This window comes from Schistocerca cancellata, chromosome 12 (assembly GCF_023864275.1).
Source record: "Schistocerca cancellata isolate TAMUIC-IGC-003103 chromosome 12, iqSchCanc2.1, whole genome shotgun sequence".
NCBI lineage: Eukaryota > Metazoa > Arthropoda > Insecta > Orthoptera > Acrididae > Schistocerca > Schistocerca cancellata.
This window is the reverse complement of record NC_064637.1, coordinates 163,067,387-163,139,475: the sequence shown is the minus strand read 5'-3', so window position 1 is coordinate 163,139,475 and position 72,089 is coordinate 163,067,387. Positions and strand designations below refer to the sequence as shown.

The 72,089-nt window shown below is 45.6% G+C and overlaps 1 protein-coding gene and 1 non-coding gene across 3 annotated transcripts; one reads left to right on the top strand and one right to left on the bottom strand.

Moving 5' to 3' along the window:
• Window positions 1-19,470: 19,470 nt before the first annotated feature.
• On the top strand, window positions 19,471-19,545 carry Trnat-ugu (transfer RNA threonine (anticodon UGU)). The gene has a single exon. It is a non-coding gene; the product is annotated as a tRNA-Thr (tRNA).
• A 2,130-nt stretch (window positions 19,546-21,675) lies between these two features.
• Window positions 21,676-41,311, bottom strand: LOC126109647 (uncharacterized). Of its 2 annotated transcripts, XM_049914697.1 has the most exons (3): window positions 41,194-41,311; window positions 23,750-24,002; window positions 21,676-23,689 (listed from the first exon to the last, which is right to left on the bottom strand). In XM_049914697.1, the coding sequence occupies exons 1-3, from the start codon at window positions 41,203-41,205 to the stop codon at window positions 22,614-22,616; spliced, it is 1,341 nt and encodes a 446-aa protein (XP_049770654.1). In that variant the 5' UTR covers window positions 41,206-41,311; the 3' UTR covers window positions 21,676-22,613. The 2 variants fall into 2 exon arrangements, with proteins under 2 accessions (XP_049770654.1, XP_049770653.1); XM_049914696.1 differs by having other exon boundaries at window positions 21,676-24,002.
• Between the last annotated feature and the right edge of the window lie 30,778 nt (window positions 41,312-72,089).

Below are 72,089 nucleotides of genomic sequence, written 5' to 3'. Positions count from 1 at the left end.
GCCTCAGTGACAGGTGTGAAGAAAACAGCGAAACGCAGTGAAACACGGCGCACATTACTCGTGCGTGACGTCATACAACCAGCAGCTGCTGCGCGTCAACACCTCATCTACATCCACATACATACGCCGCAAACCGCCGTGAAGTGCGTGGCGGAGGGTACTCTGTACCACTACTAGTCATATCCTCTCCTGGTCCACTCGCATATAGAGCAAGGGCGGAACGAGTATCTGTGCGCCACCATACAACCCCTAATCTCTCTGACCTTAACTTCGTGTTCCTTGTCCGCAGCTCGTGGTCGTGCGGTAGCGTTCTCGCTTCCCACGCCCGGGTTCCCGGGTTCGATTCCCTGCGGGGTCAGGGATTTTCTCTGCCTCGTGATGACTGGGTGTTGTGTGATGTCCTTAGGTTAGTTAGGTTTAAGTAGTTCTAAGTTCTAGGGGACTGCTGACCATAGATGTCAAGTCCCATAGTGCTCAGAGCCATTTGAACCATTTTTTCGTGTTCCTTACGTGAAATGTACCTTGCCGGCAGTAGAATCGTTCTGACGCCAGCTTCAAATAACGCTTTTATAAATATTTTCAATAGTGTTCCACGAAAATAATGTCGCCTTCCCTCCAGGGATTCCCATCTTAGCTCCCGAGGCACCTCCGTAACACTTGCGTGTTGTTGGAACGTACCGGTAACAAATCTAGCAGACCGCCTCTGAATTGCTTCGATGTCTTGCTTCAATCCGACCTGATGCGGATCCCAAACACTCGAGCAGTACTCAAGATTAGGTCGCACCAGCGTACTATATGCGGTCTCCTTCACAGGTAAACCACACACACACACACACACACACACACACACACACACACACACACACACAGAGAGAGAGAGAGAGAGAGAGAGAGAGAGAGAGAGAGAGAGAGAGAGAGAGCCGGCCGCTGTGGCCGAGCGGTTCTAGGCGCTTCATTCTGGACGCGCGCCACTGCTACGGTCGCAGGTTCGAATCGTGCCTCGGGCATGGATGTGCGTGATGTCCTTAGGTTAGTTAGGTTTAAGTAGTTCTAAGTTCTAGGGGACTGATGACCTCAGATGTTAAGTCCCATAGTGTACAGAGCCGTTTGAACCATTTGAATACACACACACACACACACACACACAGTCATATTCAAGCAACTTACGGGAATGAAGCCGACAGACGCCTTTGACAACCGCCGCCATTTGGCCAAGTGCACACCACTGTGCAAGAGGATTTAAAACGCGTGTATACAGGGTGTATGCAGAAAGACAACACACACGCCTTGAACAGTAGCGTCGCACTAGTGTTCCAAATGCAGTCTTCTTTACAAGTGAACCACGGCCTCCCAGAATTCTCCCAATAATCCGAAGTCGACCATTCGCCTTTCTCACAAGCTCGTTCCACGACATATGGCGTTGCAACGTTACGTCCAGATAATTGGAGGACGTAACTGTGTCCAGCAGGACGCTACTAATGCTCTATACGAACAAATGCGCGTTTGTTTTTTCTACTCATCTGCATTAACTCACATTTTTCTACATTTAAAGGTAGCTGCCATTCATCACGCCACCAAGAAATTTTGTCTAAGTCACCTTGCATTCTCCCACAGTCATTCATCTTCGACATCTCCTCGTACGCCACAGTGCCGTCAGCAAACAGCCTCAGACTGCTGGTCACGCTGTCCACCAGATGACTTACGTATACGGAGAACAACAGCGGTCCTGTCACTCTTTCTTAGGACATAGCTGACGATACCCTTGTCTCTGATGAACGCCCGCCGTCGAGGACAACATACTGCGTTATGTGCGATTGCAGGCTTTCTCGACGTATTTCAGCTATGAAATCTTCACGGATTATCAGCCGAGTGGCGTCGTCTTCTAGTCGCAACGTTTCAGTGGATCTTCAGGCGAAGATAATGGCTACGCAATCCATTGAAACGTTGCGACCAGAATAAAACCCCACTCGGCTGATAACCCGTGAATATAACTGCGTAATGTTGCGTAAGAAGTCTTCGAGGCACACTCGTACCTGGCAATCTAATCCGTATCCCTGTAGCTTCCTTACCAGTCGGCATTGTGGGACCGTGTCATATGCCTTACAGTAATCTGGGAATATGAATGCACCTGTTGACCTTTGTCTGTAGATATCACGTGAGAAAAGGGCAAGCTGAGTTCCGGATGCTTTCTAAAGTCAGGCTGATTCGTGGACAGAAACTTTCCCCTCTCAAGGAAATTTATTATTACTTTGTTCGTGTCTTTAATTTCAGCAACTGCAACCGTGGCCTTACGCTTCTATGATATCTGCTAAACCAGTACTAACCTTCTGAAAATAAATTAGTCAGAAGCGGCAAAGGACAACAAAATTTATTTCCAACTGATGACTGAATTTTAACCTGAAGACATGTATATGTTCAAGAATTATACTCCAAACCGTTGTCAAGGATACTGTATGTGATTTTTCGGGTCTTTTCTTTTACGCTTCTTACACACAGGAGTCACCTCCGCTTTTTCCCAGTCGCTTTCGACTTGGCGCTGGTCGAGTGTTTCGCTGTAAATGCAATGCGAGATTTACGACAGGCGTTCGGCAGTATAGCACAACATCCACTAGAAAGCAACCTACGAGCACACGGAGTGCCTTCAGAGATTCGCTCTTGGATCGGTGAGGCGTCACACCGCACGTCGCCGTATGTGACGTCATGGCGGCCTGCCAGTTGTGGCCACAGGCAGTACTTCGGAAAAGGCCAACATCAGCGTTCCGTTTCGACAGCGATTCCTTGTCAAAGGGGGAAAATGTGCTGCTGAAATCAACCTCAGATTTCAGTGTGCCTATGGTGATGTCGCTACGGGAACCAGTGGTGTTAGCAGATGGATCTACATTTACATCTTCATACACTACTGGCCATCGAAATTGCTACACCACGAATATGATGTGCTAAAGACGCGAAATTTAACCGACAGGAAAATGATGCTGTGATATGCAAAAGATTAGCTTTTCAGAGGATTCACACTAGGTTGGCGCCGGTGGCGACACCTTCAACGTGCTGCCATGAGGAAAGTTTCCAACCGATTTTTCTCATACACGAACAGCCGTTGATCGGCGTTGCCTGGTGAAACGTTGTTGTGATGACTCGTGTAAGGAGGAGAAATGCGTACCATAAAGGTCGGATTGTAGCCTAACGCGATTGCGGTTTATCGTATCGCGACATTGCTGCTCGCGTTGGTCGAGATCCAATGACTCTTAGCAGAATATGGAATCGGTGGGTTCAGGACGGTAATACGGAACGCCGTGCTGGATCCCAACGGCCTCGTATCACTAGCAGTCGAGATGACAGGCGTCTTATCCGCATGCCTGTAACGGTTCGTGCAGCCACGTCTCGATCCCTGAGTCAACGGACGTTGACGTTTGCGAGACAACCACCATCTGCACGAACAGTTCGATGACTTTTGCAGCAGCATGGACTATCTGGTCGGAGACCATGGCTGCGGTTACCCTTGACGCTGCATCACAGACAGGAGCGCCTGCGATGAGTACTCGACGACGAACCTGGGTGCACGAATGGCAAAACGACATTTTTTCGCAAGAATCCAGGTTACAGCATCATGAAGGTCGCATCCGTGTTTGGCGTCATTGCGGTGAACGCAAATTGGAAGCTTGTATTCGTCAGTGCCATACTGGCGTATCACGTGGTGTGATGGTATGGGGTGCCATTGGTTACACGTCTCGGTCACCGCTTGTTCGTATTGACGGCACTTTGGACGTTACATTTCAGATGTGTTACGACCCGTGGCTGTACTCTTCGTTCCATCTCTGCGAAACCGTACATTTCAGCGGGATAATGCACGATCGCATGTTGCAGGTCCTGTACGGGCCTTTCTGGATACAGAAAATGTTCGACTGCTACACCGCCCATCACATTCTCCAGATCTCTCACCAATTGAAAACGTCTGGTCAATGGTGGCGGAGCAACTGGCTCGTGACAATACGCCAGTCACTACTCTTGATGAACTGTGGTATCGTGTTGAAGCTGCATGGGCAGCTGTACCTGTACATGCCGTCCAAGCTCTGTTCGACTCAATCCCCACGCGTATCAAGGCCGTTATTAAGGCCATGGGTGGTTGTTCTGGTTACTGATTTCTCAGGATCTATGCTCCCAAATTGCGTGAAAATGTAATCACATGTCAGTTCTAGTATAATATATTTGTCCAATGAATACCCGTTTATCATCTGCATTTCTTCTTGGTGTAGCAATTTTAATGGTCAGTAGTGTATACACTCCGCTGGCTAGCAAGCGGTGTGTCGAGGAGGGCACAATACGCGCCAAAGTCATATTTCCCCCCCCGTCTGTTCCTCGCGGATCGCGCGATAAAAAAATGACTGTCTGAAACATTTCAAAGATAGAACCGCGGGTATGCAAGATGAGCGTCGTAGTAGTAGCAGCCCGAGAAGTGCCTGCGCGGGGTGGAACAAGGAAAGAGGCGACGAGCTCATTACAGAAAATAAGCCCTTCACACCGAATGAAATCGCTGCAAAATTTGCAGTGTGGAAATGCTTTGAATAGTGGCAACTGACTCTAAATGATGAAAAGTGTGAAGTCATTCGTAAGAGTACTAAAAGGAATCCACAAAATTTCGTGTTCACGATAAATCACACCACTATTAAGGCTGGCAGTTGAACTAAACAGTTGGGGATTACAATTACGAATAATTTCAGTGGATAATGTTGTGAGGAAGGCAGACCAAACACTGCGATTTATTCGCAGAACAGTTACACAAGTTGCAATAGGTCTGCTGAAGAAACTACGCCTGTTCGCCCTCTTCTGGAGTATCGCTGTGCTGTCTGGGATCCTTATCAAATAGGACTGACGGAAAACAGTTCAGAGGAGGGCAGCTCGTTTTGTATTATCCCGAAGGAGGGGAGAAACTAGTTCGGCTGGCGGTCATAAAAATAAAGACACTTTTCGATGCGACGAGGATTTCACCAACTTTGAATCAGCAACATTCTCCTCCTAATGTGAAAATACCTTATTGTCACCATCCTACAGACTGAGAAAGACAATCGTGATAAAATAGGAGAAATCGGTCTTAGAGGAAGATTTAAGTGTTCATTTCCCCGCGCGGTGTTTGAGAGTAAAACGGTAGAGAAATAGTGTGACGGAGATCTGTAGATCCCTCTGCCAGCCACTTGAGAATAAATTGCAGAGCAGTCTTGTAGATGTAGATGATCGTAACACAGTCCCTCCTTTAAATCGTAGTACGAACGCCGAAACGGCAGATATTGAGATAACTGATCGCTGAATGGCAAATACAATCGCTTTGTAGTGCAAAGCATGAGGACCCGATGAGATACCTATACGCGAAAGGATTGCCTCCCCTTCTAGCAGCAGTTCATCGGAGATCGCTGGAGCCACGAAAGGTACGTAGCGACTGGAAAAAAAAAGCGCTGGTCATTTAGTTTTGAAGAATAGTCGTAAGACAGAGCACGTAATCGTAGAACTGTATCGTTGACGTCCATCGCTTGTAGGGCAATCCGTGTGCATAGAGCGATTGCAGCACTGCAGGAGTCCCCTCACCCCCCCCCCCCCCACACACACACCTCGTTGCTGGCTGGGAGACGCGCCGACCTGGATGCGAGCGCGTGTGTGACGCGACGTTTCGACACGCAGCGGCGCTTTCATCTTCAGGAGCAGCGCGGGTTCCGCGTTCCGGCCGCGGCCGCGGGTGTCGCGCAGCAGATGGCGACCGGACACTGGCTTTCTCCGCGGCTCCCGGCAAAACGGCCCCTCGCGTCACTTTCTCTGCGCGCATGACGGCCGTCCATCTTGCTGAACACGGAGCGCCGGACTGCTGACGAAACGTCTCGCTCACCGGTGGACGGCATCTCACGCCGTCTGTCCGCTGGCGCGTCACCGGCCCAACAATTGGACCGTGTCTGATGACAGAACGGGCCGTCTGGATATCAGTCGGAGGCGCGGATACAGGGTTCCGTGTGGACAGGGATGGGGGAGAGGGTTCACAGGTGGTTCCTGCCCCCACGCACCATCCCCGAAATATAGCTCACCCACACTTTTCACGAACCACAGATGCCTGAGATTTTAGTCACGTTGGTATACCACCATTGCCTGGGGCACCTCCAGACATGTATTCGGCCTGCAATTTCATTCCCTGCAATAAAATTGTCTTTACTAATAAGTCTCGCTTCAAAATGAGCGCCACTGCCCAAGAAAGACAAGAAAGACGTCTCTGTCGCCCGCCTTAGGACCGGCAACCAGGAGCCATTTCTTTTCATAGGATGATGCTTTTAGTTGTCAGCCCTTCATGGCAAGCCATCCTGCACGTAGACTTCAACAGGATAACGCAGCTCACATCGGCGAGAGTTTCTACTGCTTGCCAAACCCTACCTTGGCCAGCAGGGTCGCCGGACCTCTCCCCAACAGAGAACATTTGGAGCATTATGGAAAGGACCCTCCAGCGATCTCGGAACTCTGACGATCCAACGTGACAGTTGGATAGAATTTGACACGAGGATGACATCTAGCAACGCCAAACCGAAAAACTGTTTGCATAAGGGACAGACGTGGGCCAAAGCGTTATTGATTTGCTCAGTATTTGAAGCCTTTTCTCTTCAATAAAATATCGAATTTTTCTGAAATTGTAAACATATTATTACGGTATATTGATAATTTTTACTTATGGACCGTCTGCCAGCAACTGAATAAAACACAATTTTAGTGACATACGCGTTTCGCCTTTATTTTCTGCAAGGCATCAACAGTGGCAGGTTGCGTGGACAATTTCTTACATATTACGCTCCTGTTGAATTTTTGGTGTTGTTCCTCTTGTTATGAATGACAATTTGCGTTTTTTCCCATTCTACAGCTCTATGAACTGAACGCTTGTTTCAATGCATTGCAATGCGAAACGCGTATGGCACTAGAATTGTGTTTTATTCAGTTGCTGGTACACAGTCCATAAGTAAAAATTATGAATATACCGTAATATTAAACGCAACTGAGGAAGACAGGTGCACAAAAGTTGATGTAAAAATTTGTATGTCTACGGATGTACTACACATTGCCGATTTTCGTCCCATTCCTATTGATCCTTCGTGGTGCGTGTTTTTTTGTGCACATATAACTGATACGTCCCTTCAATTAATTTAAAATCGGTCTTGTACATATACGTGGAATTGTCATGTCACCATAAAACACACATTCCTATTTGCCTGAAGGCCGTGTGTGTGGATTTAATACGGCTGCATACGAAAAGAAACCCACATATTCAAACAGTTTTTTTTTATATTGTATACCAAAGACGGAAAACCTTTCTTCCGAAATGAACACATTACTCCACTCAATTTTGGCCTGATGCAGTAATAGTGGTTCAAATGGCTCTGAGCACTATGGGACTTGACTTCTTAGGTCATCAGTCCCCTAGAACTTAGAACTACTTAAACCTAACTAACCTAAGGACATCACACACATCCATGCCCGAGGCAGGATTCGAACCTGCGACCGTAGCGGTCGCGCGGTTCCAGACTGTAGTGCCTAGAACCGCTCGGCCACCCTGGCCGGCAGTAATAGTGGTTCAATGTTCCAAAAATAGAAAAGAGTTTCTGTCGCAAGCGTTTTATCAATATTGACGCGTTTCGCAGGGTCAGCGCATCTTCAGATTATCTTGAACAGCGGAGACCTAAAAGCAGTCATATCATTGGCTTTTAAGTATAAGTAATGGCATCTCCCCTGTTCAAGATAAACTGAAGATGCGCTGACCTTACGAAACGCGTCATTGTTAATAAAGATAATTGCAACAGAAACTGTTTTTTTTTATTTTGGGAACGTTCTTCTGAAATGTTTGAAATTTGTTTTATAAATCGCAAGATAGTTCTTCAATTACGACTCCTTTGAATTTGCGCTTTTCCTCCAACTCTTGTGTTGTCACCTTAATTCGCGTCACTTCATTTTTTTCAGTTCTTCAAGAGCTTTTATAGCCGCATTTTCTTGTTTTGCTTGAGGACTGAAGAATTTCTTGAGCCGTGCTCCGGCTCGCGTTTGTGCCGTTGACAGGTTGGCGTCGTGTATTCGTATTGTGACCTCTCGTTTTCTTAGTGCGTTCACTAGCGCCACTACGTTTGCTCGCTTTGTCCGTCCGTGTGGTCGCGAGAGTGCACGACCACGTCGAGGTCCGGATTCAGCGAGTTTAAGTTGAATGGATCGTTATATTCAAGCAAAGAAATCTTGACTTACGTGTGTGTGTGTGTTGTGTGTGTGTGTGTGTTTCCCTTGCCTGACGAGATTGGCAACGACCGATGATGGTTGGTCGTTCGGTCGGTCGTCTCAGTCGACGACGTGTATCTGATCTCTCGACCGCTTCTGTGTTCTTAGCTTTCGTGTCTACGTGCAATTCGTCTTGCTGCTGTGTAGTGACTGTTTTAGCATTGTTTGAGTTGTTTGTGGAATTGTCTTGTGCGGTTCCATGTGCATCTAGTCAGACTTTGAATATACAGCTTGGTCTTAACCATGTCTGCGTACTAGGATTTGGTGGAGCCAACTTGTGTAATTAAATGCTCGTCATTTGACGATGTTAACTGTTACTCTATCGTGGTATTGGTTATCGCATCTTAGATGGATTTTGCGAGTGTGCTGGTCGGCGTTTAAGCTGTCCCTAGTTTGAGTTGCCATCCTGTTAACTGAGCATAGCTCTTGGCTGCCTGTCTCACCGCTTACGCAGCTGTAGGGGCTTTTTCTCAGGTCGATTTTTGGAGCACTGGCTGTGGATCACTCCCTTCTTTATTTGGTCTGATTGTGTCAATTGTTTAAAAATAATATTTTTAAAAATTATTCCTATTGCTTGTGGTCTTCAGCCTACAAATAATTTGAATTCTTCTTAATAAGGCCTTCAGTCGTCAGTGCAGCTTGTGCGACAGTCAAAAATGATTGTTTTAAAAAAAATATTTCCTTAAATAAAGTGTACGTGTTTACTGTGCAACCAACGGTATCTGGTTAGACCCCGTCCACACCTTTTCCTTCCTTCTCTAAGCACAACGTCTCATTTCTGTGTTGCATAAAGAATGATAATACCTGGATAACTTCTAGGGCGTCATAAATCAAAACTTCCTTCACTATACTTCTTGTGAGATAGTTGACCAATCCTTTAAATTTAGATCTCTCACGAGCTGGTTGAAAACGATCATGACTCACTTTTGAGAAAGATAGACAAGAGGGCTGTGACTTTGACGATGAGCTAGAACACCATTAAATGACTGAGCAGTCTAACGTCGTGTAAAACGCGCCGTACTTTTAACAGCCGAGAGGACAATTCTTGTGAAACACCCTGTAGAAGTCTCTAAGTTTTTGAATTTAAAAAAACAAGGAAGATACGGAATCTAAAAAGTCTGTATATGCTACGTATCTGCCACATCATTCCTAACGTCATGGACAGCAAGTTTCATTTTCTGGTTCATACTATACACATTATTTAAGTGCTTATATAAAGGATTACCATCATCTGTACCGATACCTACAATATGTTGTTTTTTAGTAAATCCTATTTGATGTTATACTTTTCAAGAGGTACTAACAGTGTAGTAAAGATAGCTTCTCCTTTCCCCTTTCTGATTCAACAATATCGAAAAAATAATTGCAAGCAAGTCGCTGAAAGGACACATGGACATTTACTATTAAAGATATTTTATTGGAAATCGTGGTACTTCCGTCTAGCATTGTACTAAAGTTTGTACTTGATCTAATAAACATAATTATACTTCTGCATGCCTAGTCAGAGTGAAACGTATTACCGATTGATAAACCATTAAGCTTCCGTAGTTCAACTACTTCGGGATGTGATTTGAATTAGAATTTCTGTTTAGCTGTTACATATAGCCGTGTTAAGAACAACGAAATTTTGGTTACTTTTTATTGACGTTTTGTTTCCCCACAATGTTTTACTATCACTCACATTTTTATATACTTTGTTTTTCCTTGCTAAAAATGTTTTGTCGATAGGCACACGTTCCCTGCTTTCCACTTTACGTTTAGGTGCCTCTGAACATAATGAGGATTTTACCAAGTGTTTTGTCACTTGTAGACAACCAAGATCTAGCCTATTTCCAGTTTTTAAAGTGTGTTAAAGCAACACCATCCCCTACCATAATTTCAAGCCTTATGTTACTCATATCTTCCTCACAGTTCTCAGTCAGCAAAGATGCACTCTCTTTATCTTTGTTAGTTTTGTCATTGACGTTTTGTTTCCTACATTGACCGTCTACTTCAGCACCGTTGTCAGTATGCTGTAATTGTTTGCACACGCTTCCGGGAAAGCACTGCTCTTAAGATCTGAGAAAATTTCGCTTTGTTTTTAAGACGTGCTGAAACTCCATAGTTCTTAAAGGCCTGCACGCACTCACCAACAATGCTACTTGCCTCACAAGCTCACAAGCAACTGACGTTGGAGTTTAGATTGAAGCAACAACGGCCGCACGAGCATGACGATTAAGTACGAAATATTTAGAAACATTACGCATTTTCCAAAATTAAAGCGTAAAGATGTTAATGTCAAAATACATTGAGGCGATAAAATTCATGGGACACGTCTTAACATCGTGTCGGACCTTCTTTTCCTCCGCGGTCTGCCACAACTCCATGTGGGATGGACTCAGCAACTCGTCGAAGTCCCCTGCTGCAGAAGTACCGAGCCATGTTGCCTCTACTTTGTTTTTGTTATCAGGCTTCTGACTGTTTTCATGCGGCCCGCCACGAATTGCTCTCCTGTGCTAACCTCTTCATCTCAGAGTAGCACTTGCAATCTACGTCCTCAATTATTCACTGGATGTATTCCAATCTCCGTCTGCCCCTACTTTTCTTACCCTCTGTAGCTCCCTATGGCAACATGGAAGTCATTGCCTGATGTCTTAACAGGTGTCCTATCATACTGTCTCTAAGGCGCTGCAGTCATGGACTGTGCGGCAGGTCCCCGCCGGAGGTTCGAGTCCTCCCTCGGGCATGGGTGTGTGTGTGTTTGTCCTTAGGATAATTTAGGTTAACTAGTGTGTAAGCTTAGGGACTGATGACCTTAGCAGTTAAGTCACATAAGATTTCACACACATTTGTACATCTATCATCCTGTCCCTTCTCCTTATCAGTGTTTTCCACATATTTATTCCCTTTCCGATTCTGCGCAGAACCTCCTCATTCCTTACCTTACCAGTCCACATAATTTTCAACATTCGTGTGCAGCACCACATCTCAAATGCTTAGATTCTCTTCTGTTTCGGTTTTCCCACAGTCCATTTTTCACTACTCCAGACGTACCTTGTCAGATATTTACTCCTAAAATTAAGGCCGATATTTGATATTAGTAGACTTCTCTTGGCCAGTAATGCCTTTTTTGCATAGCGAGTCTGCTTTTGATGTCCTCTTTGCTCCGTCCGTCTTTTTTACTGTGTGTGTGTGTGTGTGTGTGTGTGTGTGTGTGTGTGTGTGTGTTCCTCAGAGTAGACTCTGGTACCAGTCTGGGTGACAGGATCCTCCAACGCACGAGTGTGAAAGCTTCTCTAAACTTCAGTAGCAACCTTGATGTGTGTCCCCTGCATGTTCCAGAATGTTTATTGCCATGCCATATTGCATCGTATGTCTAACTTCATTCTGTTCTGTTTTCAGGTAAGTACCGCTGCTACTTCGAGACAGCAAACCGTAAGTGATTCAAGTTTTTCACTACTGTTTTCTAATACTGGTACAACATGCTTCGTCAACTTTGCACGAGTGGTAAGATTCCTTAGTCTCCGGATGTGTTTTCAAAACCTCGTTGTGGTGTTTTTCATAGTAGTCAGACTCTCTTTGTGCGAGCTGTTGATGGGCCTCCAGAGGACGTTAGCAGGGAAACGTTTCTGCATCTACGTGGTTACTCTGCAGTTCACACTTCAGTGGCTGGCAGAGGGTTCAGTCGTAAGAAATTTTTTGCACCAAAATGGTTCAAATTGCTCTGAGCAGTATGTGACTTAACATCTGAGGTCATCAGTCCCCTAGAACTTAGAACTACTTAAACCTAACTAACGTAAGGAGATCATAGACACCCATGACCGAGGCAGGATTCGAACCTGCGGTCGTAGCGGTCGCACAGTTCCAGACTGAAGCACCAAGAACGGGCCGGCGTTTGCGCCAGATTCTTGGGTTCGATACAAGTCCTCCCCCGTAGTCCCACGTAGAGTGAGCACTATGGGTGAGTTCTGAATCTACACCCACGGCTGCATGTACGCCTACACACCACAAGCGACTTTACAGTGTATGACGGAGAGTACTTCTGCCACCACTGTAATTTCTCCGCTTTCTTATTGCATTAGCGAATACTGCGTCGGGGAAACGACTGCAACAGAGATCCGCATGGAGCCCTCGTGTACTGATTGCTCGCATTCTTTTCACCGCAGTCATTTCGCGTGACGTGTGGGAGGATTGGTTCAAATGGCTCTGAGCACTATGGGACTTAACATCTAAGGTCTTCAGTCCCCTAGAACTCAGAACTACTTAAACCTAACTAACCTAAGGACAGCACACAACACCCAGCCATCACGAGGTAGAGAAAATCCCTGACCCCGCCGGGAATCGAACCCGGGAACCCGGGCGTGGGAAGCGAGAACGCTACCGCACGACCACGAGATGCGGGCGTGTGGGAGGAACTAATACACTCTAAGACAGAGGAAAACGACGCAACACGAAGGAGTTACGAAGTTTCGTGACAAATTGATATTCGTACAAGTATCGAATGAAAATGCAGAATTGTAAGCTTTGGCGCCCGGTGGACAAACGTGTGATGCTGCAGCGCAATTTCGCCACACAACTGGCAAGGACAGTAAACAGTGGACGTGTCGGTACCAGGAGATAAAGTCTTTGCGAATTTCTTCCCAGCATTTGAGGCAGAACGGGTATTTGCCCTCAAAGAAGCTGCTTGGAGTAATCGGCGAATCGCTCGACATTTGAGCAGGACCGATGCCACTATTCGCCGATGTTGGCAGGAACGGGTGAACACAGAGTCAAGATGGACGCGGTCCACCAAGAGAGAGGTGACAGAGAGAGAGGACCGAGCAATGGTCAAAGTGACACTCAGAGCCTCTAGTATGATAAAAAAAAATATTATTATTATTACGTTAAATATATTTCAATTCTAGCAATTTAAATCTGTATTTCATACTAGAATGTCGTGTTTCCAGTCTGGCACAGCTTTGCCACAGGAGACACGAAAGCGGTCGAAGACGTCCGTCTTCTGGTCGGCTCCTGATCGTTGTCAGAAGGAGGCTAGTTTCTGATTACGCAAAGACTTCTATTATTTGGAAAAGAACAACCCGGATTTCTTTGCGTAATGAGTATGAATTTTATAATTACCTAAGGGACCTTTAACAATGAATAGTAAAAAAAATTGCATTTGCAAATGAAATCATTAATAAATGGGGCAGCTATGAGTTGTATAGAAGACAAGGAGCGGCCTTCTGTCTACGACCAGGATGCCGCAGTATTCTCTGCTGCAGTAAAGGCTGTTTGACATTTATAAAAATAGTATGGCATGGAGGATAAAAAAAGTATAAAGGAAAAGAACAGAATAAGAAGTCTGGTAAACACTAAATATATTCAAACAATTCTCACTAGCAAATTAGGGCTTATTTATAAACAATATAACTTACATAAGTGCTTTTCTAACAGTATGATGCGATCAGATTTCAGCCTGTCCTGTGCTCTCCTTGGTTCACTTTTTTTTTTTTCACAAATTACAGTCACTACTTTTCTCCTTTCGTTGAAGACAATTCTTGCACTGTTCAACACCTCCGATAACAATAACTTGCTGATTTACAGTTTCGAACATGAATTACTTTAATTTTATGAATTAATAATGTTGTCTGCACGCTAGCAAGACCGCTCACTTTTTTTTTAACTTAAAGTCGACCTCCTTTACGTTTTCACACAACAAGCAGAAGCACATTAAAATCTGAAGATCTACAAAAGTTTGTTACCGTCATCTTTTATTTAGATCGTAGCGGAACGACAGTTCAGCTTCTGTTAGAATGTTTCTTTGACTGCGCAATCGATGTATTAGCGTCTGCGCTAGATGCGCATCTTTACAGTTATGTAAATTATACAAAACAAATGTCTTTCAAAGGGTACTCAAAGCTTTCATAGGACGGAAATACCAATAATATTACAAGCCACGGATTCGTCGTTAAAATCGATCCGACGTGCGACTGGTGCTTCAGTGACCACAAAGACGACTAATAAGCGACTCACAGGAACGGGACGGAGTTCGCGGCGTTGTGCCGACCACCACAGACCGACAAGCCTGTTTGCACTGGTCCCGGGCGCATTCCGCCTGGAATCTCATTGACTGGAGCAGAGGTGTCTTTAGTGCTGAGTCTCGCTACGAACCCCGCCCCGATGACGAGGGAAGACGTGTCTGGGGACGCCCGGGACAGCGGTGGGGCACCAGGCTGGCAGTTAGCAGGGCTGGTCTGGGGCGTCGTCCTCTTTTCATATCGAGACCCCACGCATCGTCATCCGTGGCGACCTCCATAGAGTAAACATCTCTGGAGTGAGCATTCACATGCGCAGAACAGATTTTGTGTTGTCAACATACATTGCCGGTCTGGTCACGTGTTCTCGGGACGTCTTGTCTCGTGTGTTTGTCCGTATAGCACCCTGTATATTTAGAATGTCACTACATCCCTAATACAGACGGATTCTTTTCGTACGTGTCGTGGATTATTTATATATGTTGCGCAGACATTTTAACAGCATTCATTTGATACCGGGAATAAACCAGCTACGTAACTTTCAAGGACAAGTGATATTGCATTCTGCTTCTTTGCGACAGGTGAGACAGTTCAGATGCACTCGATTTTTGGTAGTTTTCGGTACGATACGGCACTTTATAGTATTACAGAGCCTGACGCACATTTTTGCAGTGGTAGTTTTGCAAAACGACTTGACAGTACGCTTGTACCGAATTTGCCAAACGTTAGCGATTATATCCCTGCTAATTCGTCCTTTTCTTCTCCTATTTCTGCGTATTTATTTTCTCGTTTGCGACCTAAAGCACAATTTTTCTTACTGGTGACACTTTGAAATATTTATTTAACGCATTTTACGTACTTGCTCCCAGTTTATTAAATAAATAGTAGACTGAGTAATCTATATACATAACAACAAGTCACTGATAAATGCATGGAGGATAGTATTTGCTGAAACAACTAGCCATTCCCCTTCCTGTTCCACTAGCAAATTTACGAGAGGAAGCGTTTGTTTGTAAGCGTTTGTAGGAGCCGTAATATATATTATATAGTCATAAACTCGTAGAAAAATAGGTCTACAGAATCAAGCCTTAATTATAATGCGTCTCGAAAATTTTAAACACATACAGTGTCTCTTACTAATATGATAACTACCATTACAGCTACATGGTATGTACCCATGAAAAGTTACTATCCCTCCTTTCACATATTTTTCTTTGCATCCGTAGCAACAACAGTAATTCACCATCGCTATTACACTATTAACAAACGATGAAACACGACAAAACCTCTTGATATTATAAATTTCAAACGCTGCAGAAAGCGCACACGCACAGCGAAGTCCCGAAAACACGTGACAATCCTGATTTAATGTTGACAACATGCGCAGAACGCAATGCTCACTCCAGAGATATTTACTCTATGGCGACCTCACAGCACGGCACTACGTCGACGATAATCTGCGCCCCGTTTTGTTACCTTTCATGGCAAGATAATCCAGCCCACACACAGCGTGAGTTTGTCTCTGGGTCCCTCTCCAGTTGAGAACGTTTCAAGCACTATTGTTAGGGCCCCCCAAGTAGCTGGGGATTTTGACGAAAGACTACTACTGAAATATGTCGACTCAAGCCGGTGGATGGTCCATTTCCTGACAGGCCATGGGTCTTATCCCGTATGGGACTAACTAACAATGAAGTATGCGTATGCGGAGGAAAGTGAGACCAATACAGAACGACAATGACATTGCCAGAATAATACGTAATCCCGATGAATGGAACACAATAAATAGCGAAGCTGATATTGTATCGAACACTCTGCACGAAGAATACAAGCGCCAAAACCCATATGGAAGGAGGCGTAGACAAGCACAAACAACACAACAAACCACAAGGGACGACACAAACACGATCACAGATTCCGAAACCGAGGAAGGAACACTAAGTAAACGAGACTCAGAAGGGATCAACATGTAAGGGACCGAAACCAACAATGCATGACATTGCATGCCACAACAATCATAAAACAATGAACACCGGCACCACATATTAAGACTGTGGTAATAAGGTAAAGTCACTTGGAAGGAGAAGGTTCGAAGAACTGTTCCGAGGCTCCTCTTCCGCAATGACATCCTGCATGGTGTTTGAAGTATACTGCACACAAGGAGTAATGTATTGCTCGTCTTATTGCGAGCAGACAGAAGTATATTCTCTTCTCTGTTCAAAGCTACAATCAATGAATTTTATATATCAGAAATATATTAAGTTATTTATGACATAATGCATTCAAGTAGCAATGAACTATATTGTATTTCTACTAACAAGTTACATACATAAGTGTATTTCTCATATAAAGCTAAAATTAATGTATTCCATGTATGAAGTGCTCAATCAGCATTTCATCTGTATAATCTGTGTAAACATATATTAGCACAAACCATTTCAGATGAGAATACCTCGAGTTTGTACAGAGACCTTTTCCATCTGAAATAGGCAGAAATAGGGCATTATCAACCAACATGCTTCTTAGACTGTATTACACATCCAAATACAGCATATCACTTCCCTCTACACACTGTAAATTATTTGCACCACGCTCATTGTATTACTTTTTTTCTCTTTGACATTTGCATTATATAAATTATATTCTCATCAACTAGGTAGTAACAAATTATATCGAACCATTTAACAATTGTTAAGCATTCTATTCGCTGTATCCTCAGAGAAATCTGTATATATTACGTTCTTTATATTATTTTTAAAAAAGCGTTAACAACTGTATACCAATAAGACTGTAACAAAGAAAAGTCATTGCTATTAGATTCAGAAGCATCCGACCCACCTTACATTTCAAGGAAGTGGGTTACTCTGTGCTGTTAATTAAGTAAATAAATAAATAATAATAATGATCTGACGCGTCAGTTGGACAGAATTCGGCACGATGTCCCTCAGGAGGACATCCAGCATTTCTGTCAGTCAGTGTCGAGCCCAGTAGTTACTTGCAAGGAGGACAGACGGTGGACCAACGCGTTACTGACTTGCTCGGCTTGTGAAACTCTTTCTCTTGAATAAATAATCCATTTTTTTCTGAAATTGTTTTTCTGAACATTAACGGCAGTTTTGGGAGCTTCTTCCTTCATCGCTCAGGTACATTTCCTTAGGAGTGCCCCAGTGAACCTAATTCCTTAATGGCCGATTTTAAGTGGCCGTTGGTGCGGACGGTTACCTCGCAAAGCTCGCAACAGTCTTAGATCCTCGTGTATCAGGTGTATCGAGATAGTTACTTACATGTTCCATACATCATCTGAAGGAATCTGTTTTGGAAAGAGCGTGGAACGATTCAGTGCACAGAATATATATACTTCGTTAGCGTTAACATTAATGACATATTTTTTCTCCTAATCAAGCAGCATACACTTGAAAACTACAGGTTACCTGTTTTTAAATAGAATCTCGCCCATGGGATAGAAGTAGTTATCCACAACAAATGTTCTTAGTTTAGTTTGAAAACTTTCCTTCCTACCTGTTAGTTATTTTATGTTATTGGCGAAATGTCCAAAACTTTTCTGAGCCAGTAACAACTTTAATAATGTGCAACAAACGTTATTTTTTTCTCTGGTGTCGTAGGTGTGCATATTATTGTTATCCTCAAATTGTGATGGATTCTTTATGACAAATTTCATTAGCGAGTCAATGCATTGTAACGGCGCAGTTAAATGCCTACCTCCATTATGACCGCGGATGAACATCACATGTTAGCTATACTCCACGCTTCTGTGCAATCAGTACTTTCTTTCTAAGTGAGGAGTTACACCAGATAATTATTCTACAAGACAGTGTTGAGTGGAAACATGCAAATTATGCCAGGAGATTTGTTCGCTTGTCTCCAAGGCTAGCTGAACTAACTGAGAAGCACACTAATACGCCTCTTCAGTCCAAGTATTCATCAGTATATATACACACAAAAATTTGGAGAATTTCCTATCTTTCCAACATTGTCTAAACTATATAGTATAGCATTTTGCATTCTATCTGTTAACCATGATTCAAACCTGTTGTGTGCAAAGGCATCGATCCCATAAAACTTGCAACGTAATCTACGCAATCAAACTTCTTGGAATTACCGCAGAAAGTACTAACTGGCGATATTTTGTCATTTACGTCTTGCAGCTTTTGGACAAGACTGGTTGTTACAGTTGGTTATTGTTTCGTGGCTTGTAAGCTAGAGATTTTATTTATCAGCCTCTTAAAATCATCGAAAAAGTATTTCGTCATAGTTCCCTACTTTTACATCCCTATCTCTGCCGAATTGAGAAAAATTGTACAATTAATCGTCTCGGTTGTATAGATCTAACTTATTTCAGCTATATTCTTATAGAAAAAAAATTATGTTTTGCTTTCAGATACAAAGAGAGTAAGTTTTGTGGTTGTTCGACACGCGAACACTCTACGATTAGTTGTTCGTGTGAGAAACAATATTCTTTTAAATTCAGGCTTCTCGAATGATTGCCCATGAGCTTTACAATGAAGTGAGAAAACTCATGGCACACTTCCAAATGTCGTGTTGGATATCAGTAACGTCCTGCCACGATATTTCGGCGCAGAGTTTTCTGGCCATCTTCAGGTGAATGCCACTGTAGTAGTTTTTATGGAATAATCAGTACGCCTGGAAAGCTTTGAACATCAATGAAATGATAATTAAATGGACACCCTAGCTGCAAACAGGCGTTGATGTACTTCATTGGGGACATGTTGAAAATGTGTGCCCCGACTGGGACTCGAACCCGGGACCTGCTGCTTACATGGCAGACGCTCTATCCATCTGAGCAACCGCGGGCACAGAGGATAGTGCGCCTGCAGGGACTTATCCCTTGCACGCTCCCCGTGAGATCCACATTCCCAACATGTCCACACCACTACATTCGTAGTGCGCCTAATAGATGTTTGCCCATCATACTCATTACTCGTGGCAGATTAATCTACCAAGTCCCGTACGAGTTCGGGCATAGCGTGTGTGTTCGCACAAGGTCAATGGCCGGGAAGCCATATTTTAACAATATATGACGGTAGTATCTGTTCCAGAAAGAAGTATGATGGGCAAACGTCAGTTAGGCGCACTACGAATGTAGTGGTGTGAACATGTTGGGAATGTGGATCTCACGGGGAGCGTGCAAGGGATAAGTCCCTGCAGAAGCACTATCCTCTGTGTCCGCGGTGGCTCAGATGGATAGAGCGTCTGCCATGTAAGCAGGAGATCCCGGGTTCGAGTCCCGGTCGGGGCACACATTTCAACATGTCCCCAATGAAGTACATCAACGCCTGTTTGCAGCTAGGGTGTCCATTTAATTATCATTTCATTTCTAGCAAAGCTGCATGCTCATCCACGGTAACTGTTCTTTCGGGAACAGATACTACCGTCATATATACTTTAAACATCACATCGTGTCGGACCTTCTCTTACCCAGCATTGCCCTGGCTCATAGTCTGTGTCTTGATCAGTGTCACAACAGCCCAGTGCCTGCCTCCTCCTTCTCTTTCTCGCTTCTTTTGTCATTTGCTGAGCAGATGACTCTGCTTCACGTAAACGATGCTCACCCAGTTCCCGCAGTCCTTTAGCTGTGTTCTGTCCAAATCTTACCCCTAACTTCTCCAGAACCTTCTCTAGTTCCCTCCATTAAAAGTTATTACAGCATCAGACAGTGCTAACTTCAGAGTCATAAGGCCAACAAATGCATTTATAGGCACACGGCACCACACAACATTATTGAAGCACTTATTCACATTCTGGGTCCTCCCATGTGAACACTTCTTCAGTAGCCAAATCTCTGTAAATATGTTTGATTGCCTCCATTACTCAGCTTGCCTATATTTACATCAAGTGTTTGGTAGAGGTGGACACAAAGCATGACATGGCTTTTCATCGATTGATATTCGATGACAGAAAGTGCTCCACACAGCTCATCTTCAATGGCCTTCCCATAATATTCCTGTAATTCATCAATTACTTTGTCCATTAGTCTCCCAGCACGTTTTATTGTTTTGGCATCAGACAGTTTTGTGTGACCCAGCTTGGTTTTTAGGCTACACAGACGTGTTCCCATCTTATTCTTGACACGTTCTACACGCTCACTACACACTCAGCCTTCTAGACTGTGGTTCCCAAGATACGACTGCTCAACTGTGCCAGTATATACGCAGCCACGAAACTTTGAGAGTCACACGTCAACATTCAAGATATTATTTAAAGGCCTCACAACTGTCTGATTTTAATGTATTATACACCAAAATGTTCAGGTAAGCTCAAAGTACATTATGGAGTAGAAAACAGGAAATGTCAAATTTCAACGAATTTCACGTACAATGTCCCCTTAATGGTAGAATTTCCAAAAATACCCTAACGTGTGTGTCTTTTATTTTTGATTGAGGAATCAAAATTTTGGTAGTTTCAGCTTCAAAATTGCCTTAATAGCGACGTTTTCAAAAGCCTTTTGTCTCTTATTCCACCCCCTTACGAGTGGAATTTAGAACAGTCCCTTCTGAACCGACGCTTACAGTATAAAATCCACACCCTCTCCGAATTTCAGTTTTCTATCCTTACGGATTTGGGCTAAGCCATGATGAGCCAGTCATTCTGTTTGACCCTATTTCACGCCGTTAGGGATTCAGTTTCCAAAAACAGTGAAACACTATTTTTTGTTTCTAACCAAGAAGCCAAATTCAAATTTTCATAGATTTAGATTTAAAATGTTTTCATAATGAAATATTTCATGAATTATTCATTCCTCTATCTCACCCTCCTTAAAGAGTGAATTTCCAAGAACAATGAGACACGTATTTTTCAAATTGTAACAGAGAAGTCAAATACCAGTTTCCATAGATGTACCTTTAAGAATTCTTTAGTTGTGTCGTCAATAATGGTTTATTGTCGAGAAAACCTACCCCACTATTTCACCACCACAGGCGTTAAATTTCCAAAAATTGTGAAACGGGTGTCCCTTTGTTTCTGACCGAGAACCCAAATGCCAGTTATGTCGGTCTGGCTTAAAAATTCACGTTACAGTGACATATTTTCAGAAAGCTTTTCGTCTTTTTTTTTTACTTCCTTAGGAAACGATTTTCAAAAAATTGCTTCATAAGCGATGCCTACAGTATAACATAGATAGCCTCTCCAAATTTCAAGTTTCTATCCAGTGGTCTGGGGTGAACGGTGATGAATTAGTCAGTGAGTGCCTGAGTGAGTCATTTAGTCGGGACATTGCCTTTTATTTACAGAGACTCGGCAGTGATTCGACAGCATTCTCAGATAAGTGTAATCATCAGTCCAAATTTCTGTTTCCAAAAATGAATTCAATAGGTTTTGGTACAGGGAACTGCATTAGAGGAATCCACAAATAAAGCAGATGACATCAGAGTTTTTGTAAGAAATATTTGGTATTTTTTTATTTGCAAGATATAAAAATACATGTGAACATATAAACATAACTTATCACAAAACGAGATGATGAGTGCTAAGTATAAAACGTGAGACATGAGTGGAAGCTACAAGTAACACAAAAGCACATTTGTACCGTTCGGTTATACAGGGACCCTTCTGGTATGTAGATTTCTCAGGCTCGCGCAACGACTGAGAGATCTTAATAAGTTATATTGCACATTGCGGTGCCCCTGAGCCTTTCGTATTACACTGGATGGCATCTCGTACGACCGTCACTTCGAACAGAACCTGGACTCTCTCTCTTTACTCGCTCGCGAGGAAGTTTGTGCAGAGGCGTTGGTGGTTCAAAGTTGGCGTCTGTGCACAGCGACTCCGCCAGCGGAAACAGCAAGTGGCCAGGGTCTGTTCTAAGCCATAGAAACGGCGTGGTGGAAGCAGCGTGCCCAGATCTGTACCGTTTGGAAGATAGAAGTAAGAGCTTAGTTGTGTGTAAGTGGTTATCGGTGCCAACTGCTGAGCATCTTCATCGGAAGATCTCGTTAGCGGACTAGATTATTTTTTTTAATGTCTTCCGAGTAGCTCTGTGGGTAAGGTAGCAGATCTGGACAGAGAGAGTGACAGATGGAGGAATTTTCCACCAGGAGTCAGGTCATAGCCACTGGTACAGGTACATGCAGATGAGAGTTTAGAGACATGGGGTGCGTGACAGTTAGATGTGTGAGGCGACTCAAGGAGCAGGAACAATGGCGAGGAATGATGATCAGCAAGACGTCTGCACGGCCCTCACGTGGTGTTATCAGGGACGTGGGGGCGCGGTCCGGACGACTGGCGACGATGCTCGAGGTGGTGTCTTCGTAATGGTGGTGAGGTATGTGGTCGGCGATGCGGAGAGGTTCCCTGACGGTGCCTCGGGGCTTACTTGTGATGGTAGCCGCCGTCGTAGCCGCCGCCGTAGCCTCCCAGACCGCCTCCGTAGCCGCCTCCGTAACCGCCTCCGTAGCCGCCGCCAAAGACGATGCTCTCACCTCCGCCGTATCCGCCGCCGTAGCCTCCGTCGTAGTGCGACTTGACCGGGACGGCCACCGGGACCTTCACCGGGACCGGGTAGGGCCTCTCCACGGGCACCTTGACGGGCACGGGCACGGGCCTCTCCACCGGGACCGGGTAGGGCTTCTCCACCGGGAAGGGCACGGGCTTCGGCACGGGCACGGGGTAGGGCCTGTCGACGGGAACCTTGACCGGGTAGGCGACGGGCCTCTCCACCGGGTAGGGCACGGGCTTCTCGACGGGGTAGGGGACGGGTTTCTCTACGGGGACGGGGTAGGGCTTGGGGACGGCCACCGGGTAAGGACGGTCGACCGGGACTTTGACCGGGACAGGGTAGGGCTTCTCGACCGGGTAGGGGACGGGGTAAGGTTTCTCCACCGGGTAGGGCTGCGGGACGTGGACCGGGTAGGGCCTGTCGACGGGCACCTTCACGTGGACGGGGTACGGGCGGTCGACGGGCACTTCGACGGGCACCTTGACGTGGACCGGGTAGGGCTGCGGGACTGGGACCTTCACTTCGACCGGGTAGGGCTCGGGGACGGGCACCTTCTTCTCGACGACGACGGGGTAGGGCTTGGGCACGTGGACGGGGTAGGGCTGGGGCACGGGCACCTTGACCTCGACGGGGTAGGGCACGGGCTTGTCGACGGGCACGTGCACGGGGTAGGGGCGGTCGACGGGCACCTTGACCGGCACGGGCACGGGCTTCTCCACGGGGTAGGGGACGGGCTTGTCCACGGGCACGGGGTACGGCCTGTCGACGGGGATCTTCACCTCGACGGGGTACGGCTTGGCCACGGGGTAGGGCACGGGCCGGTCCACGGGCACGTGCACGGGGTACGGCTGCGGCACCGGCACGCCCACCTTCTGCGTCACCGTCACCGTCTTCACTTCGCCGCCGTAGCCGCCCCCGAAGCCGCCGCCGAGGCCGCCTCCGTAGCCGCCTCCGAAGCCGCCGCCGAAGCCGCCTCCGTAGCCGCCCCCGATGCCGCCTCCGTAGCCACCGCCGAGGCCGCCTCCGTAGCCGCCTCCCAGCAGCTCACCGCCCCCGTAGAGGCCGTGCCCGCCGCCCAGATAGCCGATGCCCAAGCCGAAGCCGTAGCCGCCGCCGTAGCCGAGCCCCAGGAGGCCGCGCTTCTTCTGCGTCTTGCTGATCTCCTCCTCCGCCTGCTTGGTCCTCTCGTCTTCCTTGGTCGCCTGCGAGTCTTCGGCCGCCACCGTTGCCGCGAGGGCGACGGTAAGCAGGACCAACAGCGTCTGCGAACAGAGGGCGCGGGCGTGTCAGGAGACATCATAGGCAGCACGTACAAGAGTCCTCATTAGGGGCTACAGGGACGATGTGGTTATCTTGCAAGAGATCGTAGACAAAATAGACAAGTTTATATGTGGGGCTGGGACCAAGGGCGGGTGGTAACACGAAGTAGAAAATTTCAGGCAATGTCGTACACTAGGGAGAAAAGACACCCACGAGACCACCCTTGGAATTTGTACGGTAAGAGGTCGCTAACGGCAGAACCGAAGCAGTACTGAGGATGGTCAGCCACTTGATAGCTCAGCAGTAAGCTCATTGCCCAGGAAAGGCAAGGGGAGTCTCGTCACTTCTAAAGTATTATTCTCACCAACACATATTGTGCCGGCCGGAGTGGCCGAGCGGTTCTAGGCGCTACAGTCTGGAACCGCTACGGTCGCAGATTATAATCCTGCCGCGGGCATGTATATGTGTGATGTCCTTAGGTGAGTTAGGTTTAAGTACTTCTAGGGGACTGATGACCTCAGAAGTTAAGTCCCATAGTGCTCAGAGCCATTTGAACCATTTTCGAACACATATTGTAGAATTTCTCAGCGCCCGACGAAGTAACTGATGCCTTTGAGTTCGTCCTACTAAATTTTTGCAAGATGACCCTTCGTGCAGACAGCAAAAACTTAAACGCATATCCAGGAAGTGGACTGGCTGCCTTGTCCTCCGCTGATTACTTCACAGAGAGGCTGGTTGAGACTGAGACAGTAATTTAGTCACGTGGCGTGTGTTTTAGTAGCTAGCGCTTTTAAACGATGAAATGATAATTAGATGGACACCCTAGCTGCAAACAGGCGTTGATGTACTTGGCAAACATCTACTAGGCGCACTACGAATGTAGTGGTGTGGACATGTTGGGAATGTGGATTTCACGGGGAGCGTGCAAGGGATAAGTCCCTGCAGACGCACTATCCTCTGTGCCCTCGGTGGCTGAGATGGACAGAGCCTCTGCCATGTAAGTAGGAGGTCCCGGGTTCAAGTCCCGGTCGGGGCACACATTTTCAACATGTCCCCAATGAAGTACATCAACGCCTGTTTGCAGCTACGGTGTCCATTTAATTATCATTTCATTTCTAGCAAAGCTGCATGGTCATCCACGGTAACTGTTCTTTTGGGAGCAGATACTACCGTCATATATACTTTTAAACGATGTAAGGGGAATAGCGGGAGTTCAGTTGGTGGCCTAGTGAATGTGCTCGGCAAGTTCGTTGAACAAGTGAGGGCGAATCGAGTAGAACATCTTGCATCGAGGATTAATCTGGCAGAAGTGGAAGAAAAGAATAAAAATATAAAGAAGAGAAAATGAGTACGTAAGTACATTTGCTGAAGAGATAGACAGAGAATGCAGAGCGTTAAATGTGCTCCGTAGAAGGTTGAAGACGCAAAAACACGCTTCTTCACGCTGAGAAAGTCCACTGAGATCCTTTCAGAGGAGCCAAAGTAGGGAGAGGACAGTGTAAGCAGGCGTGTGTCGCCACGGCACTGAACTCTATTGACTTACGTCTGCCCCTAAAGTTCGACCAGCACGTCCGTAATCTTTTTACATCCCACTCACTGCGAGACAACAGATCAGCACATCCTGTGCGACGACATCTGTAGTCGTCAAACCACTCTACTCTGTGCTGCGGAGGGTACTTTTGTCTTTTCCTCTCTCCCTCAATCATTCGGAAAGTTAACTGAATCTTCCGCTATTGTAGAACAGAAGCAAACTAGCGCTTTTCATTCATTAGCGAAGTATGTGTGGAGAGGAACAACTGCCTTGTCGGTCGATAAAGCCACGTATGAACTCTGGTTTCGCCGATTTTCTCGTCGTTGCCATTTCGCAGGAGACATGTTCGAAGAAGTAACATGTTCCGTGCGTTGTGTCTGGGACTCCTATTAGTAAAATGAGTGATGGAAAACGCTTCTCTTGTAGTGCCTGTTACTGGTGTACGTCGTATATGTCTGTGAAGCTCTCGCGCTTAGTAAACGACCACTAAACTGACCTATCTCCTGATCTTTAAATAATCGAATGCCCGCGTATAAAACAGCTCCAAACGTATGATTACATTACAGATCATTTACTATGCTAAACGTTTGACGTTAAGGATACAAACGGTAGAAAACTATATCGAAGGTTTGAAATTATATTTACAGTTTGTTGGAAGTGGTAATGGGTCCCATTACCATAAAGTGGGTGAGAATGGTGAGAATAATTTGGACTCCGTTTTAAGCAAAAGCAAGTTTTTCACGCGTCTCAGAAATTATGACTTCATATCGCGTGAACTGCGTGTCGTGCAGTGATATAATTTTGGAGCTACATCGGATGATCCAAAATGGGATTCTGTCACAAAAAATGTGTTGCAAAGGTGTCAGCAGTAGAGAAGTAATAAATTAAAACGTCATACCGGGTGCCCAAGTTTTACTGAATGAACAGCGAAAATATATTAAGCGGTGAACTACGTTGCTGTCATCATTTTGTAGCGGATGTCAGCGGAAAAAGGTTTCGTAATGGTTTGAAATTATGTACGAAGTTTATTGGATGTCGCTAAGCTCTCCCATTGTCAAAGACTGCGTGAGAACAGTGAATGCATTCGGGTGTTTGGCGCCTCGTGAGCAGAACTGCCATAAGATGTATGCGAAGTGTGTGGGAACAGTAATGAGACTGCTTGTGTACCTGCCAAAGTTCTTATTTTTTTGAAACAATGGTGTTGACACCTTCAAAGTAGCGGCTATGTATTGGCAGAGTCTCGGTAGCAGCGCTGAGATGCTCAACTGGTGGGGCCTCTGTAGTGTCTGTCACATTCCTTTGAATGTTCTGCAGAGTCCCAGGACGACATCCTTTTGAGACTTTTACAGATTCAAGGACTCAGGTCAGATGAATACGGGGAGGTGGGGAGGGGTGCGCGGAGGAACAAGAATACCCATTGAGGTCAAAAAATTCCGTGATGGAAGGGGCGTGTCACATGAGGCGTTGTCATAATGAGTATCCAGTCTCACTCGGTCCATCCTTTTCTGCGCCTTTGGAGGACGTCTCGGTGAGACTCTTGGTTGACAGTTTGTCTTGGGCAAAGAACGTCGGCCCCATCTCACAAGAGCACCAACACGGTGAACGTTTCCGTCGGCTTTTGAAGTTTTAGGTCTCCATGAGCGAGGATAATCTCCAGCGTGTCCTCGGCCTTCCAGAAATGATTTGTGCCACCGGTATAACTTGTGCTGTTCATAAGACATGTTCCCCAGAGGCCTGTTTCAACTTTTCGAAGGTCACACTCGCGGATTCCCCAAGTTTAACACAAAACTTGAGGGCATAACTTTGCTCTAAATTCCGGTGTTCCAGTTTCGTAAGAAAAGCACGACTTAACTGAAGGCGCTCTCCAAAATAACGTGATGATTGGACGGAGCTGAAACACGGACTGAGCATCTGCAAGGGATGAACACACCAGTCCGCCCAAGTAGAACAACAGAAGGTTGCCAGATGGCTGTGTACAAGGGACACTTTGTCCACAGTTTCTAGCTCTATGTCCATTCTTACTCTGTTAAAACCATTACCATAACATTGTATCTCCTAATGAGTAGAGTAGAGAGCGTTTTGAATTTTCAAATTCTGTCATTGATTATGTGCAGTACTGAAAATCAAAATTTTTTTCACCCTAGAAGCTGTTAGTCAACCTGCAACGGAGACTATGCGTGAGCCATGCGTGCAGTGGGTCAGCCCTCCGGCAGTCGTGATGTTTCCAAGAAGTACGTTACTCTTGCTAGGATCTGCTCCATTTCCCCTGTGTATCGTACTAAGTAAGGGACCCCGACCGTTGACCAATACTAAAGAATATCTCGGACGTTTGTTTTTATGCGGACGCGTTGCGTTGTAGCTAGAGAAAGTAGGCGGCCCGAGCCTGAGGAGGGACTGTTTTCGTCCGAAACGCCAACACCCGCTGTTACGGCAGAGCGGTCGCCGCGGCCACAGTGACTGCCTAGAGCGACCCGGTTCTGTTTCGCTCCGTTCCGCAACGCTCCTGCGGTTCGGGGACCAAAAAACAGGAGGCGTAGCGGAATGCCAGACACGTAACACCGTCACACAACGACAGTTCTGACTCAGCGGTGAAGGTCGCGTCGCCCGAGGCGCGAAAGTACCGCACTGTGACAGGAAAAGAAAAACAGCGGGACCTCAGAAAGAGAGAGACGGGCCGGCTGGTTAGCGGCGTCCCAGACAAGAGCGGCCTCTGTGTCTCTCCCCAGGCTGGGAGAGTGGTGGGAACTGGGCCGGTTGCCTGTCCACTTAGCGGCCACGCGGTTCGCACCCGGGGGTACCCTCCCTCCCCCTTCCACGGACTGAAGTGTGTGAAGGCTGACATTGTACAGCTACAGAACACGGTTCAGGCTCAGAAATCGTGATCTCTGTGAGATTCCTTCACACAGATGGGCTTCTGTCCACTACAAACTGAAATGAAATGATCGCGTGGCATTGTGGTTGCAAGTCTTATTTCCGGTGACGCCACGTTGGGTGACTTGCGTGTCGATGATGATGAGATGATGATAAAAATGTGGTGTGACAAGGGCCTCCCGTCGTGTAGACCGATCGCCGGGTGCAAGTCTCTTGCTTTGACGCCACTCTGGTGACTTGCGTGTCGATGGGGATGAAATGATGATGATTAGGACAACGCCCAGTCCCCGAGCGGAGAAAATATCCGGCCCAGCCGGGAATCGAACCCTTAGGATTGACATTCTGTCGCGCTGACCACTCAGCTACCGGGGGCGGACATGAGATGATGATGATGGCAACACACCACGCAGTCCCCAGTCAGAACTCGAACCCGGACCCGCTCCATGGTAGGCAAACACGTAACGACTCAGCTAAGCAGGCGGCCTTCTGTCCACAAATGAGCACGAACTGAGAAAGCATCGCGCCTGCAAAACTCAGACTGTCCTTTCATCACATTATACCTTGCGAACTGTGGATGAAGGTCAGCAGGTAGATTCCGTATTCCTATATTTGCATTACTAAAACGGCCGATGTCCGCTGTCCGTGATGGACCAACAGAGACTGAATTTCTAGTTACTGTGATGAATGACATTAAGCTCTAAATGTGGAAAACTGTAAATTAACGCAGGCGAGTAGGAAATACAATCCCGTAACTTTAGAATATAGCATTAGTACTGTGCTCCTTGACACAGTCACACGGATTCAATATCTGGGCGTAACGTTGCAAAGCGACAAGGAACAGAATGAGCGTGTGAGAATTGTGGTAGGGAACGTGAGTGGTCGACTTGGGTTCCTTGGGAGATTCAAATGGTCCACATGGCTCTGAGCACTATGGGACTTTTCTGAGGTCATCAGTCCCATAGAACTGCTTAAACCTAACTAACCTAAGGAAAGCACACACATCCATGCCCGAGGCAGGATTCGAACCTGCGACCGTAGCAGTCGCGCGGTTCCAGACTGTAGCGCGTATAACCGCTCGGCCTCCTTGGGAGAGATTTAACAATGTGTGTAGTTCATCTGTAAAGGAGACCTCTTAGAGGACACCAGTTCGACCCGTTCTCCACTACCGCTCAAATGTTTCGGATCCCCACCAGATTGGATTACAGGAAGACATCGAAGCAATTCAGAGATGGTCTCCTAGATTTCTTAATGGTACGTCCGAGATGCTTCGGGAACTCAAATGGCAACTCCTGTAGGGAAGACGGTGTTCTTTTCGCGAAACACTGTTAAGAAAATTTAGAGAACAGGCATTTGCAACTCACAGCAGAACAATTCTGCTGCAACCTATGTACATTCCGCTCAAGGACAATAAAGACAAATTTAGGATATTAGGGCTCATTTGGAGCCATATAGTCGGTCGCTTCTCCCTCGCTGTGTTTGTGAGGGGAATAGGAAACAAAATGACTGGTACAAGGTATTTTCCGGAGAACCGCAAGGAAGTGTGATACGAGTTATGTTTATAGTGGAAAGCGTCGGGAGATGTTTAAAACTGTTCGCAAATGTGGTTGACTAGAATAAAGTAGCAACATCAGAAGACAGTCTCGATTCAACGAATGACCTTCAGAGGATTGATGAATAGCGCAGACTCTGGGAATTGGCCCTCAATAATATATAGCATAAGAGGAAAAGAAATCCACTACTGTACAACTACCCTTTTGCTGACAAAAGAATCTACAGGAAAATATCTGGGAGTAGCTATCCAGAGCGGCTTTAAGTGGAATCACTACATAAAACATATAATAGGAAAAGCAGATCCCTGACAGATTCATAGGGAGAATCTTAAGGATATAAAACACATCGGCGAAGGAAGTAGCTTATAAGGCGATTGTTCGACCGATTGTTGAGTGTTCTTCGTCAGTATGAGATCCATACCAGGTAGGACTGATAGAAGAGGTAGAGAAGATCCAACGGTTTCCTCCCGGGATCGTTTAGTCGGCGCGACGGCGTTACAGAGGCTCTCAACAAACTCGAGTGGCAGACGTTAGAAGAGAGGCGTTCTGCATCACGGAGAGGTTTACTATCGAAACTGCTCCGGAGAACTTTCAGTGCAGAATCGGACAACACACTACTTCCTCTCTAAGACATCTCCCGAAATGACCACGTCGAGAGATTAGATCTAAATACAGAGGCTCCGCTACAGTGATTCTTCCCACAACAGGAAAGGGGCGATCAGTTAGTCGTACCAGAAGTACCCTCCGCTGTGTACCGTCAAGTGATTTGCGCAGTACTGGCGTAGAAGCAGATTAGCGAAATGAACAGGAAATTTGGGAACGGTAGTGCGGGCAGAAGTACGTCCACCACACACCATTAGGCGACTGGTGAAGTTCTGACATACAGATGTAGGTGAAGATGTAGAGATGCCACTGTCGGAGACACTGTGAATCAACGCAGTCGTCCGAGTGTGGGCGATGGCAGACTCACATCCCAGCCTGACACGGTTCACGTCCGTCGACATCTACATTTTGTAACCCAGCAGGTTACTTGGAATATTTCGCATTCAACCACCAGACTCTGTGTACTGCTTTCGCGGTAATCTTGCGAGAAGTGTATGGGAGGGCGTAATACACAGCCAGGCTCTACATGTGACGTACTGCGTCGGAATTTCAGCAGCCAACCTCCGCGTGATGCGCAACGCCTCTCTTACGTCAGCCACAGACTTCCGCTGAGCATCTCCTTAGCTCTCACGTGTCGAGTATTCCCTATACCTTCCGTTAATTTGTGTTACTAGGGGCCCTCACCGGCAAGCAGTACTCGACAACTGCTCAAATTTAAGCGACTTGCTCCATTAATGAACGAGATTTTCTCAGAATTCTTGCAGTATCTTAACCGATACTGGTCTCCACATTCCCAGGTCTGCCGTCTGTCTTTCCACCTTTAATTCCTCGTAACAATCCCTCCTAGACAGTTGGCGATATGGACTGGTGCCAAACCGCGGACCGTGTGGACTGAGTTGTCGCTGGGGACGCCTTTGCCTACGAAAATTTCATAATGACGAGTATCATACAGTTTGTTTATGTATGAATGAGAGAGAGAGAGAGAGAGAGAGAGAATCAAAACCGTAGTATTGTAAGTTATATCTCCTATTTTCTCATTTTACGAACGCAGTTCAGTAGCGTGCCTATTTCTCCTCCCGGACGCTTGATAGAGACGTCGGCAAGAGGCAGTCGCCGGCCCAGCTATTAACTGTGCTTCATCGCCAAAAGGAACGCGGCGCTGTATTCCAACTTTGCGGGCAATATCGGTTCTACTTTATCCCTGGAAAGACCATTTTACGAGGTATTCCCTAAGATTGACTTGTATACGAAAAGTAATGTCTACGCGGGAAGTCTGGTCGGTTCGGCAAACGACCCGTCTGGAGAGGGGAAAAACTCATCCCGATGGCGGAGCCCGGCCAGACGTCTCGATCCCACCGCTGCCGACAGCTCTTGGACGGGCCAGCAATTACTTTCGCATAATGGCCGGCACGGCGCCCATTAGCTGCCGCGCGCGTGTTTACTCTTCGGCGGTTTAACGACCGCCGTAATTCGCGCGCCTGATGGAGCCGCCTCATCGGCTGTTATGACGCCGGCCAGGGGCGGTAAGTCTTTGCTGTGGCGGACCGAGTGTACGGTGGTAGCAAAGGCCGGCTGACAAGCGATCCACACCCAGTCACACAGCTCGTGCGAAAGTGTAGCAGGGACGCACAGGTGACCGAAATTGAACTCTGTGGATGAAAGGCGATATTCTTAAGCATGTTCTACTCGGAGGTCACAAAAGTCAAAGGACACCTCCTAATATCGTCCCGGACCCGTCTCTTGCGCCACATATTGCACCAACTTGACGTGGTATGAGCTCAACAAGTCGTTGGCGCTCACCTGCAGAAACAGCCATGCATAACTACGAAAGTATTGCCCGTGCACGAACTGACCTGTGAGTTATGTCGCACGAATGGTCGGTGAGATTCGTGCCCGGCGATCTGGATAACCAGATCATTGGCTCGAATTGTCCAGATGGTTCTTCAAAACAATCGCGAACATTTGTGGCCCGGCTTACAAAGCGCACTGTCATCCATTGTCATCAGCCGTGCAATTTTTCTGCCCAAATAACGTAACCCATCTACTGCTTTAATGTGTCATTTGCCAATTTAATTTTCGAGCGGCACGCACGTTAACTCGATTACGTCCCACTACACTAAAGAGACAGTTGGTGTGTTGCCTTTCTCAGTACGATCACTCGCAGCGGTAGCACTTGACCCCTGTGGAGGAGACTGCAGTGTTTACAGGATGACCCGGCTGCCCCTACCGATGGGTTTTACGCAACCCACAATAACTTCAAATAACACATGCAAGGTTATCGTATCGCCTCACTTACTACGTGCAAAGTGTTAGAAGAAACGAAGAGGATCTTTTTTGTAATTTTCGAATTACTCAAGGAAAACGTATAAAAATGACCCTCAAAGGCGTTTCTCTTCAATAACTCGAAATCCGTGACCTCTGGTGGGAACTTATTCTAGTGCAATACTGAACTAGTATAAATTTCCTACAGAAAGGCCCCATTCGTTTTTTTCTGTAGCACTAATAGTTTGCGCAAAGCGAGAGAGAGAATATGAAGATTTTGCGCATGGTTTTTGAATGTGTTGCGGGTTGCATGAAACCCAGGGGTAGGGGTAGCGGAATCACTCTATGTAAAGGAAACAGGGCGTTTCGAAGTATTGTATGAAACGCCTAGCGGTGCGATAGCATGTGATGGGGAACAAGTTCCGTTAGGAACAAAAGGTCCGGGAGGACGACGGTTCAATCCCGCGTCCGGCCATCCCGATTTCCTTAAATCGCTCCAGGCAAATGCCGGGATGGTTCCTCTGAAAGGGCACGGCCGACTTCCTTCCTCGTCCTTCCCTAACCTGATGAGACCGATGACCTCGATGTTTGGTCTCTTCCTGCAAACAGCCCAACCAACTAAAGGTTCGCTGTCACGTCCCAGCGATACGAGGCATGTTTTTATTGAATTTGCCGGCCCTGGTGCGACGAGATTTCATGGAAGTAGGAGTGCCCACTGTGTGCCGTATCTGCAAACTGCCTACCGCCGTAAACTAGCACAGTGATTTTCAACAAGGAAATCTAAAGAATCATTGTGGAATAGACGAGTGGCTTACAGAACAACACACGCTGCATACGCAACCTGCAGACTGTCTAGGCCCCAGCGCCTGTCAGAGGCACGACCAGTTATAATAGACGTGTACCATCGCTGGGAAGAGTCAGCGAACATTTTGCATCTAACAAAAGTGATCTAACGACGTGATCTATCACTCCAAGACGTTCGCTGAAGAGACTTTGGGAAACCCTGTATATGGAGGCTCCTAGCTAGTGGGACGGGTGCTGGACTGCAGCGTGCGTGACGCGAGGAGCGCTGGAGAAAGCTGGAGTCCAGCGGTGCGTCCAGTCCAGTTCCGCTCGGCCCGCGACGCAACGCAACGCTGGGTCGCCGCCGGCGCTTTTAATTGCCGCGCTGTGTTGCTCAAGGGCCTCTGCGGCGCTTCCTGCACACAGTAGCTCTCGTCTCGTAGCCTTCGCTTTGGCACGCGCTATCCGAGCACCCGACGCCTCAGCCCGGAGGATTCCAACGAGGTCGCGCGTGTTTCAGGTCTAGTACGCCCATTTCACAGCGTCGTATGTGTGTGCGACCAGCTGCTGCTGTCAGCAACAACTGTTGATCTGCAAGTGTCTCTCCGTTTCGTAACAGTTTCCCAACAACGGTGCTCTCCCGTTCACGAGTTCGTTCGCCAGCAGAGCCACAGGAAATATCAGGTAACACTTGCAGCCATACCGTAGATCCATTAGGCGCACCGAACACTGCCCTCTCTTTGGACGGCGCTACCCCATAGAGACCACTTTAAAAACCTGCACCGAAATCCCGTAAGGACCCGCCTCCTTAGCCGTGTCCGGCAACACGCTGCTGAGCGATGGCACTCGACTCTGAGGTAAGCCGGTTCGAATACCGATGGCAGATGTTTTTTTTTCGCTGCATTTGACCAGCAAGGGTAGATGAGTTGGTGGCGTAAAGCTCCTGGTCACCAGCCTTTCCGCCAATGACCTGGACTGCATTCCGTAGCGTCCCGTGAAGTGCCGCTGTTGATGGTGACCCTTAAGTCGGATGGGAACGCTAACCTCGGCGGAGCCGCCCGTGAGGAGCAGGCTGTGAGCCGGCAGCGGGTTTCCAAACTCTCCCTCTCCGTCATTCATAACTACACAAATCTCATCACTACACTGTGCAAGCACTCGTCACCCCACTCAGGTACACACTTGACGCCTCATAGCAAGTCTGAGGAAGCCAATGGCGAACCACCTCCACCAGCACCTTGCCTACAACAGCTGCGCACAATTCCGGCATCTGTCCCCCTACCCCCATTCCTCGACTATGGAACTACTTTCACTACTTTGATCTCTAAGGACCTATTTTGTCTGCCAAACGACAGTGCAGAACTGTGTCTAGTGTCTCCCAAAAGTTGACGAACAAAGAGTCAACCTTTGCTACGCCGTTCGCCAACTTCTGGATCTCGAAAGATGCGTGGGTCAAATACAGCCGCTGCCTGTGGAGCCAATGATGGTCCTTCCTGAAGAAGTTAAATATCACCGAAACGCTCTGTGTCTGAAGAGCACAATCACAGTTCTCCATTACTGTCACTAAGTTCACTTGGCCCTCCCAAAACCAGTGTTTCGAGAAAAGAAAATCCCTATTTCGCTTCTGCACACAGGCGTACCAAAACAAGGGTTCCGAAAAAAAAATTCCCCATTTTGTAAACACTGCGATGCCATAAATACAGGTTTACCTGCTCTACTCAGCTCCAAGAGTCTGTATTCCCATACATGCACACGCGCAACCACAATTGTTTTTTCGGGTCGATACCTGCTTTGTAAAATAATCATGATGAAAGCGGCCGAAATGGTTTAGCCTTGCGTCAAGGAGTATTGTAGTGATTGCACCGATCAGAAAGTCACACATTATGTTTATGTAACTGAAAGAAGTTCGTTGTATCTTCTCCTCTAAATCTGTACTCCGAATGCCACCTCACGGTGTGTGGTGGAGGGTACTTTGAGTACCACTCTCACTTCCCCATTTTTCTGCTCCAGTCACGAATGGCTCGCTGAAAGAACGGTTGGCGGTAATCTCTTTCATTTTACTTCATGGGCTTTTCACGAGATACACATAGCAGTAAGCAATAAATTGGTTGATTCCTCTATGAACGTATGCGCTTGGAACCTTAACAGTAAACGAAAGTGAGATGCACAACGCTTCTCTTGCAGCGTCTGGCAGTGGAGCTGGCTCAACATCTCCGTGTCGTTTCCGCCCTTAGTACATGAGCCTGTCACGAAACGCGCCGCTTTTCTTTGCATCTACTCTGTGTTATCGATCTTCTTGGCGAGGCTCCGGGAGCGACGAGAAATATTGGAGTACTGGTCGAAGGAAGGCTTCCTAAGCTACCTGTGTATGGGTGGACAGCACTTCCTCAGGAGTCTCCCAGTGGATGTCTGGCGTCTGCCTTACCATCAAATAGTCTCATGTGGCCGTCCCACTTTGAACCGCCCCTTAGACATACTTCTAGGTATTGAAAGAATGTATGTGCTTCCAGTGATTGCTCTACAATCGTGTAATCATCCAGTAATGGGTCTCTCTGCCTTTTTATCCTCAACGCGTTACATTTGCTTATATTGAGCGGCAACTGCAAATCCTTGCACCGATTGTCGATACTCTGCAAGTCTTTATGAACTACAAAGTGGTTCGCCAGTGCTGATATGTTTCCTGAATGATGATAGTAGGACTGACTTTCAAGAACGGAGTGTTCCGCATACTGGCAATCTTTAAACAACTATATTGATTATCTTAGTGACAAAGGCTCTCGCTCATTATCACTGGCGGATGAAAAATTGTCTGCTGATTTTTGAGCCCAATATTGTGACTGTATCGTTACCAACTCGGTAATTCTGTAGCCTTTCAGAGCATCCTAAATACTGGAGTACTATTATGATCTAACGGTGGTCACATTGCAGATTTCTTTTCCCACAACGCTAGCGATCTAGATTTGTGCAAGGAAACAGTTTCGAACGTATTAACTGGCAAGGTTAACCATCTGCTCCTAGTCGCTCTTACGAGGTCACGGATATCCGCAAGGAGATCCTACTCCCTCCTCATTGGTGAAGGTATTTATGAAGGTATTTATGTCGTGGCGAAATGAGAGAAATGTTCGGTGAAAAACGCCTGAGGCTGAGAAAAATCTATACCTGGCAGGCCAAACAAAATCAGATTCGACACTGACGTGTAAACACTACAGCGAAGACTGGTTTACGAAATCCTTTCTTCCCCCGCACAGGTCGTGTCCGGTGGAATGGATATGGCTACTGCAGCCTTCGCCGCGGTGGACCAGTGTGTGTGTGTTTGTTGTGTGTGTGTGCGTGTGCGTGTGTGTGTTTGTGTTTTGCCAGGCAGCGCGCTCCGTTGACAGATGAAAGTCAAGAGCAGCTGCAACCTGACGATGAGGCCCGCAGTGTGCGTGCGAAACCTCCACACACACACACACACACACACACACACACACACACACACACACGCCACGGCGGGACATGGAGGACACGCTCTCACTCGCCTTTCTCCGCCATTTCCTTCTTTTTTTTTGCCGCTTATGGCGACTCTGCGCGGGACGGAGACAGCGGGGCCGGCTTCGACACCTGCTGCGGTCCGCTTTCTCGGAAGGAATCAAGCCCGGGGTCACCGCGTCCTGTCTTGCCGACCACAGATGCCGCGCGACCAAATCGCCAGATGCTGCTTCTCTAAGCTTTCTAACTAGTGTTCGGGAGATAAGAATAAATTCTTACCTCCAGGCATCCCCATTCAAGTTTGATGTACATTTTCCCAATACTCGTGTGTCGATCGAAGTTTAGGTAACAAATCTAACAGCACGCCTCCTGTTTGCTTCGATGTCTTCCTCTATTCCGACCTGCTGCGAATCCCAAACACTCGACCGGTAACAATTGGTACCACACAACCGATTTATGCGCTACACACAACGACAAATGCGCTCATAATCAGGTTGTCAGAACCTGATCATGAGGTTAAAACGCTAAAAACTCTACCGAAGCATTTGCGATGGGCATTTCAGTTGTTTTACCGATTTTGGTTAGAGAACACCGCATCTGTTCTGTTAAATTATCCTGTAGGAAATACTGCAACCAGCCACAGGTTTCAGGCTTGAACCAATCGTCGGAGGCTAGCAATCACAAAAACTTTGTTATATTTTAGGACACAAACGTATAACATGGCAAAAAGTGTAAGTTACCATCTGACGATGACCTCAGGCGTGAAACTAGTAACGGTACAATAAAATAATTTATAAAAATCGCTCGTTGGTTTCAGTGTTTCTTACAGTATAATTTTCAAAGACTTTTTAGTGTTTTAAACTCACCACTTGATTCTGAGAACCTGATTATGGCAGCACTGTTTCTCGAAACGCGTTGTTTAGTTTTCTTTAGGATGTAAAACTATTCATTACAACCAATTATTACTGATAAAATATAACAATGGCTACCTCAATCCCGTAAAATTGATAATATTAAACTTGAGCTGTATCGGAGCATGAGTGACAAAAGTGTTGTGTACGCTGTCTCTTTTGTAAATGAACTACACTTCCCTAGAATTCTCCCACTAGACTAGTGTCGACCATCCATTTTCCCTACAACCGTCTTTACTACTCGTCGCCTTCCACCGGCTCTAAATTCTTCCTCTTTCACAAATAGCCAAAAGTCCAGTAACGGGAAAAAATGGGATAGTGTCACTCCCTTACAGACACAGTGAGAAATTTATTTCAGTAAAAGGGTATAACACTATTTTGAGTACTTTAAGCGGGAAATATTTTTTTCTCTCCTGGTAGTGACGTTAATATGCACAAATATAAGTAACCCTTAGCCACAAGGTTAGTAGCGTCCCTTGTTACACTTTCCAAGTTGCACTTATACGCTCCTGTCCAAAGACGGGCGAAATGGTCTAGAGCTTAATGCTGGAAGTTCCTGTGGAAATTTCGGGACTAGTAACATGGATAAAGAGTTTGCGACAGAGACTTGCTGAATTTGTCGTGTTCCGGTTATACACAGCTCAAGTGGATAAACCGCGTGTGAATAATGAGAAACGTTGACGCCCATATCTATTACACTTAAGTGATTTTCATGGGGAGCCATCCAGAATGACACAGCCCATAGTGAAAATGTTATTATACTCGTAACAATAGTGAGGGGTGTAACGTGCATGTGAAGTAGAACTCTTAGGACTGAAAACATGTAAAACAAACAGCGGCTATTTTTTAGGTATTTTTCTCGTTGTGGTTTATTGAATGTTGACCATTCTTGTACTACTGGCTGTCCAAATTGAAATGAATGATGTCGCAGAAACATGGCCACGGCTTTCAACGATCTCCTGTTCTCCTGCATCTAAGCCTCACCCTCCAAATTAGTAAATTCATTTGGCGATTTGTGTCAACCTTGAAATGTATATCTACACACTACCACTCTGCAAGCCAGCTTACGGGGTGTGGAGGAGGGTATTTTGTATTCCAGTGTCATCCCCGCCCCCCTTTTCCTGTTCGAGTCGCATGTGGTTCGCGAGAAGAAGGATTAGTTGCTAAGCCTCCGTGTAGGCTCCAATGTCTCTGATTTTATCTTCATGGTCTCTTCGGGAGATATACGTAGAAGGAAGCAATGTATTTGTTGATTCCTCTCGGTACACTTGGGAGTGATACAGGCGAGGGAATCAGCTTGATTGGTTGAGCTGATCATCTCTGTGAGTATTCCGTGTTTTTTTTGGTTCAAATGGCTCTGAGCACTATGGGACTTAACTTCTGAGGTCATCAGTCCCCTAGAAGTTAGAACTACTTAAACCTAACTAACCTAAGGACATCACACACATCCATGCCCGAGGCAGGATTCGAACCTGCGACCGTAGCGGTCGCGCGGTACCAGACTGTAGAGCCTAGAACCGCTCTGCCACCCGGCCGGCTCTGTGTTTACTGTATGAACCTGTGACGAAACGCGCTGCTCTTCTTTGGATTTTTTTTCTATTGCCCCTATCAATCGCATTTAGTTCGGATCACAGAATGACCAGTACTATTGGAGTGTATTCTTCCCCTGAATCTCGGTCTGGCATGTACCTTACTTGCGATTAATTTTAAATCGTTTCGTATGCAACCTCCTAGATATTTAATGGATGTAACTGCTTGCATCGGTTGTTCTGCAGTCGTTTAATCGTTAGAGAATGGGTCTTTCTGTCGATGTATACGCAGTGCGTTACATTTGTTTACACTGAGGGTCAGTCACCGCTGTAGTTTTGTACCCCAGCGACTTTTCTGTATACAACAGCACCCGCGAAAAAGCTTCGTGGAACTTCCGATGGTATTCGCTGTCCCTCTGTAAGTCCATCTATATACACGACGGCCGAGGGACCTGGGCTCTTCAGTGTTAAACTTCAAATCAAAACACCTTGAGCTGTCTGTATGTCAAATTTTATTTTCAGTATTTCATGTTTCCTCAGCAATTGTAGTCGTATATAACGAGATAATAAGCAACCAGTTGCATAAAAGAAATTTAATTTGTTTTCCGATTTCGGGCGCATTGTGCCCTTCTTCACTTAGTGCCCGAAACCGGCAAAGAAATTAATTTTTTTTTATGCAACTGGTTGCTTGTTATTTCGTTATAAATTTTATTTCGCTTGTGCTAACCCGTTTCGGCGTTTCGCTACGCCATCTTGAGGCTAACTGATGAACGAAGGGCCGGCCGAAGTGGCCGAGCAGTTCTAGGCGCTTGAGTCCGGAACCGCGCTGCTGCTACGGTCGCAGGTTCGAATCCTGCCTCGGGCATGATGTGTGTGATGTCCTTAGGTTAGTTAGGTTTAAGTAGTTATATATGGGAATGATGACGTCAGATGTAAAGTCCCACAGTGCTCAGAGCCATATGAACGATTTTTGAACGAAGGGATCGCGTTGTTAAAAAAAAAAGTGTACGGATACCATTTACTGAATGCTGTCCGCTATTTCGATGGCACATAATGTTGAATACTTCCTACATACCGGACACGGAGCCTTAAGATGGTCGCATAAGTAAAATAAAAATGTGAAATATAGGTAGCTGAAGGTGTTTTTGATGTGATGTTTTCTATTAACTATGGTCCTGCAACGCTTCCTTGAGGTACTCGCGAACTTAGTTTTAAGTCTGAAAATTTCTCTCAGTTAAGAAAGAGGTGCTGTAAACTATACATCGGATGGAACAGGGTGGTAAATGGTAAGGACCAGCAGCAGGCACGGGAAGAGAGCAGAGGCTTCTGACAACATGGTCGCACAGCTGGAATGACTGTGCAGAACTGGAGAGTCCTGACTGGACAGGTTAGTGTGGAGAGCTGCTCGAAACAGGTGTTCGTAGTGAAGACGATAGTGACTGCACGTGCTCCAGGTCGTGTGGCGGTCCCACCCCCTGGCTGGAGAGGCTGTTCTGTGCGAAACTCGCTCCTCAGCATTATCCAGAAAGTCCTGGGCGGCATTTTCGGCTCGTACCAGTTTTCTCGCGTACCTCCCCAGAATAGAAGTTGGGGACCGGAGAAGGTTTCAAGTCCGTGTAGTGGTCCAAAAGGTTTTTTTGTGGCTGGTGTGGGGTGGTGTGTGTGTATGTGCATAGACAACTCACCTCTCTCCTCATGACTCCGTGCGTGCGATCGCGTCAGGTGGATATCACGTCCGAAGGAGACGTCCGCTGAGACTGCCGGTGGAGGCTGCGCCCGGCCCTTATATAGGGCCAGTGCAGGGTAGGACCTGGTGTGGCCAGCGGCGTAGGAGTCTGGAGGGGCGGGGAGGGAGGGAGGGGGCGCCGGACGCCGCCGCGCCGGACGCCGGAACTTTCGCCAGAGCGGATCAGCCGCCCCCACCACCACCCCTCCAGGCCCGCGTCTCGCTCACCGGCCGCCGGCAGAGCACGCTCTGGACCCCGTTACGTCAGCCGCCGCCACCACCTCACACGTCCCAAACCTCCCCGTGGTCCCATTATTTACTCCGATGGCGAGTAACCCTTTCAGACGACGTGATGCCGTTTGAAGCCACCAAGAATTTTCTCACTTCGTGGCGTATGCACAGTAGCTGCACCTGCAGCCATTTACGTGTCGAGCAGGGATGGCAGTCATCGTTGAAACAATAGGTTTTCGGAATGAGATTTCCACTCTGCTGCGGAGTGTGCGCTGATATGAAACTTCCTGGCAGATTAAAACTGTGTGCCTGACCGAGACTCGAACTCGGGACCTTTACCTTTCGCGGGCAAGTGCTCTACCATCTGAGATACCAAAGCACGACTCACGCCCGGTACTCACAGCTTTACTTCTGCCAGTATCTCGTCTCCTATCTTCCAAACTTTACAGAAGCTCTTCTGCGAACCTTGCAGAAGTAGCACTCCTGAAAGAAAGGATACTGCGGAGACATGGCTTAGCCACAGCCTGAGGGACGTTTCCAAAATGAGATTTCCACTTTGCAGCGGAGTGTGCGCTGATATGAAACTTCCTGGTCCCGAGTTTGAGTCTCGGTCGGGCACACACTTTTAATCTGCCAGGAAGTTTAATAGGTTTTCGGTTTTCTGTTCGTATTATTTCCTGTAATTAACGTAGAAATCGAACAAAAAATGAAAATAGTGATTAAAATTCGGGTATCATGCCGCGTCATTGCTAAAAACTAACAATAATAAACTAAAACCGAAGTTTCGGCCGAATTGCAACGGCCTTTCTCAAGGCACGACTCGGGCGAAACGTCGGTTTTAGTTTATTATTGTTGTTAGTTTTTAGCAATGACGCGGCATAATACCCAGAAGAATTTTAATCACTATGACACCGCCTTACATCAAAGATTGAAAAATCAGGCTCAGTTTCAACATACACAGACTGAAATATTAAATTATTTAGCTAAATAAAAGAAAACTTAGTCCGTCCACGATTCGCAACTTTTCTCGAAAAGTCATAGGCGGTTGAATACCACAAAATATCACCAGCGCTCTCCTATTGGTCGTAATTTTTTGAAACTCTACTGAAAAACCATATTGTAATCTGTGTTCTACCATTATTTGGACGATACGAATAATCACTGCTGCTCTTGCTGTTGTGGTCTTCAGTCCAACGACTGCTTTGATTCAGCTCTCCATTCTACTCCATCCTGTGCGAGCCTCTTCATCTCCGCCGGCCGGGGTGGCCGAGCGGTTCTAGGCGCTTCAGTCTGGAACCGCGCGACCACTACGGTCGCAGGTTCGAATCCTGCCTCGGGCATGGATGTGTGTGATGTCCTTAGGTTAGTTAGCTTTAAGTAGTTCTAAGTTCCAGGGGGGTGATGACCTCAGAAGTTAAGTCCCATAGTGCTCAGAGCCATTTGAACCATTTTGAACTTCATCTCTGAATAGCTACTACAACCGACATCCTTCTGAATCTGCTTACTATATTCATCTCTTGCTCTCCCCCTACTATTTTTACCTCCCACGTGTCCCTCCAACACTAACCTGGAGATCTCTTGATGCCTCAGAATGTGTCGTACCAACAGATCCCTTCTTCTACTCAGGCTGTGCCACAAATTTGTCTTCTCCCCAATTCTATTGAGTAGGCCTACCTCCTCACTAGTTACGTCATTTACCCATCTAATCTTGAGCACTCTTCTGTAGCACCACATTGCAAAAGATTAACTTCTCATGGTTGGGATTCACAGCCATATAATATTTCTTAAAAGACATCATAGTGGCCGTTGACTGTATAAAATATTTATTGCAATTTCGGCCTTATGGCCATTTTCAAGTAACACTGCAAAAGTTACATTCTGTCAGAATATAAAACAAATACAACTTGAAAATGGCCATAAGGCCGAAATTGCAATAAATATTTTATATAGTCAACGGCGACTATGATGTCTTTTAAGAAACATTGCAAAAGCTTCTATTCTCTTCTTGTCTAAACTATTTATCGCCCATGTTTCACTTCCATACAAATACTTTCAGAAAGGACTTCCTGACACTTAAATGTATATCCGATGTTAACAAATTCCTCTTCTTCAATAAAGCTTTCCTTGCCATGGCCATTCTACATTCTATACACTTTCTACTTCGAGCATTATCAGTTATTTTGCTGCCCAAATAGCAAAAATCATCTACTACTTTAAGTATATCTGTTCTTTCGGACATGTCTGAGAGAGCAGATACCGTCTTCATATAGTTAAGGCTAACCGGCCATTGACCTCCTTCTTCTGTGCTGGATGCACCCCCATTGGCCGAACTCTTACGGGACTCGGTAAGATTGCCTGCCACGAGTTATGAGTGTAATGGACAGGGGCACTACGAATGTGGCGTGTGGACATTAAGTTGGCTATGTGGGTCTCACGGGGAGCGTGCGAGGGATAAATCCGTGCAGTCGCACTGTCCTCTGTGTCCTCGGTGGCTCAGATGGATGGAGCGTCTGCCATGTAAGCAGGAGATCCCGGGTTCGAGTCCCGGTCGGGGCACACATTTTCAACTGTCCCCGCTCATGTATATCAACGCCTGTCGACAGCTTAGGGTGTTGATTTAATTATCATTTCATTCACTACTTTGTCTCGTTTTCTAACCTAATTCCGCCAGCATTCGAGTACATTCCGTTATCCTCAGTACTAGAGAGTAAAAACTGAAGTTGAAGTCTCTTTCTCGTGTTAATTTGTCCGTTTTCCGGTGCTAAAAGCAGATGAAGGGATGTTGTGAAGACACAGTTAGCAGATCAGCTGCTGTATGTTTTTATTGTAAAGTATGAATGAAGTGTTAAGTTTCAGGTTTTCTACACATATCGCAAGTTTGTTGTGGCTCATCCTGTTTTTAATCCTCTAAAGCAAATGGAGCGTTGTACTTACCTGATACCACGCTTCGTTAAATACTTCCAGACTAGTTGTGGTAGAACTAGTGACCGAACCGACGACGACAGTGGGAAATCACTGTACGGACCAGATGGGACTGGTCTCGCACACAGCCTGTTCACGCGTACCATCCGATAGGCCACACCACACAGCCACAGGCGCGGTATTGTGTCAGAAATGACGTACCAGTTCTTTCGCCATGTCTTTGTTGCTTGTTTCCGTCGGTATTGTTATTAAAATAGCACTGGTCGCTTTTCACCATTTTCTATAATAATGCAATACTTCAAAGCTATGTAAATTTTACGAATTAAAATTATTCGTTCTTTAAAAACGCGTATTAAAAAACTAAAAATTGTACCGCTGCTGCTGTGGCCAATTTATATTTCGGTCTTTATACCGGGTTGTTCGTAAAAAATAAAGACACCTGTTGTAACCGAGACCAAACAAATACCGATTACTCAGAACTAAAATACCGGTATCGGTTTTAACCGGCCGGGTTTCCCCGTCGCTAGTCTCAAGTAGATGCTGCCCAGTCGCTGCTGCAGCTTGAACAACTCCATAGTTTTCAACCTTAGCAGTTAGACGAACAAATGTAGCTGCCATTTTCTATGCTGTGGACAACTGTTTTCAAACTGTGATTGAATTTGCCTCCATTTGCGTATTGATTAGGTACGGAAGACTCCTGCTCAAATTTATACTCTGTATGTTTTGGCAATAATTAAATACGTATTTATTTCCATAATAATTGTGGTGTCTTCTTTTGAAACCACTGCGACTCTAAGGGGAACATGAGTAGCTGTGCGAGTTGGTGCTATTTCCAGCGTCACACGATGTACTCTCTCAGAACAAGGGCCTTTTGGAAGGGATTTGTTCCGATGCCGCCTCACACTGACAGGGTCACTGACAACAGTGGAGAGTTCGCTATCTCGATATTCGAACAAAAGAAAAAAAAAAAAAAACAAATCCTGTCTTGCATTATTCCGTGAGTGAGAGTAAAGGGCCATTAGAAAAAAAAGAAAAAGAAAATAAAACTGTTGTTGCAGTAGAAAAACATGCAACAGAAGTAAAGCATGTACCAATGCGTGGCACCTCAAGACACTGTGTACGCTGCAGCACAAAACAGGAACATCGCAGAGGCAGGTGCAAGTGTGACCTCTGTCCAGTAGCCCTGTGCTGCTGAAAGGAGCTGCATTTTATCTTGCCACAAAAAGTGACGACACTTTTTGCACAGTGGCTCCATCTGAAACCACCCCGCACGTGTTCAGTTAATGTATGTAACACTTGTTTTTCGCATTTCTCTGTCTCAGTGTTTGTATAATAATCCAATAAAAACAAGAAAATTCAAAAAATTAATTTTTAATATTTCGAGCCTGAAAACAGTAAAGAATACAGGCGAAACACCAGTACCGCAATAAGGGCAGCAGGTGAGAGGTGGCGGTCCAGTACTGAACAAAGAAGAGAAGTGGGGAGCTGAGAGCAATGTACACAGAGCGCCTCCCAGGAGGAACGGCCAATGTTCAGTGATGTAACAGCAAGCAAAAAAGACTAGTAATCCTTGGCTTTGAAATGCATACCTTAAGACGGGGGGCCGTTCAAAACATAGATCGAAAACTTCGATTTCAATTTATTTTTTTTATTTGTTAGTAGAACTCATGGACAATAAGTTCTCAAAGTTTCATCGACGAAATCGAATCCGCGGTGCCTGAAAAATAATTAAATGTGTGACGTGACCTTCCTGCCACGCCCACTTTTTGAAGCAACACTTCAGTACGAGTTCGGTGAACGACGATTCCGTGCCTCACTTTCAAGCAAACTCACGCGGGATACACCTTTGAGGCTGGTTTGTTTTACAGATTATCTGTGGCTCTGTTCCGTATCTGAGAAACAGTAACCGACCATCTGCTTTGTTTGTAAAGAAGAAATTCCTATTTTTCCTCGTGCTGCTGACGGAGATTAATGCAGGTGTTCGCTTATCGTGCAGTTCTTGTATTTAATGACGGAAACGGAGGAAGCGAGACGGCATCAGGGAGAACGGGCTTTAAGATAAGAGAAATAGTTATGCGGCGCCTCTCCCCAGCTGAAAAGTCAGTTGAAGACCTGGTAGAGGAAAGAGGACAGAAAACAGGAAACCAGAAGAGAAGCCTTGAAGGGAAAGAGGACCCTGAGTACAAATACGGGGTCTCCTGAAGATGTGGCATAAGAAATACCATTAGTTCGAACTTTAAGTTGTATTTCCTGAAAACTATGTTTTCAAAGCTCATCATCATCTATGAAGACTATAATTATGAAATTTTTTGATGTTATTCCTGTAAACACAATAAATATTGTTTCAAGAGTATGTTTTCATACACTGAGTGAAAGCTGTGATATGGAGCAAAGTGCTTGAAATTTTGCATTAATTTTACATTATACCTATCGAATAATAATTAAAAAATTATGAAAATTATCCTATTCGATGTATTCAAACAAACCTCATGAGAGGAGCTTACCATATGTAAAGAGATTAACCAGACAACATTTTGTAGATATCTTTTGAATAGTTTGTGAGAAAAAGGTACATATATTATTTTCTGAAAATTTTTGAATTTCATAAGAAAACTGTTAGATATACGTAATGCAAGGGACGTAACAGTAACTGGGTTAATTTCATGTAAAGTGCAGTTCAAACTTTCATTGCTATATCTTCAAAAATGTGAATTTCTCGCCTCTTATAAAGAACGTGCTTCTCATGAACGTGCTCCCTAAAGAGCTATGAACACTTGTTTATCTTGGCTAGTGTGAAACACATCTCTTCTGCTGAACAAGTTCAAATGGTTCAAATGGCTCTGAGCACTTTGGGAATTAACATCGGAGGTCATCAGCCCCTTGAACTTTGAACTACTTAAACCTAACTAAGGATATCACACACATCCATGCCTGAGGCAGGATTCGAACCTGCGACCTTAGTGGTCGTGCAGTTCCAGACTGAAGCGCCTAGAACCGCTCGACCACACAGGCCGGCGCTGAACAAGTGCTCTTACGGCATGCATTGTAGAGCGCGTGTTTAGTGGACAATATTTTTCTTCTTTTTGGTCCGTACTGCCTCCTCCCAAAATATGGAAAGGAAAGAGCCTACAGTAGAAGGCATTTCTTTCGCGCGCCGGCCGGAGTGTCCGTGCGGTTCTAGGCGCTGCAGTCTGGAACCGAGCGACCGCTACGGTCGCAGGTTCGAATCCTGCCTCGGGCATGGATGTGTGTGATGTCCTTAGGTTAGTTAGGTTTATGTAGTTGTAAGTTCTAGGCGACTGATGACCTCAGAAGTTAAGTCACATAGTGCTCAGAGCCATTTGAACTATTTCTTTCGCAATACTGAAGACGACGAAGTGGTCATAGGTCTTCAGGTACGCATTTTGGAGCCCATGTTTACTGGACATGTTTGCGTCGAATGACCACTCCTCTCATATCCCTGAATACGGACAATGCCTCCTGGAACGCCTTGTATATGCAAGGGAATGCTGTGTTCATTGTCATCATTTCAGGGATCAGGCTGTTACACGTTCCGGAGTCACAAACAAAATCATTCCCTAAGGTATACATACTATGTCGTGGGCGATCTGTATGGTTACAAACAAAGAACGCACTTCGTTCGCCGCCATCGCAGTACAGACACTTTATTGTTACAGGATGACTGGTGTCAACACCTTAATATACTGGAACACACACAAAGAGAGATACTCAGATCACCTTGTTAGCGATCAGTTAGTCAGGTGACCGTAATGCTTTTAGCAGTTTTGGTGGTGTACTACAAGTTTAGGTAAGGCATTGGAAGAGATTGCAGTTTACTAAGTTGGATGGTTTATACATAACGTTTGTATGTTCCGACAAACAGGCGATTATGGTACGAGGTGCATTCAAGTTCTAAGGCCTCCGATTTTTTTTCTCCGGACTGGTAAGAGGTAGAAACATGCGCATTGTTTTAAAATGAGGCCGCGTTCATTGTCAATACGTCCCAGAGATGGCAGCACCGTACGGCAGATGGAATTTTACCGCCAGCGGCGAGAATGAGAACTGTTTTAAATACTTAAAATGGCGACGTTTTCCTTACTTGAACAGTGTGCAATCATTCGTTTTCTGAATTTGCGTGATGTGAAAGCAATTGAAATTCATCGACAGTTGAAGGAGACATGTGGTGACGGAGTTATGGATGTGTCGAAAGTGCGTTCGTGGGTGCGACAGTATAATGAAGGCAGAACATCGTGTGACAACAAACCGAAACAACCTCGGGCTCGCACAAGCCGGTCTGACATGATCGAGGAAGTGGAGAGAATTGTTTTGGGGGATCGCCGAATGACTGTTGAACAGATCGCCTCCAGAGTTGGCATTTCTGTGGGTTCTGTGCACACGATCCTGCATGACGACCTGAAAATGCGAAAAGTGTCATCCAGGTGGGTGCCACGAATGCTGACGGACGACCACACGGCTGCCCGTGTGGCACGTTGCCAAGCAATGGTGACGCACAACGACAGCACGAATGGGACTTTCTTTTCGTCGGTTGTGACAATGGATGAGACGTGGACGCCATTTTTCAATCCAGAAACAAAGCGCCAGTCAGCTCAATGGAAGCACACAGATTCACCGCCACCAAAAAAATTTCGGGTAACCGCCAGTGCTGAAAAAATGATGGTGTCAATGTTCTAGGACAGCGAGGGCGTAATCGTTACCCATTGCGTTCCAAAGGGCACTACGGTAACAGGTGCATCCTACGAAAATGTTTTGAAGAACAAATTCCTTCCTGCACTGCAACAAAAACGTCCGGGAAGGGCTGCGCGTGTGGTGTTTCACCAAGACAACGCACCTGCACATCGAGCTAACGTTACGCAACAGTTTCTTCGTGATAACAACTTTGAAGTGATTCCTCATGCTCCCTACACACCTGACCTGGCTCCTAGTGACTTTTGGCTTTTTCCAACAATGAAAGACACTCTCCGTGGCCGCACATTCACCAGCCGTGCTGCTGTTGCCTCAGCGATTTTCCAGTGGTCAAAACAGACTCCTAAAGAAGCCTTCGCCGCTGCCATGGAATCATGGAGTCAGCGTTGTGAAAAATGTGTACGTCTGCAGGGCGATTACGTCGAGAAGTAACGCCAGTTTCATCGATTTCGAGTGAGTAGTTAATTAGAAAAAAAATCGGAGGCCTTAGAACTTGAATGCACCTCGTAGAACAGCCTGTGGGTCTGTGTCATTACCCCAAACGTTATAGATAACTTATCCACGTGTAAACGTCTCATTGTACAGCCAATATATACTTTGCTCCCAGCGTATTTCATGCTACAGTCATTTTTCATTTGGTCGTCCAGCGCATTAATCTGCAGCTTTATCATCGTATTAACGTGAGAGGTTGCCGATATAAGAGATTCCGTCTCAACCATTAGCTATAGTGCTAAATAATGGACATCTGACTCAGTTCCAGCTACTTGACTTTCGTCATTCCTGTTTACTTAAATGCCCCCGTTTGTAGCAGTTTGTGACGCACCGCATGGGATGTAGACATCCTTCACGCGCTGCCACGACCTGTTCACATACCCACAGTTACGACCCATTCATACATTTAACTTTTTTGTAGTTGCCAACATTACTTTTTATTTCTATTTGACTCTGTAAGACACACCTCGCCCCGGTTAAGACTTACATCTGAGTTAGATGACTGCCGAAGTAATTTCATCCCCGCGTGGTTGCTGCTTGTGCTGACCGTTCTCAAGAGTGACTCTTTGCTGGACCCCGCACATACGTCTGGCCGGCTTAGCATTCGCGTTCGCACCAGTGCGGTTTTCTCTTTATGTCGTGTTGCTTCGTTTCTAAATTTATGGGTTACTTTTTAAAATTTTTTGGTTATTACTGTAGTTTCCTCACTGTTCAAGAAGCAGACAGTATGTATAACTGTAGATTTTATACGAAACGTAGACCTGAAATGTATGGTCAGTTGGCATCCTGTATTCTTGGATCGGCCATTTTGAAAGATCCACCTTTATTTCTGGTGCAGCGCTATTCACTGCATGCAACTTCGGCATATGGTCACTTAGCGTCTACTACTTATGCCACCCATCGGCGAGATGGGTAATTCTGTAACGACCTGCCATCTCTGTGTTGATGACCCCTACATATGCACCAATTTATCGGCCGACCCACAGACTGATCAATTTCGTGTCGGCCTACGCACGTCCCGACCGACTGCACTCGCCGATTACAATGATGCCCTGTTGTTGTGATCTGTTTATCTTAGGTTCGTTGCGTTTATGTCGCCGGCCGTGGTGGCCGAGCGGTTCTATGCGCTTCAGTCTGGAACCGCGCGACCGCTACCGTCGCAGGTTCGAATCCTGCCTCGGGCATGGATGTGTGTGATGTCCTTCGGTTAGTTAGGTTTAAATAGTTCTAAGTTCTAGGGGACTGATGACCTCAGAAGTTATGTCCCATAGTGCTCAGAGCCATTTGAACCCTTTTTTTTTTGCGTTTATATTCTACGAGATCTCGCTTGGTTTCACACACAAACAAAAACGAGGCTTTGGAATGACAGTTTCAAAGGTAACAGGGCAAAATAAAAGGCGACAAAAAGCTGTTGGCAAAGAAGTGGCCAATGTAAGGAAAGAAATTTAACAACGTCCTGTTACTTAAGCAGCTGGGAGCTGATGATTTTCGTAGTTATTTAAGAATGGGTGAATCATCCATTTCGGAGCTGCTGAACATCATCAAACTATTCCTAACGAAAAAGGATGCATTACGCTTTCTAGCCACTGGCAGAAGTTGAGAAGACCTGATATTAGAGCGAGCTATGGCGCTACAGTCATGGACTGGGCGGCTGGTCCCGGCGGAGGTTCGAGTCCTCCCTCGGGCATGGGTGTGTGTGTTTGTTCTTAGGGTAATTTAGGTTAAGTAGTGTGTAAGCTTAGGGACTGATGACCTTAGCAGTTAAGTCCCATAAGACTTTAAAAAAATAATAAAAAAACCCATGTTTAGTGCTGTTTTGTCTCCGTAGCCATCAACCGAAATTATTCCTTAAACCTGTAACATGATTTATAGTTAAATGAGGAAATACATCCTGGCAAAGCAAAATAAATAAGCCAAAAGATTTCACGTATACGTTATTAATTTATTTATACATAGCATAAAAGGTGACCTGTAAGTTTAAGAACGTCATTTTACATTCGAAGAATATAGAACAGACACATAGGAAATGAAGCATTTAGCAGCTGCCAGAACAGTAAAAATTATCCCACACTTTGCTCTTCGTAGCAGTGGGGTTGGATATGGGCTGGACTTTTTTAGCTCATCTAATGATGAAGCAATTATATTTTATGAATTAACGTCCACTGAATGTCGATATTTTGATTTATAGATTTCATGTCAGATAAGCATCGGAAATAAAACGCAAAAACAGAAACACAAATTGTCTATAGATTTCCATTCTCTCTATCTGCCACACTAAACGATTATGGATTCGTTAAAAAATATAAAATAGGTGCTTCATTCCTTGTATCTGTATTGCTGTACTTCCCGCTCGATGTGTCCCACAAACATTTGCAGTCTTTAAATTTCTCCAGAAGCAGTGACTAAAGACGAACTTTTGTCGGTCAGTTGGCTCGACAGCGCTGCACACGGCACAGTTTGTTGGTTGGACGTATCGGGGTCGGCTTTACAGGCGTCCTACCAACACCGACTCAAAGGAAGGCCTCGGCGCTTGTTCGTGACGTCACCTCAGCTAGGCACGGCGAACGCCACGTCTGTTGCAGGCATACTCATAATGGTGGTGTCTCCCTCTCTGGCAGTGAAAAACGTGAAACTATTGGCGGTAGTCGACCAACACACATTGTGCTGAGAGATTTCTGCAATCAATTAATTGTGCAGTTCATTACACTTCTCAACAAATAGTGTACTCCTGAACTTAAATTTCCACCTGTTTTAAGGATTGACATACAAAAACAACTTCATGGTCCAGCAGCAACGGAATTCGTGCTTCTTTACCTTATTTGTAAATCTCAGGAAGTTACGTTAGTACTGGGTAGCTTTTACAAGAAACTGTGAACATATTGGTGCTCTTCTTTAGGTATCATTGTTGACTATGGGGTGAGGAGCACTGAATGTTAATGAAATATCTTGCGATTGTATACGTTTGGGGAGGGGTTGGGGACAGAAGAAGAGGCAAAAGAGAGATACTTGTTTTATCAAATAAATTTTTTTTATCTTATAAAGTTTGTCCTTTCAGTTGCAAGAGGGAAATATTTATCTTTTCTGAAATGAAATGAAATTTCGTGTGACTAGGGCCTCCCGTCGGGTAGACCGTTCGCCTGGTGCAGGTCTTTCGATTTGACGCCACTTCGGCGACTTGCTCGTTGATGGGGATGAAATGATGATGATTAGGACAACACAACACCCAGTCCCTGAGCGGAGAAAATCTCCGACCCAGCCGGGAATCGAACCCGGGCCCTTAGGATTGACAGTCCGTCGCGCTGACCACCCAGCTACCGGGGGCGGACGCAGGCGGATTGAACTGGGCGTCGATATGCGTGGGTGGGACGAGGATGTTGTCGGCTGTGTGCATTTTATGAACTGTGTGTTTTCTTTATCAAGATGGGTCGGGTGCCTTTGTGCTTTGACTTCATGTAATGCAATATGGCACTTTTACAACAGGTTCCGTAAGGTAAGTGAACTTTTGTATTCTATATAATCGCTGAAATAAATCGGATTCCCCCCCCCATTATTTTCATCTTAGGCTGTTGAAACCGGTCACCTTGAAATACTGAAAGTTCTTAATTTCCAAATCATTCCCACCTTTTTCGAGGTCTTATTCCAGTATCGTTTTCCTCATTCGGATTGTACTTCACTAACTTTTGGGGAATTCTGTGACCTGGCTTTCTCATGAGGTGTTGTTTCCAATCTTCACGATATTTTTGAATTTGTTCGTTGACTTTCAATATATTTAATTCTGTTTTAATATCTGTTTCGAATGATACCTGTTTCGAATGATGTCTCTTCTTGTGCAGTCTTTCGCATTCCTTGGGAACCTCATCTCTGCCGTCTGAACTTTATTTCCTGTTTTGGAGTAGCCCAGCTTTCACTTCCATAAGGCAAAGCAGGAACTGCCATCAGTTTATAGAATTTCATGATGGACTCTTTTTGTACTTATGGCCCTGTGTTCTGCTAAAGGAATTTCTTTATCTTATTTTCAGTATCAGAGTTAAAAGCAAAAGTTATAGCATAGCCTAAATAAGTGGTTTGAGACACTTGTTCTAAAAATGAATTATCGAAAATAATTTGTGATCTAACTTGATATTTTCTTAGGAACTCCGTTATATTTATTTTATTACTAGAAATTTTAGAGTTTTATTTATTGCATACTAGATGTACTTGGCTTGCCATAGAAAGAAAATAAGTGTTTGGTTTCATGACCTTTTTATTGAAGTTGGTCTTTCCGTCTGGTGAGTCTTGAAATTTTTACGCAACGTTGTATTGGAATACGCCAATGGTTTCATATGCTTTTTAAAATAATACATATGCGAAATGTGCTGCGAATAGCTTCAGTACGTTTCTCACGCATCACAATGTTAATGACGTTTCCTAAACTATGAGTCGTACAGTGGTATAAATTTGCCAGCACATTTAGAGATGTATGTGGATAACGTATGCAAAATATGTTGTGAATATAGTTGGTAGTAACAGTGTACAGTAACACATTAAAACTTCTTGTCAGATGCGGCAGTTTTACGGCATGGACAGCGAAAATGTAGTAACCGATAAACTTTTTTCCTTTCATAATTTTGTGGCGGTGTCAGCGAGAAAAATTTTCATGAAGGTTTGAAATTATAAACTATGTATTGTTTGTTACTGTCGCTAAGTGCTCTCATGCATATATGGGTATATTCACGCGGTGGCATCTCATTGTTAATCATATCTCCTTAACTGTGTGTCGTACTCTTTTTACTGGGGGGTGGGAGCGTACGGATGAGTTTCATCACAATCTGACGAATGTTACGTTTAGGAACGCAAAGAGGACAAACATACAGAGAAACGTTCATCCTTTTTATACAGGTTTGGTTCACCCGTTATACTGATCTTTTGAGGTCATCTTCATTCTTTTGAATAATAACAATATCTGCAAACAGAAGCACATTCAGGTATTCCTCATTCGTTATCTTAATTCCTTTGCTTTTTATATCTTTAATGTTCCACTAAAAACAGTAAAGCAGCCTGTTTTAGATCCGGCTTATTATGCAGTTGCGGTTCTTTTAATCCAATATAAGGCGTGGTAATAGTGGAACAGGATGGGTTCCCAGTTCGGAATGAATTCAAGGGGCTCACCTATTTCAGATGACAACCTTTTCCAGACGTTGATCAGAGCTGGGGGAGTGGAACTATAATTTATTTCTAGGACAGTGTGTGTATACGTAAGTGTTACTGCACGGAGTGGTGTGCTGTTGTGATCGAGTGTGTGTCCTTGAAAGTTATGGGAAGTAGAGGAGGAAGTAGGTGAACATGAGAGGGGAGCTATGACGCTACGAGGAGAATTCGGCAGCAGAGCACTGAAAGGTCTGAGTCGGAACATGGCAAGTGGAGTTAACGACGTTCCCTCGGAGTTACCGAGACCCTCTGTCGAGCCCTCCTGACGAAACTATTCCACCTAAACTGTAGGCAATGACACTGGCAGAAAACCCTCCCACTTTCAGGAAACTGCAATATTTCCAGTTCCAACCAGTACACCTGCTGACAGGTGTCAACATTACCGAAGTATCAGCTTAATACTTCGCGTTTGCAAACTGCTGATATGAATTATTCACAGAAGAATGGTACAAGTGGTCAGCCTCAGGGAAGATGGCTTTGCATTCCGCAGAAATGTAGGAAACAATACTGACCGCACGACTCAGAAGATAGGTTAAAGAAAGGCAAACATACGTTTATAGCATACGTAGGTGTAAAGAAAGTGTTTGACAGTGTCGATTGGATTGCAGTATTCTAAATCCTTAAGGTAGCAGCGGTGAAATACAGAAAACTAAAGGTTATTTACAACTTGTACAGAAATCAGACTGCAACCGCAAGAATTTAAGGACATAAGAACGAAGTAGTTCTTGAGAAGAAAGTGAGACAAGGATGTAGCTTATCCCCGATTGTTCGACCCGTGCATTGAACATGCAGTAAAGTAAACCAACAAAAAACCTTGGAAAAGAATTAAGCGAAGGGAAGAACAAAACAATTGAGGTCCGCTAACGATTTTATCAGAAACAGGAAAGGATCTGCAAGATCACTTGAAAGGAAGATATGTCATATTGAAGAGAGTTTATGAAGCACCCACAAAAGTAAAATGAAATGTGGTCGACCTAATACGAATGATGCTGAGTTAGGTTAGCAAATGACACAGTAAATGTAGTGTATGCGTTTTTCTGTTTGCGCAGAAAAATAACTGACACGGTCAAAGTATACAATACATAACATACAGACCGAAATAGCAAGAAAAGAATTTGTGAAAAAGTCACATTTCAAAATCTAATGTAAATTTAAGTGTTAGGGTACCTTTTCTGGAGCTATTTGTTTGGAGTTATTCTAGTACGGAAGTCTAAGGCGGACGATAAACAGTACATCTACATCCATACTCCGCAAGCCACCTGAAGGTGTGTGGCGGAGGGTACTTTGACTGCCTCATCGGTTCTTCCTTCTATTCCAGTCTCGTATTGTTCGTGGAAAGAAAGATTGTGAGTATGCCTCTGTCTGGGCTCTGATCTCTCTGATTTTATCCTCATGGCCTCTTCGCGAGATATACGTGGCAGGGAGCAATATACTGCTTTACTCCTCGGTGAAGGTATGTTCTCGAAACTTCAACAAAAGCCCGTAGCGAGCTACTGAGCGTCTCTCTTGCAGAGTCTTCCACTGGAGTTTATCTATCATCTCCGTAAAGCTTTCGCGATTACTAAATGATCCTGTAACGAAGCGCACTGCTTTCCGTTGCATCTTCCTATCAACCCTGTCTGGTACGGATTCCAAACTGGTGAGCAGTATTCAAGCAGTGGGCGAACAAGTGTACTGTAACCTACTTCCTTTGTTTTCGGACTGCATTTCCTTAGGATTCTTCCAATGAATCTCAGTCTGGCATCTGCTTTACCGACGATTAATTGTATGTGATAATTCCATTTTAAATCACTCCTAATGCCTACTCCCAGATAATTTATGGAATTAACTGCTTCCAGTTGCTGACCTGCTATATTGCAGCTAAATGATAAAGGATCTATCTTTCTATGTATTCGCAGCACATTACACTTGTCTACATTGAGATTCAATTGCGATTCCCTGCACCATGCGTCAATTCGTTGTAGATCCTCCTACATTTCAGTAAATTTTCCATTGTTACAACCTCTCGATGTACTACAGCATCATCCGCAAAAAGCCTCAGTGAACTTCCGATGTTATCCACAAGGTCATTTATTGTGAACAGGAACGGTCCTACGACACTTCCCTGCGGCACCTCTGAGATCACTCTTACTTCGGAAGACTTCTCTCCATTGAGAATGACGCGCTGCGTTCTGTTATCTAGGAACTCTTCAATCCAATCACACAATTGGTCTGATAGTCCATATGCTCTTACTTTGTTCATTAAACGACTGTGGGGAACTGTATCAAATGCCTCGCGGAAGTCAAGAAACACGGCATCTACCTGGGAACCCGAGTCTATGGCCCTCTGAGTCTCGTGGAACAGAGCAGAAGATTTTGAAATGTTGCGCTCAAAAGAATGCTGATGATTAGAGTGGTCGATCGAACCACCAACGATGAGAAGTTGCATGAAATCGAGAAGGAAAGAAATTTATGGCACAACTTAATTAACAGACTGCGTAATTAACTGAATACGTGTTTATGCAGAGTAGGAGTAGTTTGGACAACATAGATTTCCCCTGTATCTGCATGATTATTCTGCAATTCGCAATTCAGTGCTCGGCAGAGCGTTCATCGAACAACATTCACGCACTTTCTCTATCGTCCCACTCTCGAATAGGACGTGCGGAAATGAAAACTTAAACATTTCCGTGCGGGCTTCGATTTCTCTTATTTCAGTATGGTGATCATTTCTCTCTACACTGGTGGGCGTCAGCAAAATATTTTCACATTCGGAGGAAAAACTCGTGGATTCAAATTTCGTGAAAAGATCTCACCGCAAGGAAAAAGGTGCCTCTCCAATTTGCGTGTGGTATTTGTGAGACTCTCTCCTCCTGTGTCACGATAATACAAGACAAGCTGCCCTTCCTCGTACTTTCTAATGTCATCTGCTGATCCCAACTGATGACGACCCCATACCGCACGAAAATATTGCAGAAGAGGTCGGACAAGCTTAGTGTAGTCAGTCTCTTTTGTAAAGTTGTTGCATCTTCCACCTAAATGCTCTGCGAACAAGACACAGTCTTTGGTTCGCTTTCCCCGCAACATTTTCTGTAGGATGGTTCCAGTATAAGTTGTTCTCACTTTATAATCTCTAGATACTTAGTGGAATCTGGAGCCTTTAGACTTGGCTGAATAATCGTGTAATCGAAATTTAGCGAACTCATTTTCCTACTCGTGTGGGTGACCACACACTTTCCATTATTTAGAGTCAATTGCCACTTTTCGCATCATACACTCATCTTGTCTAAATAATTTTGCAATTTATTTTGATCTTCCGATGACGTTACAAGATGGTGAATGACAGCATCGTCTGCAAACAGTCTAAGATGATAAGAGGGCTGCTCATAATGTCTCCTAAATCTTTTATGTAGATCATGAACAGTAGAGGGTGTGTAACACTTCCCCGATGACTTTCCATCAATTTCTACTAACTGAGATCTCTCTCATAGAAAATTACCAATTTAGTCTACCATCAAACCAGTCTTCGGTCCGATGGCCGTAACAACATACCCGAATGAAAAATGAAAATATTTTTCAACCATTGCCCAATTTACATAAATACAAACATTCGTTGTTTTGAACAGTTAGTGCACAAATGAAACCCAGATTTCAATATAAATATGTCCGCCCCAGTAGCTGAGTGGTCAGCGTGACGGATTGCCGTCCTCCGGGCCCGGGTTCGATTCCCGGCTGGGTCGGAGATTTTCTCCGCTCAGGGACTGGGTGTTGTGTTGTGTTCATCATCATTTCATCCCCATCCGGCGTGCAGGTCGCCCAATGTGGCGCCGAATGTAGTAAGACCTGCGCCAAGGCGGCCGGACCTGCCCCGCGAGGGGCCTCCCGGCCAATGACGCCAAACGCTCATTTCCATTTCCAATATAAATATGTACTGCTACAGGTCAGTTATTTAGAAATAAAAAAGTACTTTTTGTTGCTTTTAAATAATTTTTAGAACACTCCTTGTTATTTCAAGACCTCATCTGATGGTTATATAAGTTTCGAATATCGATATTCTGTCATATAAAGAAACACGTTCGTCAGGTGCTGGAGAGGGTAGAGGTTTGTTATACGTTCTCAGAATGGCCATTCGTCGGGATAACCCATCTTCTATAGTAAAAAAATGGAACAGTCATCAGTTCTGGTCTAGTGTTTAGGCGAATAACGTCATTGTGGCTATGCGTCACTATCACCTCACGAATATCATTAAAACTCGAAAATAATTTGTCTTTTACGTTACAACTTCACTCCGCTGCTCGTCATTCGATTTTTCTTCTTATTATGTTGTTATATCTGCGATTTTTGGTGTAAGCTTCCCCTGCCCTTTAAGAATAGCTCAGGACAAACACTGTTTTAAATTTTTCATAACGTTGCAGTAACTGAAAGTTATTACTTTAGTGTAGAAACGCGTTTACATCGTCACAAGATGCTTTCCCGATAGGAATTACTACAAAGTGCAAGGCACTACCCATTCCTTTCAGCTGATCTTCCGTCTCTAATAGAATCACGACGTCACCAGCAAAGCACAGTTCTCCTGTTTCTCCTCTCTGAATTTTAATTCCCGTTCCAAATATCTCCTCGACCTTCGTTACTTCTAAGATAAACCATGGGGTCAGTAACGCCTCGTGTCTTTCTCGGCAGTTCGAACTGATATTCTCAGAGGTCGACTCCTGCCAGTCTTCCCCTTGTCCTCTGAAACAAATTCGTGTTGGTATTTTGTAACTGTGACTTATTAAAGTGGCGATTCGGTAATATTCACACCTGTCAGTATCACGTGTTGTCTCGTGCTGAGTTGAAGGTAAAAAGACGTCTGGTTGACAAGACTATTGTTTCGTCATCCACGTTAAACAGAGGTAATGCTTGGTTGTTCCATGCCGAAAGAAACCAAGTCCGCGAATGCGAAACCCTTCGACCGTCTGTTCTCTTCCGCGTCCAAGTCTAGTAAATGTGGGCTCTAAAATGCAAACTTGAAGAACTGTGTTCATTTCTTCATCTTCGATACTGTCAAACGAACCTCTTCTACTAAGGGCTGTTCGCTTGTCATATTCTGACAAGTGGTAATACAGACAATAAGAAGAACATTTATTTCCAGTAAACGTGAGCTCTAAAAGTGCATACGTTAACAGCTATGAGCACTTGTTCTTCTTCCCTGCTATTAAACACATCTCTTCTACTGAACAAGTGCTGATAGCCCTGAAAGCCCCCCTACACATGCACCAATGTATTGGTCGGCCGGCCATTTTCGTGTCGTCCTATACACGTCCCGGCCGACCGACTGCACTCAGGTTCATTGTGTTTATGTCCAACGAGAAACCGCTTGGTTTTACACAGAAACAAAAGCGGAGATTCGCCTTGGCTGTTTTAGAAGTAAAAAGGAAAAAAAAACGAGAAGAAACTGTGGGCAAAGAAATGGCTAATGCAAGTAAAGATATTCACCCACGTTTTCTGTTACTCAAACAGGTGGGTGCCGATCATTTAGTCCACTGGAACATGGTTACGCCGTAAACTTCAACCAAGTCGTTATGCTTCACAGATTCATGATTTTCTCCGTATACGAATGGCCGACTGTGTTGAGAGAATCCTCGGAAAGTGTATCGAGATCGCATACAGAATGCGTGTGCGACCCATTCTCGACTAATGCTCAGTATTTTGGATCCACACCAGATCAGATGAAAAGAAGACGTCGAAGCAATTCAGAGGCCCACTGCAAGATTTGTTATCGCGGCTCGATCAGTACGAGAATGTTGTTGTTGTTGTTGTTGTTGTTGTTGTGGTCTTCAGTCCGGAGACTGGTTTGATGCAGCTCTCCATGCTACTCTACCCTGTGCAAGCTTCTTCATCTCCCAGTACTTACTGCAACCTACATCCTTCTGAATCTGCTTAGTGTATTCATCTCTTGGTCTCCCTCTACGATTTTTACCCTCCACGCCGCCCTCCAATGCTAAATTTGTGATCCCTTCATGCCCCAGAACATGTCCTACCAACCGATCCCTTCTTCTTGTCACGTTGTGCCACAAACTCCTCCCCAATTCTGTTCAATACCTTCTCATTAGTTATGTGATCTACCCATCTAATATTCAGCATTCTTCTGTAGCACCGCATTTCGAAAGCTTCTATTCTCTTCTTTTCCAAACTATTTATCGTCCATGTTACACTTCCATACATGGCTACACTGCATACAAATACTTTCAGAAACGACTTCCTGACACTTAAATATATACTCGATGTTAACAAATATAAAATTGTACAACTGGCGAAGAAACATGATTTTTCCAAATTAGTTAAGAGCTGTAGACAATCACCTACCAAAAGCTCTGTTCGGTTGATGTGAGGCTGCAAACTATGACAGCTTGATGAAACGTAGATCATACATAGAAGAAACTGCTACAGTATGCTACAGGAAGTAACAGAAAGAAATACGCAGTGAGAACGGAAATGACACATTTATTCAAAGACAATAATTACACTAGAGCCACAGCGTTTTATAATGGTCCCCCGAACAGTACAAAAAACGGGACACGTTTGTTAAGGGGCTCCGGAAAGGCTCAAAATCATGAAAAGTTCAATTTTTACTTTTTTGCGTTTTCTGAATCTGCAGACTATTACCTTTTAATAGATATATAATTTATTCAATTCCGAAGACTACAACTATTTTTAAATTTTTTTTGAAATGTGTTCTACATGGGCGTGACCCACTGTGGCGCTGTTAAACTGCTGTCAAATGGTGTTATTATTAACGTCCGTGTTCATCAGGTACATTTTAGTGATGTGAGATAAAGTATGTGTTGTGGCTAACCTGTGATGGTTCAATATATATCGCTGGTGTGATTGTCGATTGTTTCATGTTTATTTACTCTGTCGTTATCTCGAAAATATTCGTAATTAATTCTGTTTCTTTAGTCTCTGTTTTGTTGAAGTATAATAATGAGTAAAAGTAAAGTTATTAGAAATCCTCTGAAGGCTTTTAAGAAAAGGAGAAATGTTCGAAAGCCAAAGGTATGTGTTATTATGGGAATGAAGATAGGTTCTAACATGGTACGAGCGATGCTTGCTTTAGACAAGGAACGCCTTCGGGCTGCAGACAGGGCTGTAAAGAGTCTAGAAATACAAGCAAGAGTAAACAGGAGGAGGAACAAGAGGAAGCTGGAGGAGGAGTTTGCAGAGGATGAAGATAATCCATCCTATGGACCTGGAATGCACTAAAAAGTTAATCCAATCTTTGTCGCTTGATTCCCAAAACTTTTATTTTCTCATACTAATTACATGTTTTCTAAGGATCTTCCAAACATATTTGTTTCAAACTTTCAGTAAATGTTACACAGTACCTTCTGCATAATTTAACACAGCCTTTTTCCAAAAAACTGTATATTTTTGAATATATAAATAAAAAATTGCAAACAAATGTTGTGAAAAAAAATCATCTTCAATAACTGAACTAAAATTTTGTAAAATCCCTGTGTTAAGTTGTAGCCAATATTCCAATACATAATCTGTAAAAAGTTCAACTTCCTACCTCAAATACTTTGTGAGGAAAGATGTAATTTATAAGCGTTATTTCAACATTGCAAGTATAGGGCGTTCCGGAGCCCCTTAATAGGATGTGTCACCACCAAGGAGGACAACGCGTGTTCTCCACCTGCCGGCACGCTGGCCAGGAAGTTGGTAAGGAGTTCCTCCCCCACCAGTGCCATTGACAACTGACGGAAGGTCACTGTTGCCTGTGGACATGGCGCAACATGTCACCACACTTAAGTCGGGGAGGGAGGGGGGGGGGGGGGGCAGGCCAGTCCAGTCCACTCGCCGATCATCATCTCGTTCCAACAACTCATCCAACTGAATGATTCGATGCGGTCGCGCATTGTCATCCGTAAAATTGAAGTCAGGGCCGAACGCATCGCGGCAAAGAAGCACAGGGGGAAGGAGCACAGTTTGACAGTAACGTCCACCGGTCACTGTACCGTGCTCAAAGATTTGGAGCTGAGTGCGCCGTCGCAACATCACTCCCGCCCACGCCGTACTACTTGGACCACAAAAACGGTCATGTTCGACAGTGATTGATATATCCTTACATGACGAGACGTGGGAACAGGTAATGCACTCGGGAACACTGAAGCAATGCGACGTCCTACGACGAGAACTCTTCCAGAATGACGTCCGCCGCTCGTGGTCTCGCGGTAGCGTTCTCGCTTCCCGAGCACGGGGTCCCGGGTTCGATTCCCGGCGGGGTCAGGGATTTTCACCTGCCTCGAGATGACTGGGTGTTTGTGTTGTCCTCATCATTTCATCATCATCCAGGAAAGTGGCGAAATTGGACTGAGCAAAGATTGGGTAATTGTACGGGCGCTGATAACCACGCAGTTGAGCGCCCCACAAACCAAACATCATCATCATCTTCCAGAATGTTCGGTCCAGCGTGGGAGCACCTTGCAGAGCATGCGTTACCGCCTTCGCCGTCACAATGCATATATTCTCTAATGAAATTCGTCAGAAAAACAGTGATGCACATGTCTACAGCACTACAGCGAAAAAATGGCCTTTATTACCCAGTATTAAAGCCGTCAGTGGCCTAGAAAGGAGAGTGCAGCAACAAAAGTTTTTGATCGTTTTCCCTGTAATATGAAATGACAGGTAGCGAAGCAAGTTTTAAATCAACTTTAAAATCATTTCTCCGGGACGACTTCTTCTCTTCCAGTGATGAATGTTTACTCAAAAACTGGTAGCCAGTAAAAATAGAGACAGGATGTAGAAGCATGAGCAGAACCAAAAATCGTGATGTGTTCATTGATATTGACACTGATCGTGTATACATATCATGCAGACTGGTTCGTGGCATATCGTTCCGCAGAAAGAATCGTTCAAATGATCTGTGGAGCATGTAACTAACTAACTAGCTCACACACGGTGTTAAGAAGCACGTCGCGCCTTTTGTAATCTCCATGGGACCATCATGAATCACGGTGCCTTTTGTGTGTAGAGTCCTGTACCGCAAGGGAGCAAAGAAGAGGATGTTGTTATGGGTGGCCAGTATCCTCTTTCTACCACAAAAATCAACGCCTGGATTAATACAGTTCTTTATTTGCATGAACTGGAAACTTAACTTGAATAGAGTCCATGTGATGTGGTACAAGCTCATCAGTAATAGTCCTCTTGCTGACTGATGTAATGTCAATGAAACTAGTCCTGCTGTAGCCACTAATCTGGTTGCTATGTACTCTCGCAGCCTGTGACGAACTGAATTTGCTCTGCGAGTAAACTGACAGACGCCAAACTGGATGAGTGAGAGTGACCCTCAGCTGTGCCAGCCTAAATACGTCCTGTCGAGCGGGCGTTGGCGGCTTGTTGCTTGCGGGTGTGTCTCTGGCCCCTCTCGTGACAGGTGCGCTTGATCCATGACCTACTTGTCGATCTTCGTACTTCATCCTTGTCGACTGGTGTTCTGGCAATGGCTTACACCAGCACCCTGGGCACTTAATATCTTCGAATAAATGTCCCATTTCTGACTGTCTCATTGCGTATTTCTCCCAATTAACATTTTTTTACTATACAATAGGTTGTATACATGGAAGAATCCTGGAGATACTAGAAGGTATCAGATAGATTATATAATGGTAAGACAGAGATTTAGGAACCAGGTTTTAAATTGTAAGACATTTCCAGGGGCAGATGTGGACTCTGACCACAATCTATTGGTTATGAACTGTAGATTAAAACTGAAGAAACTGCAAAAAGGTGAGAAGTTAAGGAGATGGGACTTGGATAAACTGAAAGAACCAGAGGTCGTACAGAATTTCAAGGAGAGCATAAGGGAACAATTGACAGGAATGGGGGAAAGAAATCAGTAGAAGAAGAATCGGTAGCTTTGAGGGATGAAGTAGTGAAGGCAGCAGAGGATCAAGTAGGTAAAAACACGAGGACTAGTAGAAATCCTTCGGTAACAGAAGAAATATTGAATTTTACTGATGAAAGGAGAAAATATAAAAATACAGTAAATGAAGCAGGCAAAAAGGAATACAAACGTCTCAAAAATGAGATCGATAGGAAGTGCAAAATGGCTAAGAAGGAATGGCTAGAGGACAAATGTAAGGATGTAGAGGCTTATCTCGCTAGGGGTAAGATAGATACTGCCTACAGGAAAATTAAACAGAACTTTGAAGAAAAGAGAATTACTTTTATGAATATCAAGATCTCAGACGGAAACCCAGTTCTAAGCAAAGAAGAGAAACCAGAAAGGTGGAAGGAGTATATAGAGGGTCTATACAAAGGCGATGTACTTGAGGACAATATTATGGAAATGGAAGAGGATGTAGATGAAGATGAAATGGGAGATACGATACTGCGTGAAGAGTTTGACAGAGCACTGAAAGACCTGAGTCGAAATAAGGCCCCGGGAGTAGACAACATTCCATTAGAACTACTGATAGCCTTGGGAGAGCCAGCCCTGACAAAACTTTACCATATGGTGAGCAAGATGTATGAAACAGGCGAAATACCCTCAGACTTCAAGAAGAATATAATAATTCCAATCCCAGAGAAAGCAGGTGTTGGCAGATGTGAAAATTACCGAACAATCAGTTTAATAAGCCACAGCTGCAAAATACTAACACGAATTCTTTACAGACGAATGGAAAAACTGGTAGAAGGCGACCTCGGGGAAGATCAGTTTGGATTCCGTAGAAATATTGCAACACTTGAGGCAATACTGACCCTACGACTTATCTTAGAAGATAGATTAAGGAAAAGCAAACCTACATTTCTAGCATTTGTAGACTTAGAAAAAGCTTTTGACAATGTTGACTGGAATACTCTCTTTCAAATTCTGTAGGTGACAGGGAAAAATACAAGGAGCGAAAGGCCATTTACAATTTGTGCAGAAACCAGATGCCAGTTATAAGAGTCGAGGGACATGAAAGGGAAGCAGTGGTTGAGAAGGGAGTGAGACAGGGTTTTAGCTTGTTCCCGATTTTAGTCAATCTGTACATTGAGCAAGCAGTAAAGGAAACAAAAGAAAAACTCGGAGTAGGAATTAAATTCCATGGAGAAGAAATAAACTCTTTGAGGTTTACCGATGACACTGAAATTCTGTCAGACAGCAAAGTACCTGGAAGAGCAGTTGAACGGAATGGATGGTGTATTGAAAGGAGAATATAAGATGAACATCAACAAAACGAGGATAATGGAATGTAGTCGAATTAAATCGGGTGATGCTGAGAGAATTACATTAGGAAATGGGACACTTAAAGTAGTAAAGGAGTTTTTCTATTTGGGGAGCAAAATAACTGACGGTGGTCAAAGTAGAGAGGACATAAAATGTAGACTGGCAATGGCAAGGAAAGCGTTTCTGAAGAAGCGCAATTTGTTAACATCGAGTATAGACTTAAGTGACAGGAAGTCGTTTCTGAAAGTATTTGTATGAGTGCAGCCATGTATGGTAGTGAAACGTGGACAATAAATAGTTTGGACAAGAAGAGGATAAAAGCTTTCGAAATGTGGTGCTACAGAAGAATGCTGAAGATTAGATGGATAGATCACTTAACTAACGAGGAGGTATTGAATAGAATTGGGGAGAAGAGGAGTTTGTGGCACAACTTGACTGGAAGAAGGGATCGGTTCGTAGGACATGTTCTGAGGCACCGAGGGATCACCAATTTAATACTGCAGGGCAGCATGGAGGGTAAAAATTGTATAGGGAGACCAAGAGATGAATACACTAATTAGATTGAGAAGGATATAGGTTGCAGTAGGTACTGGGAGCTGATGTAGCTTGCACAGGATAGCCGCGCGGGATTAGCCGAGCGGTCTGAGGCGCTGCAGTCATGGACTGTGCGGCTGGTCCCGGCGGAGGTTCGAGTCCTCCCTCGGGCATGGGTGTGTGTGTTTGTCCTTAGGATAATATAAGTTAAGTAGTGTGTAGGCTTAGGGACTGATGACCTTAGCGGTTAAGTCCCATATGATTTCACACACATTTGAACATTTGCACAGGATAGGGTAGCATGGATAGCTGCATCTAACGAGTCTCAGAATTGAAGACCACAACAACAAACTACTGTAGCAGTTCTTTCCACATATGGTCCAAGTTTCATTGACTTATGTTACAGTGAGGTATTGTGAGAAAGTTACGTTCGTCCGTAAGTGTAGATGACGAGCTGCGGTGCTCGAACCAATATTCCGAGCGAGGATGGCTTCTACTTGCCCGCGTTGTAACGAAAACTGAATTTCGCTAAGTCGAGAGTAGCCGGCACAGTGTCGGTACGGGCAGAGGACAGATATTTGGGGCAGGGCGAGTAGAAAGCGCTGGCGATCTGGCGAGCAGGGCCGCCACTTCCAGTTTACGAGTTTGCAGACGTGATTCTGCCTGCAACCTGCAAGCAGGGCCTGGCCCGCGGCGGGAAAGCGAGCAGCAGCGAGCCGTCCTCTTAATGGGAGCGGCGTGGTCGGTGACCAGAGGCCGCACCGTAGCGTCATCTCGCCGCCTGGTCCGGCCTTGCTGCCGGCAAACGAGTTCTGCTTTACGACAGGCGAGGCTTCGCTGCATCTCTCGTTGCTGCTCGCTTCTCGTCAAGCATGTAGAACGGGCGACCCCCAACAGCGCTGCGTGTGGCTTTATTGCTCTGTGGCCTCCTTTTGGACGGAAATTCATTTTATGGCGTTCCCAGCCGTTGGTACAAGTATCTCTCTGCCGTACTTACTACCCGACAAGGCGAACTGGAGACCTCGCGAGAGTGGCAGCACCGTCGTCAACACGGTGAGGGCAGACAGCGACTTTTTTTTTCCGAAGGTGATGAGCATAGCCCAGGTGTTGTAACCCTGTTACTTCTATCAGGACGTGAAAACTAGTCGGAAAGTGTTTCATGCTATAGCTACATACAGGGTGACAATTATTGAACTGTATGAAAAAAAAAGTAAATTAGTTACAAACTACAGGGGGCGCACACTTTGGTCAACTTGTAAACGTCAGTACAAAAATTCGGATCTAGTTGGTGACATGTTCGAAATGCCTGCCATCATTGGCGGTGATGTCGCGGAGCCGAATAGCGGAATTCTGCATGACCCACTGAACTGTCAGAACATCTATGCTGTCGATGAACTCCTGAAGGCCGTTTTCAGCTCAGGAATGCGTTTTGCACACCTTGTCTTTAATAGAGCCCACGTTTTCAGATCCGGAGAATATGGCGGCGAATCGAGGCCCATGGCCGGCTGTTGCGGCCGAGCGGTTCTAGGCGCTTCATTCCGGAACCGCGAAGCTGCTACGGTCCCAGGTTCGAATCCTGCCTCGGGCACGGATGTGTGTGATGTCCTTAGTTAGGTTTAAGTAGTTCTAAGTTCTAGGGGACTGATGACCTCAGAGCCATTTGAACGATTTTTTGAGGCCCATGCCTGTGGCCTCTGGGTACCCCAGCAAAAAGGCGGAAGTGAAACAGTAGGCGTAATAAAGGAGCCACAAGTGAGTACAGAAAGTAAGCTAGTCAGGCTAATTACACTGATGAGCCAAAACGTCAATACGTCGTGCTCAATAGCTTGTCTGCCCGTCTTTGGAACGAAATACGACATCACCGATTCTATGTATCAGGAATCCGACAGTTTGTTCATAGGTTTGTGGCATAAGATGTCTACGCACAGGTCACGTGATTCGGATAAATAACGAACCACTGAATTGCGTACGCGGTGATGGCGTTCGATAGCGACCCAGATGGGGTCTACAGGATTTACATCAGGCGAATTTGGTCGCCGAGACAGCAACGTTCGTGTGACTAGGGCCTCCCGCTGGGTAGAACGTCCGCCGGGTGCAAGTCTTTCGATTTGACGCCACTTTGGCGACTTGCGCTTCGATGGGGATGAAATGATGATGATTAGGACAACACAACACCCAGTCCGTCAGCGGAAAAATCTCCGACCGAACCGGGAATCGAACCCGGGCTATTAAGAATGACATTCTGTCGCGCTCACCACTCAGCTATCAGGGGCGGACGACATCAACGTGAGTTCACTACAATACTTCTCAACCTCCTACAGCAAGATTTTGGCTCCGGGACACGGGCAGTCGTACTGCTGAGAAGATGACGTCGCCGTCGGGGAAGACTTCAAGCATGAAGGGATGCAGGCGGTTCGCAGCTGTCGGCGTGTCTCCGATTTCTACCACAGGTCCCGTGCAAGCCCCGGAGAGAGTCTCCCACAGCGTAATACTGCTGCCACCAGCCTGCGTCCGTGGAGCGCTGCACGTTTCGAGCCGCCGTTCACCTCGATGACGGCGTTCGTGAAGACGATCAGCGTCCTAGTCTAGCAAAATTGTGATCCACCCGAGGAGCCGACACATTTTCATTGGTCGACGGTCGATTCCCGATGGTCCTATGACCACTGCAGTCGTAACTGACGATATCGTTGGCTCAACATGTCAACACGTAGGGGTGGTTTGCTGCGGAGCTCCATGTACAACTACACTCCTGGAAATGGAAAAAAGAACACATTGACACCGGTGTGTCAGACCCACCATACTTGCTCCGGACACTGCGACAGGGCTGTACAAGCAATGATCACACGCACGGCACAGCGGACACACCAGGAACCGCGGTGTTGGCCGTCGAATGGCGCTAGCTGCGCAGCATTTGTGCACCGCCGCCGTCAGTGTCAGCCAGTTTGCCGTGGCATACGGAGCTCCATCGCAGTCTTTAACACTGGTAGCATGCCGCGACAGCGTGGACGTGAACCGTATGTGCAGTTGACGGACTTTGAGCGAGGGCGTATTGTGGGCATGCGGGAGGCCGGGTGGACGTACCGCCGAATTGCTCAACACGTGGGGCGTGAGGTCTCCACAGTACATCGATGTTGTCGCCAGTGGTCGGCGGAAGGTGCACGTGCCCGTCGACCTGGGACCGGACCGCAGCGACGCACGGATGCACGCCAAGACCGTAGGATCCTACGCAGTGCCGTAGGGGACCGCACCGCCACTTCCCAGCAAATTAGGGACACTGTTGCTCCTGGGGTATCGGCGAGGACCGTTCGCAACCGTCTCCATGAAGCTGGGCTACGGTCCCGCACACCGTTATGCCGTCTTCCGCTCACGCCCCAACATCGTGCAGCCCGCCTCCAGTGGTGTCGCGACAGGCGTGAATGGAGGGACGAATGGAGACGTGTCGTCTTCAGCCATGAGAGTCGCTTCTGCCTCGGTGCCAATGATGGTCGTATGCGTGTTTGGCGCCGTGCAGGTGAGCGCCACAATCAGGACTGCATACGACCGAGGCACACAGGGCCAACACCTGGCATCATGGTGTGGGGAGCGATCTCCTACACTGGCCGTACACCACTGGTGATCGTCGAGGGGACACTGAATAGTGCACGGTACATCCAAACCGTCATCGAACCCATCGTTCTACCATTCCTAGACCGGCAAGGGAACTTGCTGTGCCAACAGGACAATGCACGTCCGCATGTATCCCGTGCCACCCAACGTGCTCTAGAAGGTGTAAGTCAACTACCCTGGCCAGCAAGATCTCCGGATCTGTCCCCCATTGAGCATGTTTGGGACTGGATGAAGCGTCGTCTCACGCGGTCTGCACGTCCAGCACGAACGCTGGTCCAACTGAGGCGCCAGGTGGAAATGGCATGGCAAGCCGTTCCACAGGACTACATGCAGCATCTCTACGATCGTCTCCATGGGAGAATAGCAGCCTGCATTGCTGCGAAAGGTGGATATACACTGTACTAGTGCCGACATTGTGCATGCTCTGTTGCCTGTGTCTATGTGCCTGTGGTTCTGTCAGTGTGATCGTGTGATGTATCTGACCCCAGGAATGTGTCAATAAAGTTTCCCCTTCCTGGGACAATGAATTCACGGTGTTCTTATTTCAATTTCCAGGAGTGTATGTACGATGAACGATGTGCTCCAAAACACTTGTGCGTGCACGACCAGCATTGTCCTCTTTCGGCGGAGACGCCACAGATCATCTGTCCTACTTTTCAGAGCAGACAAGTCTGCGAACCCCGCGTTCTGAGAAAAATCGTAGTACCTCGTGGTAGTTTCACTGTCCATCTAGCTCTTTCCGCGGATGTTCACGACAGTAGCACGTGAACATTAGACCAGCTTCGCCGTTTCCTAGGTACTGGTTCACAGGCTGTGCGTAATAATTATCTGCCCTTTGTCACAATCGCTTCCCTCAATGGTTTCCCCCACTTTCAGCCCATATCTTCGCTAGGGTTATCCACGTCCGTGTCTGCTCCGCCTACATGCTTTTGTTACCGCGTCACGTGTCAGCAATACCACCAGGCAGCATCCAACGTCGCCGTTTGCTGTGGCATAATGTTTTGGCTGATCAGTCTAATCATTGAATGAATGAACGAATGAATGAATAAACTGAAGTAAATATTAAAAAAGTAACAGCATACGATACAATATTATTACAAGTAGGGCGCTGTCAGATGCTACATGTCTGTGCTACGCAAGCCGCCTTGTGGTGTGTGGTGGAGGGTAATTCGTATGCCACTGGCACTTCCCTCCTTCCCCGTTTAATTCACGAACGGATAGCGGGAACAGATAGTAAGCCGCCGTTTGTGCTCGTATCTCTGTAATGCTGCGTGTGTTGTCTGTTCGTGAGACAGACGCAGGAGAACCTACGTCCTGATGCAGAACGCCTCTCTTGCAGTGCCTGCCAGAGCAGTTGGCCTAGCCTCTCTGTGACGCATCCATGGTCCTAAGTGAACCTGTTGTTTTTCTTCGGAACTTCAAATGGCTCTGAGCATTATGGGACTTCATTTCTGAGGCCATAATTCCCCTAGAACTACTTAAACCTAACTAACCTAAGGACATCACACACATCCATGCCCGAGGCAGGAGTGGTTAGCACACTGGACTCGCATTCGGGAGGACGACGGTTCAATCCCGTCTCCGGCCATCCTGATTTAGGTTTTCCGTGATTTCCCTAAGTCGTTTCAGGCAAATGCCGGGATGGTTTCTTTGAAAGGGCATGGCCGATTTCCTTCCCAATCCTTCCCTCACCCGAGCTTGCGCTCCGTCTCTAATGACCTCGTTGTCGACGGGACGTTAAACACTAACCACCACCACCGAGGCAGGATTCGAACCTGCGACCGTTGCGATTGCGCGGTTCCAGACTAGCACCTAGAACCGCTCGGCCACTCCGGCCGGCTCGGAACTTCAGGATTCAAGTATTGATGCAACAAGGGTTTTGTGATGTACCTACTTTGAGGAGGGTCTAAATTTCCCGAGAATTGTTCATATGAATCCCAGTCTCATATTGCCTCACCTGGCATTTGTTTCATATGGCTGTTCCTCTTTAAATCGCTCTATACGCG